Source organism: Argiope bruennichi, chromosome 3 (assembly GCF_947563725.1).
Source record: "Argiope bruennichi chromosome 3, qqArgBrue1.1, whole genome shotgun sequence".
Lineage (NCBI taxonomy): Eukaryota > Metazoa > Arthropoda > Arachnida > Araneae > Araneidae > Argiope > Argiope bruennichi.
The window spans coordinates 28313068-28385156 of NC_079153.1; the positions used below are offsets into that span (position 1 = coordinate 28313068).

The window sequence follows — 72089 nt, forward strand, 5'->3', positions numbered from 1 at the left end:
AAATCAAAGCTGATCTCTTGTCTTCTTCCATAGTATGTATGCCCTGTCATCAGAATGTAAGCAGCTTTATCCTATATCATTACTTCATATTCAGACAAGTCTAAATCCGCTAACTTATCGAGTGAAATTTCTTCCACATATTGTTGGTGCATCACGGGGATTCAGTTAGTATGATATCAAGTACTTTTAACTCAGTAATGTTGGAACCTGAATCAGAATCCTTCTGGCAAATTTTAAATTGAATTTTACCATAGATGGATAAGTCAGGGCTATTTGTGATCGAACATATTAGGTCTATAGATAATTTTTTAAATTTAAATTTGAAAGAAAACAATGCCGAAATAGTTTATGAAAGTTTCAAAAAATTCAACAATTTTTTTAAACCCAAAATCTTGCGTTCATCATTAGATTTACAAATCAATATCAATTTGTCTTTGGATGTTAAGCATTTAAATTACCCCATAATTTTGGAGATTTCTCCACAATTAAAAGACGTTCATACTCGATAATAAGTCTCCAGTAATCATCAATAGATATTGAATCTCTAGAGTGCATGTTTAATATACCAACAACCAATAATTATTTATCGTCGCTGCTGTTAATATAGCAAGTAATTTTTTTATGAAAACATTTTCGTTTTACGATTGTATTTCTGTTGTTGTTTCTTATGGCACTTGCCATGGACATGCTGTTACGAAGATGGTGAATTAAGCCGATAGAGTGCGTTTCTTGTTATAGTGGTGCCAACTAGGGAAAGAGTATGACTTTACCACTACACAAGTCACAGCCCTTTTTACGGGGCGAACTTCATTCATGCATTTCATTCACTCAACCACAGATCGTAGTTTAGATCTGAATCAGAGAACGATCATCCCTGATACAGTACCCCCAGTGGTATTACTCTCGACATGGAGAACTTTGTGACCACGACAGATTTATACGAGCACCAGCCACCACACACGCGGGAAGTCTTCGGCCGGCGTGGTTCAAACTCGGAAACCCAAGGGACGCAAATCCAATTTCTGATTAGAAATGTTACATTAAATTAATCTAAACAGAATATTGTGCATTTTTAAAGCGTCTTGAGTTTCCAGAACATGCTTACAAACCTGTATTCCCATGTTGTATTAAAGTTAAGTAATAATAATATTAACCTATAGTAATAGTGTGATTTCCGTGCTTGATTCTTTACATATGCCTTTCGATTTTGTTGATGCTTAATATTATCCATGCAGTTATGCAACTAAAAACTCTTTCACGGTCATTGTAGAATTCCAGTATTCTCACTTTCTTTCGTTATATAAATATAATTATTAATTTATTTAATTTTTCAAGTAATATCTTAATACTTCAATAATCTAATGGGCTTTGGTATAGCTTTTAATATTCAAGAAAAATATTGTGAAAACTGCATGTAGTCTCCTTGTTGAGTGAAAACTCATGAAGTTTTTCATGTTTTCTGCCGATGCACACATGTAGTAACAATGTAGATTCGTCTAGCTCTGCAATTTATGATGAAATAATGTTCCCAAAACAAAAGAACACATTCTTGCTTTAAGAGAATTTAATTAATAAAAAAATAATTAGGCTTTATTTTCGCATTCTCTACGATAATTTCCGAGAATATTATTGCGCAAAATGCTTTCTTATACCATTTTGAAATTTAAAAAATATCTTTTTAATGATATCAATTTAATTGTGGTGCACAGTTTTTCTGAATTTTTGCAATTTAAAATCATTTTTTAATGTGATTTTCAACAATAGCTTTTATTTTCTTGCTGCAATGAAATTCAAGCCTTTTTTATTGTTTCATCAAATATTCAATAGCATGATTTTCTGATATTAAGAGATTAATATATTATACATTGCTATATTGTATTGAAATACTATTATACATTATACGATATTGATTGCTACATTAAGGAAGAAAGTTTCTTCTTAATATTTGTGTAGCTTACTTCAGAAATAAGACAGTAAAGTTACAAAATCATTAAAATTAGAAAATAGGTAAACAATGCAATTATATTCTTTAATAGGATTATGATATCATGAGACTCGACTCCATTAAGAATTTTAATGTACACAATAAATACAAGTGTAAAGCTATTAAAATAATTTGATTTTTAAAAAATATTTTGGGGAAGAACCATAAACATCAATTTATGCATGTGAAATTTAATTGAAAGCTAACATAAACGACATCCCAGATGAAACAAATGGTAGCCAAAGAGACTACTAATATATAAATAAGTGTAAGGTCACTAGGACTACAAAATTTATATATATATATATATATATATATATATATATATATATATATATATATATATATATATATATATATATATATTTAATTTGTCTTCATATATTTTACACCTTTAAATGGAAGGAAAATTAAGCAATCAAATAATACATATAGCATCAAATTCTTTGATCTTTTTATTTCGTAATTTCAAGGACAATTTTTTTGTGGAGATTCATTCTGAAGGAAATTCATTGTAGGAAAGCTCATAAGAAGTTATTTTGTTGACAGCTTCGCATTATCTGATGAAAGCTACAACTTCAGGTATATTGCAGAAATATTGAAGGCACTTTGGATTTTTAATGTTCGCAACTTCTGGTACCGCATTAGTTGCTACAATTTTCCTTACAACGCTCTCCAGCCGTTTACTATTTAGGTTAATCTAAAAGGAAAAGATTATATATAAGAAAATTACATCTTAAATACCAATAAAACTTTGAAAGCTTATAAATTTCAGTACTGTAAATAAAAACTTTCATATTTGAGCTGTCCAGTAATAACTTACTTTTTAAAATTTATGTTTAAAAAATGGTCTAATGTTTTAGAAAGTTTAAATAAAGATACATTAAATAAGAGATATTCGTTACATTACAAATTGCTCTGAAAGAATGTGATATAAATAGAAGATATTATGGAATTGAAGCATTCTCAATTTCGTGTATAAATATAATAATTAATTGATTTAATTTTTCACAAAATATCTAAGTACCAGACTAATTTAATAAATGATGATAATATAGAAGGTGGTTTTATTTTTGGTTGTGACAGCATTCAGTTAGAAACTTTACATGTATTCTCAAAGTCTCTGAAGCATCGCTGAATGGTGCGAAATTGGATAATTCAAAGCAAATGAGTTTAAGAGGGTTATTTTCGATTATAAATTGTAAGTGAGAATTTAGAGCAAATGAAAACATTAAAATATCATTTATAAGAAGATCCATACGGAATGAACGAAATGGTATTTAACATTAAGTATATATAATTGAGACTCGAAATATATTTAATATATTAAGTTTTTATTGAATGTTTTATTACATACTAATATATTGACTACACATTTAGTGATTGAAGAGAGAGAGAATTTGGCATATCCCCCAAAGTAGGAGCGTCTTTATATTAGCCGAATCATGGTTTTTACAGTAAATTTTCAAACAATAATTTCCATTTTTCTTTCCTTAGTTTGAATGTTTGTTTTTCATAGTCTCTAATTAGAAAACTTACAACTAATTGAAATAATTCGATATTTAAAATGCAAGCTTAGGATTTACTTGTAATTTGATATGCGATATTATAATTTTAGTAGAATATTTCTGAATTTATATTTAATTTGAAAATTACCAAAATGTTATTCCTTTATGTGAAGAATAAAAAAAGTTGAAGATTATGAACTCTGATTCCTTATTTCTTTGAAGTTTATCCATTAATTTATCAATATTATGGAAGAACTAACAATGATCAATGAATTGACAATGCTTTCAAGTAAATCTGGCAAGTACAGAATTATATACCCACAATTATAAGTAAATTTTCCCAGTTGTAATTTGACATTTGGAATCGTCGGAACGATAGTTGTCACGAGAATGAATTTTATCATCAATACGAGAATCGAGGGCAAGTCCTAAGCGTCATTAAGGGTCGACCGAATATTTCTGTAAGTAATTCATTTCGTCATTGAAGTGGATGCAATTTAATGCAGTATAATTCAATACTATAGGAGAAGCGAGAACCGGCTTACTTAGAACGATTTTTAATCAGCGTGCTTGTTAGGCTTTTCCTCAAGGTGAATGTAAAATTATCAAATTATCAAATATTTATCGTCTGAATGTTTATAGCATCTTTTGGACATGCATGCTTACCGGTATATCTGGCACTTCAATAATTGTAGGAGTATGATACTGTGATAACTCCTTTGCAATGGTCAAACGGATTTTTTCCTTTATATCTTCGGTCAAGGAATATCCATTTTTCATTTTCACAAAGAGAATGGCACGCTGATCTCCTTTCAAGTTCGTTTGCCCGACGCAGATGTAGTCATCTAATTCTTCCATTTGATGAACTATATAAAAAGGAGAAAACGTTGGTTGAAAAATTAACATTTTTATTTAAACGGATTTAATCTTCATTACATCTAGAGACATAGATATTTATTGGTAGCTTTTAAGATATTTAATATATAGAAAAATTAAGAGAAATTTTTTTATCCATTAATATCTATTTATTTTTTATTACAGGAAATCAATTAAAATTGATATATTTAAAGGAAAATGTTTTTGAAAGGTTTTATTGTATTTGATTTTATTTAACATAAGAAATTAGGAAGATAAGACATGCAGAAATTGAAATGAGAAAGAAAATAATTATAAGATAGGAAATTTTGAAAATATAAATAAATAAGAAACGATATTTAGAAAAAGTTTATTACACAATTTTAAAAAGAATAAAATGATAGGCAGACAATTTTAATGCACTTACTAGCAAAATATATGTCATCCGAGCTGAAACGTTCTCCTTCTTGCTTTATTGCATCATCACTAAATTAGAATAAAATAAAAAAAAAACACTTAAAACATTATTAAATATTTAAAGAATGTTATAAAGTGGTTTTTTAATAAGATTTCATGGGTTCAAGATAAATATGATGGTATAGCTTATATATTGTTAAATATGACTGTATCTGGGATAAGTTCAATATTAAAATCATGCTATAATAAATCAAGATGATGGACTAAATTTAATGTAATGAATTAAGAATTGAAAGCCGTAGAAACAAGGAGCTGTTCAGTTATGCAATGCAGAATAATTTAATTGCATATTATTTGTATGCTAATTTGGAGGAAAAATTCCTTAATGCTCATTCAATCAGCTCAAAAATTTTTCAAATCATCAAAATTTTGCATCTGCTTATTTTTGTTCTTTAACTACCCCTTCTGAAATTTATATCAAAATTTGCGAACATTATATTTAAACAAAATTCATCTGAATTATATGAATATAGATACTTTACAAAAAGAAATAAATATGAAAAATACATTGATTTTAACTGCAATTTGAGCTTATTATTTACCTTCTTCCAATGATGATGATACCTTTTGTTTTAGGGTTAATCCATCCTTCATCATTCTGACACCAAACTTTACCTGAAAAATCAGAGACAAAACATATATTTTTGCATTTTTTCGAAAATCTGTTCCTACTGTGTTTAATATTAAGATATACTGGGGAAAATCAATCTTCTACGGATATGCAGCATTGAAAAAGAGACAATCGAGTCTCCACGACCTAATGGTCATGGCACTGATCTCATAAATTCGAATCCAGATAGAGACAATGTGATTCATAGTACGTGTAAATATTAATTATCCCTTGATTTTATGTTTTCCTTTATTTCATGTTCCAGAAGATTCTGGACATTTCTTTAGTTCACCAGACAAATGTTCTGGACTTTTCTTACTGTCTCCAGAAAAGTATTCTGGAACTTTCCCTGCTTGTATAAAAGCAAAAGATCTCTCAGTCATCGTGTTCTGAGTTCAGAGTTGAGTTAATAAATTGGTTTAGCTCTACTTCTTGGGTGTGTCATTGAGTTCCACACTAAAGAACCTACGTGACAATATGCTTTGAAGCTATTGTTATAAAATATCATATTTTTAGATTAAATACTTTCCTTTCTATTGCATGTTACGTAAATAGACATATTTTTTGAATATTTAAGAATTAATAAGGATTAATATCGATCAATCTCTAAAACATGTGAATGGTCAACCTGTAGTTACCTTTATGATTGAAGTGTTTTTATTTTTAAATATGATAAAATAGTGAATAACAGAATCTTTCAATTTATTAATTTAATTTTTTTTCAGATTTTTCTATAAGAAAATGCAAAATTTCTTAGGATTCAAGATTTTTAAACGTATAAAATGAATTGCCATTGATAATTTTTTGGAATTAATTACATTTGCTCCAGAAACAATTAAAAGTCTTTTGTTGTAATTTTTACCTGGCTTTTTTAAAAATCAATGTGACTGGATAAAACACTGTTAAATAAAATTTATTTGTTTCTAGTTTATGGACATTTTGTGAATGCTGAGGACGAAGTTCAGTATATCTCCCTTGAGAGCGTGTTTCATAAAAGTAGAAGGTTGAATGAATGCATATATTTTTGTAATTTTAAAGCTGAGCATGCCTAATTTCAAATGTAAAAGATAAGAAATCGATGGCTCAGCAATTTGAAGTAACTCATTTTGTTTACTGGAACCTGATAACATATATTCAAACCATGAAAGTATACTTTGTAAGTTAGGGCTGCTAAAGTACTCTAGTTTTACTTAGCAAGCCAGGATCGCTATAGGATTTTGTACATGACTAATAAGAAAATATGCTATTGGATTTCCCTTTTAAATTTCATTAAGCTCTCGTTTTAAGCGATTTATTTTATCCAAAAATAATTTATGTCCGTGGCTATTAGGTCAATTTTTAGTACTGGACTTCAGTTGAAATATCTTGTATTTTGTGGATCTTTCAAGGATCTATTTTTAAATTTAAATCGTTGAGATTCTTGATCAGAAGCCATATAAACATCTTCACCTCATGAATTTTGTTGCCAATATGACTGCAAAACAGCAATTTTGTCATCAAGCCTCCGTTAAAAAATATTCAGTTACTTACCGTCATATTTATTAAAATAAGAGGCCATTAGTCTTTCATTGTTCTTATCTTTCCACAGATACATAGGCAGAGAAGGAGTCGGTTTACCAATAACGATTTCTCCTCTCTTTCCGATTACAGAATTGCCTATGAAAAGAAATAAAAAAGATCAGACATATCATTTGTAGTACAGTACTTAATTTGAAGATGCAAAAGTAAATTATTTGAATTGTCCTCAGTTCTTCACCAAATATCTCTAAGAATATGAATATGAAATTAAATGCCTTTCAAATATCAATTATTAAAAAAGTTTAAACTTATATTATAAATAAATTAAAAAAAAAGACTTTCAAATAAATGTCAATACAACTAAATGACAAGAAATTTCAAACAGTTTTTAGAATTGCTATAAACATTTAAGGTTTGGATAAAAGTTACGTTATATAAATACAAAGGGCATGACCCGAAATAATGCGAAGCTATGCCTCTCAGACGCCAATCGTATGTAATGTCTTGCCATTTCGTTCTAACGTACAAGAACTTTGCCATTTAATAATGGAGCGCAATTTGAAGCTTTAATAGTAAAATTTTCCATATCCGGCATTTTAAAATCCTTCTGCCGAGTATACTTTTCTAAAATTTGAAACTCTAACGCTGTCATCAGTGGTGTTTCTTTCAATGGTAGTCATTAAGGTCGTAGCAATAAGTTACCAAGTGCGGCGGCTAGAAACTCTTCTTTGGTTTTATGGCATAAATCTCCAAATATCTTCAGTAGCTAAAACCCTTTTCTTTTCTTTTTTTATTGGATCATTCGTCTATTTCAACGGTTTGGTTTTATTGCACCTATATAATTCTTTTGCAAGACTTAAAAAAATTAGCATATAACTCCAAATCTACAGAAATTCTATGGTTGATATGAAGCTGAAGTTCTCAAAATTCATTTAAAGTTAAATGCTAATTTTAGATGTTACTAATATTATGGATATGTGTCCTCCCGAAGGAGGTACATTCCGTCAACGGAGTTGTAGTAAACACAATTACATTACAATTACTTATCCAATAAATTTTCAACCCCATATTTCAGGGGCCCTGGGAGAATTACTGGATACTTAGATTAGAATTATTTAAACTCAGCAACGTAGTATAAGTACAACATGTTGCATAATTTAGCAGAAAATCATCACACTCTTTTAAATAAAGCTAGCAAGGGAAAAGATGGTATTGTTTTATGATTCAGTTTGCTTTGTGCTTATGATACTAAACATACACTTACCCACTTTATCAAAACAATGAAAATCAACTCCTAAAGCAGGTACTTGACATTCGTTCATGTAGGAGGGAGAATTGTAATCAAAAGCTGTAACATCACCAAATGTTTCTGTTGCTCCTAAAAAAATATCAGCCTCAATTATAAATGCTATGCTGTAGATGCTACGAATATAATTTAAGGAATAAATCATATATGTGTTGATTTCCGATGCATTCACATTTTCATTCTACGTTTTTTCCAAATATAATTTAAAGTAATAATTTTTAAAACTCGTCTTTTAATCATTGCCTTTTTAAGTGATATAACGTTGTGTTGTGCTGTGTTATTTATTTGTGTTTATTAAATTAATAAGGGATTCATACTTGTGGGGTGAATTGGAACTTCAAAAGCGATCTCGCAAAACGCGTCAAATAACAACGATAGGTCTTTACAGGTTTCTTGTACAGAAATGACATGCAGTAACATATAAAAAAATAGTGGTTCGTCTTGCTCCTCAAGTGCACCTGTTATTGCAGCAGAAAGCTGTGCCACTATTATTTTTTAATTTGTTTTATCAGTGAAATATTAATTTTTGCTTTCTGCGAATAATTGAGATAAAATGATAAAAAATGCAAAATATGAATTAATAACATGAAATTCCTAAATGTTTTATTTGTCAATATTTTTTTTTTATTTACTTGAAATTTAAAAGATATTTCGTTTGGATTAAGATGGGTATGCATATTTTCTTCTAATATAGAAGAAAATATCTTTGAATGAATGGGTCATTCGATTGATTAAAAAAAATTCTTGATACGATATTGTTTCCAGAATATAACAAAAAGGCATATTAATAAATATTAAAATGCCATAATTATTTTATAAGATAAACTGATATTGATTGAGACATTCGAAAGATTTGAAAATTTTGTTGAAGACTTTGCTGTGTATAAAAAACTGAAAAAAAGGCATACTGTTGTCATTTTTCTTAAACTGTTAAATTGCATTTTGTTTACAAAAAAAATCATACCTGTATTCATATTAAAAATGAATACAGGTATTCATTCATATTAAAAATATTTTACACAACTATTCAATCTCTATTTCTGCTAAGAAAGGTTTATTAAAGGGAAAATATGAAATAAGTGCCTTTTATCATAGATATAATGAGTATAATCTCCAAAAAAAGTAGCAAAATGATTGGAAAGAAAGATTTAAAAAATTTATTTAATACGATCTTACCATATAAAGTTCCAAGAAAGACATCTTTCTTTACTTTGTCGTAAATATATTCGTAGTTCTTGGGTTTCACAGGACTTGCCCCCATTGACAGAACTTTGAAGTGATCAAAATTCATACCAGGATCTGTTAGAAAATAAAGACAATTAGCTACACAGTTATCTTAGATAGATATGTGAATTAAAAGTATCTGTAACAAAAGACATAATTTTAAAAATATTTCTTTTTCTATGATAAACGAGAACTTTTTAACTAATTATATTCGTATTTTGGGCGAATGATTATTAACCTATCCACTACTTTGCCGTTTTAATGGGTCGTGATAATTCTAAACTGGCTAGTCAATGTCTGTTGACGACGTCGTCTTCGTCGTTCCGCGTTACCACAGAAAGTGAGTGCAGTAGCGTCTGATGGTCAAGACCTCCGATTACGCGGGGACAGAAATCTGACTTCTAGCTCATATGAAGATGTCACTCGCTTGCATAATCCATTTTTAAGGGGGGGGGGTTCTTCCACACACCTCACAGACATAGCACAGGGAAAGGAACAACTATGCCCGAACCAGGACTCGAACCCGGGACGCCCAAATCACGGGGAAGACACACTACCCGTAAGCCATAACGCCGTCACCAATCTCGTTTTCATATGAAGAATGCATAATGTAAAGTGAGGACATCCTTGCTGATAAGTCATTTCACACCCTGCTTGTCTTTTGAAACAGAAATTGCTCCGTTTGTAAAAAAAATTTACGGCTATTTTAGTCAGGTCTGTAGTGACAGACTTAAATTAGTAAAGTCGAGTTGCAAACAAATTGAGGTGAAAGTTTTGTTACAAAATTGATAGCAATTTTCAGCACTGGAAATACCATTGACATCTAAATAAGTTGGATTTAATCCTAGTTTTGAGGATTTGTGTGGATTGTTATAAGACAACATTTGAAAGCTTGAATCCTAATCAAATATCTAGTAAGAAATCAGGCATGTGCATCACTCTTTAACTTTCGCACCTCATGAATAAGAGAAATTTTACTATCTGATGGTTTTAAATTTCTCCAGAACGGCTTGTGTGAGAAACTTTCTAAGCAATGAGTTTTTCAATCTGCGACCTTCCTGTGGGGAAACTGAGATTTGGACAAGCGATTGTATTGTGGTTTGCATGAGTAGGCTTAAAGTAAACAAATTAAATTAAAGGAGTGCAACATCCATTTTTTAAATTAATAATTTTGCTTTTTTAAGTTTAAAGTTTTATTTTTCAACTTAATAACATAAAATTTCCTTAAATTATGAACTTATGAACTTAACAACATAAAAAATATTATGAACTTAATAACATAAAAAATAATAACAATACATGGATTTCAAATTTAATTAAATCTGCATAGTTTGCAAACAATTAGGTGAAAAATTTCTTAATAATCAAATTAAGTCTGTTTTTAGGATATTTTACATAATATGAAAGAAAAATTTTCTATTTTCCTTCATTTTTCGATAAAATTATAGTTTGTACCTATTCATATAAAAAATAGTTATTCAAAATCCAGTGTAATCCCAAAATGTAAGGAAAATTAAATTGACTAAAATTTAAAAATATTTGCTTTGAACTAGAAATAATCAAACAAACCTGTTTATGAAATTATTTTTCCATTCAAAAGCACCTATAGCTGATAACAGTAATTTACACTTTTATCAGAAAAGGATTTCTTTGCAAGCGTAAAAAATAGTAAAATTCGAATGGGATGGTTATGGAAAAAAAAATTAGAAACTAAACATTAATTCAATTATTTATTTATATAATTTCTTCTCTTATAATTTTACTTTTCGCAATAAACATACATTTCATTCAGATAAACTTATACTCTGCTTATATGATCGGCGCGAGCTTTGAGTTTACAGTTTAGAAAAACTCGAACATGGATTTGCTGCTATATTTTAAAGTTGTGTAGAAAATAATCAAAGCATTTGTTACAATAATTTATTCATTTTACTGAAAAAACGTTTGAATCCTAAATGCTGATTTTTTTACCTGGTACTATATTTTTCTTATCCAAATGGTCGATATATGGTGTTGCAATAAAGGAATATGTAATTTTGTATTTGGAAAAGATGTTCCATAAATTGAAACCTAGTCTGGTATATGTAGGACAACCAGCATACAAGAATACTGTAATTCCTAAAGAAAGACTCGGCAATGGGTAATCCCATACGCTCCAACCAACCTGAATAAAATGAAAAAGTAAATTTTAAATAACCTCAATAAAAAGAATATTTTCGAATGAATTAATGAAATTTAAAAATGAATATAATTAAATTATTAAAATAATTAATTAAGAACATTCTAAATAATTAATTAGTTTTATTTTTTAATTGAATGTTATTTAAAATAAACTAGTTGTTTGCGGTTATCTGCAAAATTAGAAAAATATTCATATATACAACTACAACTGGAATCTGTTTTTATTAAAAAAAAGATCCTCACTTCTTGTTGATATTTTCTTAGTAATGTTGGAGAAATTTTGATAAGAAGCGTGCAGTTTTATTCATCTTTCAAAGTCATGTTGATAGACGAAAGATTAACATTTGAGTTTTCATTATTTCGTCTTCTTGAAATGTTTTGTCAAAAAAAAAAATTACGAAGGAAGCAACTTATTATTATTTTTTTAATTTTGTTCATATTGATTTCTCTCGATATGTTTTATTCAAACTGAGCAGAAAATTCAAGTGAAAGATCCCTGACATTTTTTGATAAATATATTATAAGTTCAAATAATATATTAAATGAAATTTTCCGAGGGATCCAATTAAAGATGAGCATCAAAGTTCGTTCATATAAAAACTGTAAGAGGAAATAATAAAATGTCATATTATTGAATGATTTATGCGCAAGTATTTATTTATCAGAAGGAATTATTTGAAATTTAAAAATAGTTTGATAAGGGAAAAACTTAATGGCAAGACAAAAGGTTATTGATAGTTTTTCTTTAGAATGAAAGTTCGAGGACAAATGAATGACATAAATATTCAACAAAGTAAAGAGAAAATCTACGATCGCAAATTTCAAGTTATCATGTGAAAGCATTTTTATTTTTTTAAATATTATTTGCCAAATGTAACAAACTTCTATATCATTTTCTAATAACCCTAAAAGCGAAAAATTGATGCCTCAAAAGCGATAAATCGCCAATTTGTTGCCTAAGCATTTTGAGGCTCCAAAAACCTTAAACCAAAACAATATCATGTTCTCGCATGATAAAAATATCAAAAGAATTTTAATTATAAAAACTTTTAATAAAAATGTACGAATGATAAACTTTCCAGATCTGATTTGAGCTATCATCAATGATTTTCAGTGACGCAATAAACCTCATAGCGTTTTGATTTATTGCTGAATATGTTGATAGATTTAATAAATTCGTTTCAAAATATAAAATAGGATTTTTTGATCCCATTCGAAATTTTAATATTTAGCGTTTTTAATATCTGTAGTTTTTGTTCATCAGATTATAACAATAATAAAAATCAATTCAGCCACATTGAAATATGATAAATATACAGGGTGGTCCAAAAAAAACTTCCCCTATATATGAAACCCTAGCGGCCTATCCGCTCAACCAATCGAACCAAAATTTCAGACATGGTTCTTTGAAGGTATGCGCTGGAGATTGTGATGATTCTAAACAACACAGGGTTCACGGTTACGGTTACAGTGAGAGAATTTTGAAATTTTCGAATGGCAACACCTACTTTTTCCTTGCGCAAATTGATCAGCGTATTGAAAAACAACAAATGGCGTTGGAACGATTAGCCTGTAACGAAAATTGCCGCCATAAAGCATATGCAAAGAAGAGATTATAAAGGACTAATGACAACACAGAGAGGAAAGAGAAAAAAAGTTTTTATTGGAATGGAATAATTACAGGTTTTCAACGTGTTCACCTTCGCAGGCGACAACGCATTACATTCGGGAGATTGTGCACAACAATGCCGAACGTAAAATGAAAGGAGGAATCTGCCTAACTTCATGTGTTATGGCATCTTGCAATTCTGACACAGTTGTAGAATTCCGTTATTCCTGAATTGCAGCAACGAAATGTCATTAGGGACATTGTATGGATGTAAGATGGGGCTCCTCCACACGTCACCCAATGTGTTCGGCCAGTGCTGCAACAACAGTTTGGTCATAGAGTCATCTAGTAACTTTGCAGTTTCGTGGCCACCGCGATCCCCCGACTCACTCCTATGGATTTCTGGTTCTGGGGTTATCTTAAATCTAAGGTGTACACGCCTGGTCCACGAGATGTGTCAGAATTGCAAGATGCCATAACACGTGAAGTTATGCAGATTCCTCCTTTCATGTTACGTTCGGCATTGTTGTCCACAATCTCTCGACTGCAATGCGTTGGCGCCTGCGAAGGTGAACACGTTGAAAACCTGTAATTATAACTTTCCATTCGAATAAAAACTTTTTTTCTCTTTCCTCTCTGTGTTGTCAATAGTCCTTTATAATGCTCTTCTTTGCAAATGCTTTACGGTGGCAATTTTCGTCACAGGCTAACCGTGAACCCTGTCTTGTTTAGGATCATCACAATCTCCAGCGCATACCTTCAAACAACCATGTATGAAATTTTGGTTCGATTGGTTGAGCGGATAGGCCGCTAGGGTTTCATATATAGGGGAAGTTTTTCTTTGACCACCCTGTATATACATTATTATATTATGTATTTTCTTAAAGTTTTATTGATAGAGGTAAAATGCCGTAAAGTTTATTTTAAAGAACGATATCAAGTGCCTTATAATTCTTAAAATTCCATTACATTCTAAAGTTCAAAATTAAGTAGTTCTTTTCACCATTTCTTTTTCTCGAAAATGTTTTTTTTTAAATCTAGGATTCTATTAGTTATTTATTTCGAAATCACTGAGAACAGTTGAAATTAAATTTATTGATATTATAGTGCATATCAAATCAAATAATGAAATTTATTAATGATACGTCGGTATGTACAATAACGAAATAATGTTGAATAGGTTTAATTTTTCTTCTTCTAAACCGTGGCAGTCTTGCACAATGCCACGTTGATGCAATCAAACCAGACGAGAATAGAAGCGCACACACATACGCGCACGCACGCAAGCACACACACGCACTAACACACAAACTCAGAGTTCAAAACTGATTTTCCCCTTTTTATAGATAAGTCCTTAATTATTTTTTTTTCTGTGACAATAATTTTTTTTTCTAAATTAAGATACCTTTTTCCAGTTTTTGATATTTTTTCATTGTCTACTATGGAATTATTTTTAAAACAAATAGAGAAGATTAGACAAAGAGTTTTATTTTTAAACTGTAAGATAAGAAGGGCAATGATAGAGTGCTTACTGCTTACCGGATAGTGACTGAAAAGTCTGTCTCCTTTTTTCAGATCCAGAATAAAAATAAAATCACGTAACTCACCTATTAAACTCTAAAAGATAAAGTTAGTTATCATTAATGCAATTTTAAAAACTAAATAAGAAACTGACAAAAAAAGAATCCTAATGTGAATGAATCAGCTAATTTGATATTCAATTTTAAAAATAAAAACATAAAAGAAAAAAAATTACCCCTTAATACTTAAGAATAAAAAATTTGAATAGAATTTAACTTCTGAACTATACATTTAGAAAATATCTTATTTTCCTAGGAAATACCTCTCTTTTGTGCATAATTCGTTTTTAAAATATAATTTCAAAGGAATTAATCAATTTATAGCCAATATTTAGTCAACTGCTGCTAATAATAAATATGAATTACACTTCAATGTGAACCACCATTCAAAAAAATATAAGTATGGTTTTTGTATGATTTTTCTTTGACATTCTTGACAAAGAAGAGGATTATAAAATCATATCGAAAATCTTAAATCGCTATAAAGTATTCTTTCTAATAATTTAAATATGTGAAATAGTTAAATAATAAGTATCTTAATAGGTTTTTACCATTAAAAGAAAAAAACTTCAAACTCCGGAAACGAACATCATGTTATTTTCTAACTATTTTACATCATTGGCAACGAATAATAATAAGTATTCTTTGAAGTGGCATTCATTTGATTTTAAAAACATTGTTTAATAATAGGGTTTTATATGTTTACTAAACTTTTACTAAAATTAAAATTTACTACTTTATTTTCTGCGGATCAATTAATTGAAAGCGACTGCATTCACAATAGCAGACTTCGTTTTTGCAGATCATATACAAGACTTCATCTGTCACCGGGATGGTCTAGTGGAAGGCTTCGGCTCTGGAACTCGGGGTGCTCCAGAATCAAAACCCATTCTATTAAAGATTCAGAATGCATGCGACCTTGATGTAACTTAAAGGTTATGTACTGAATAGTAGATTTCAGCACACTGTAGTAGGAAGTTTGGAAAGGGGAGTGCCACCTCACGCATCATTTCCGTCATCTGGGCTACAGTTCAAAATTGCCAAGTTTCTTTCTAAATAGCAATAACTCTGTTTTAAAGTAAGATGATAACATATATAAACAAAGCAAGACTTATTTTTTTTTTATCCAGTTCACTATTTTTGAAACATTTTTAAACACATTTTTAGAAAACTTGAAGAAATTATCATCCTAACATTCAAATGATGGGAAATATACATTTTATGGAAGGGTTGTATTCAAAAATATAAAAGGAAAATTAACTTAGATCATATGAAAATAAGTTTTAAATAACTTTTGATGTAATTTCTGAATCTTTTCTTCCAATATTTTGCGTCTGTAAATAAATTTTGAAAAGGCAATGCTTTTTTTATTATAAACTTTGAAATCGTTTGAGATATGCATTGAAAAACCTGAATTAAATACCTTAATAGTGAAATTCAATCGATAAAACTTTATAACATGCATTAGATATCACAGTTATTTTTGATATTTTATCAAATAGCATTTTAATTTAATATAAAATTTATTTAATGAAATAAAATTTCTTCTGATATTTGTCTTTTTTTTTATCCAAAGTGTAATCATTTGGAGGAACATATAGTATAAAATAAATGACCGTCATTGAGATAACTACATGGAAACTGAAGGCGGTGTCATAATAGCCATCACCGGTCACATCTCAACTCTTCCTGTGGGAGATATGCTTTGTATTGGATAGCAGACAATTCAGACCCTTATTATATCTCTAAGAGATACAGATACTCTTATTTTATTTGGTGAATTATCATTTACATGACCCCCCCCCGCCTCCCGGAAAGGCAGACTAGTATGCAACTGTATGAAAAAGATATAGTTATCAGTTATATTCACTGATGCAAGAATGCTGTATATAAAACAGTGCTAAAAAGTTGATATGTACTATAATGCAAAATAATAATTATATACTATAAATTCAAAATATTGTATAAAGTACGTACCCCTATTCCATGCACAACTCCTTTTGGAAGACCCGTGGTTCCCGAAGTAAAATTGATTACTCTGGGATGATCAAGCGGAAGCTGCTCAAATACCAAATTCGGTACTATGCCATTACTGTCCACTCCAGCCCGCAGGAAATCGTTCAAAGAAATGCTTCAAAAGAGGTAAATATTAACAAAAAATGCAAGACCAGGAAATTTTAATAATTTTAATAAATTTAAAAAATATATTGATACAATTTTCAACGAAAAAAAAATCAAAATTATTTATTGCATTCATCTTTCATTTGAGATAATATTCTTCTTGTCGACATTATTTACTGCGGAATCTGAATAAAATATAATATTTCGTTTATATAGTAAATGATTAAGCAAGAATCTTTGATATATTTTAAAAACATATTGATTTTGCTTTTAAATGCAATTACTTACAAGAGATAACATAAATCCTACTAGCTAGTAAATTTTTTTAATCTAACAGGGACAAAAACACTAATTTTTTGCAGTCTGTAAATAAGAAAAAAAAGCACATTCCAATTGATTTAGGGTTGTTCTTGTAAATTATGTGGTAAAAGGTTTTTTTAGGACGACAGACATTTCTGCTTCTAATATGCTATAATTAGATATTATTTAATAAACAATGTTTTCAAACACTGTGATTAATAAACAATGTTTAATATTTTAGAATAAAGTAAAAAAATTTAAATGGCTGAAAAAATATTTCCAACTGTTAGTAATTTATTTCATTTTACCTGTAAAAATTTTTTATGAAAATATTTTTTTTTGAATTTATGGCATTTTACTCTAAGCAAAATTATAAATAATCTAAATAATTATAAATGTATTATAAGTGTTGACGTTCAAATCATAGTTCATTATATATATATTACATGAATGCAAAGTGTTAATTATCAGTTGCAAGTAGTTATGACTAAGCGAAATAATTTCGTAAGATATAACAATTAAAGCAACATCTTCAAAATCCTTATATATTTTTTTAATAAGAATACAGATTATTTCTTTGTAAAAAAAATTCTGTATTGTTTTTCTTCATAGCGTTTTCAAAACATTCTGCAAATTATATTAGTTTCATTTTTGAATCATATATATTTGGTTCAGCACGCTTCTGTTCCTCCATATTTATAAAAGTCATTTTAAAATCAAACAAAACTGTCAAAATGTCATTTCAGCTACGCAATGCATCGGCATAAAAAATAGAACTTTTTATTTATGCAAATGTTTGTCGTATTATGACTTGATGGTACAAAGTATGAAATTCTTTTGAAATGAAAAAAAAAGTTTTACCATTTAGGCATATTCATTAAACGCTTTTCCGTTTCTTTTTTAGTTGTAACGACAATCAGCTTTTCCATGCTAGGAATATCTGTAAGAACAACGCATATTTTATGTAAAAAAAATTGACATAATCAATTTATATTTATTTATATTTGCCTTACAGTTTCATTGAAAAAAAATCTATACCCAAATCTTACAACATACCTATTAAACCACTATATAAATGGGATGCAAAGAATCGATAATTCTTAAAAAAAGATTTTTTAACAAAGGAATAATTTTATGTTAAAACTGGTATGAGAGTTATTTCCTCTATTCTCTCCTCGACAGGTCTTAAAAAATTCCCTTGTATTTTTTTAAATAAAAGAATAGATTTGATTGGACTCGTAGTTTGTGGTAGAACTAGCAGAAATTTTACCTCCTTGTTTCTCTTCTCTATAATTCTTTAAAAAAAATTCTAATTATTTTTGCATTTTTTAAACAAAAGAATAAAATTGTGTTAAAACTAACAAGATGTTACCTTCACGATTTTCTCCTCAACAGTTCTTAATTTTTTTTTTTTTTGCATCTTTTAAAATAAAGGAACACAAGATTAGACAGAAGTTTAGATATTTAGAAAAGAAGTTTGCCTGGTAAATTAGCAGGAATTATATCTCTTCGATTCTCAACTCAACAGTTCTTAAAAATGCTTTACCTTTTTTTTAAGCAAAAGAATAAATTTGTTCTAGATATTACTAGCAGATTATCGAGGAGATAATACTAGCATGATTATTATCTCCTCGATTTATTCTTACACAATATGAAGTATTTTGTACTTAAATTTCTTGTACAATGTCAATGATTCAAATTTGACACTTATGTACAGTTCTGACGTAAAGAGCCCAAGTTACATTTCATTTATCAAGGTTTTTCCTTTCCTTTTGAGCATTTGTCTTCACATATCCTTGGAAAAGCATATAGAAAAACTTTAAATGCTATAGTTTTTTTTCGTAAAATCATATACTAAGCCCCATTCAACGAGCTCATCACCTTTTTTGTACTATGGTAACGAATAATAAATAAGTCAACAGTTCAATAAATATATTTTAAAATTCTTCTAACTCGGGTATATGTAAAAAGGAGGATTCATCAAAATGAGAATTCGATTGTTTTTGACGATTGTAACATTTTTTCATTGAACACTTTCGTGTTCGATGATATGAGTTTGGTAAAATAAAAATTCTAATTTAGAATCATGTCAATGGCTTTATAAATATTAAAACATTTAGCATCGCATTGTTCAGCATTCTTCAATATTAATGATATGTCAAATATGTAGAGAATGCTCTTATTGTACTGGAGTACACTAGAACTAAGGCAAGTTTTCTATAAATATTCTTATTTATAGATGCATATTTAAAAACAAAATCATTTTATGTACTGATGATCATCTATCGTATACCTTCAATGAAAGAAGTTAAAAATCATTCTTGAGCAACACCACTTTTCTGAACTCTTGGTATCATTTTCATAAGAAAGCAATTGTAGTCGTAAAACCTAAATAATGTTAATTTTATCACGTTTTATATGTGCCTAAATCCAAGTACTATCTTGACTAAAACTGCCAAAAGAGAATATAAGTAATTTAAATGAATATATAAAAGTAAATTAAAGAATATTTACAATAGTTTCAAATTATACAAAGCGGATTAAAGTTGATTTCGCAGCCTGATTTTCACTCTGGCGTTATGAATTTTATGTTTTAATTTATTTTTGTTAAAAGTTCAGAAAAAGCAGTATACTTTTGAAATTACAGTAGAAAAGAATCTTTTTACTTTCAATGAGAGTTGGAAAATCATCGATCACGTGAAACGGTTGCCCGTCTTCTTGGAAATGATCGACAGTTAGGATGAATTTGGGTTCCATAAAATTGAGAACTTTGCTTGCTGCCTGAAACCAAAATAGAATGAAAAAAGGTTCCAATAAAATTTCATAAAATATATAAAATTATATTAAAAGATATCAGTACCATTTCAACAAATTTGCATTGATAAAAATACATTGGGCAAAAATAAGATTACACAAAAATCACAAAAAAATATTCTACTTGTTTTCGGAATTTTTTTTCAACACTGATGTTTTACTAAAAACACATCTGACATAATATTTATTCTTATTTTAAAGTTTATTTAAGTTTCGAAATTTACTCACTTTGGCTCCAAAGAAAGGAGAAGGTCCTCCAAAAATTCCACCGATACTAAATACTGCTAATGCAACAATTACAGGTTCCTTCCTGTTAGACATGAAACCTAAAAACAAAACGAATCATAAGTATTTGAATTGCCAGTAGCTGAATTGTTATTCTTGTATGTTGCAGATATTATAAAGTAATATCAAAGTATATTTAATTGCATATAAAATTTATGTATAATGATTTAAAAAAATAATGGAATTGGGAAAAAAAATAATAGTACAAATCCGAATTCTGATTTCAGCATAATCGTTCAGCAAGAATCGTTTAATCGTTGCAAGAACTATTTTTCTAAACTCATTGAAAATTATAATAGTGATTCGGCAATAATAAAAGTTGACTTGTTTGTTTAGTTATATTAGCGTCCTGAGTTAGAACAACACTAGGGCTATTTTGGGACGGGTCTCGTAATTTTGAACCGAGGTCAAATGACAAGAATGATACTTGAATTGATTCTCTCTTCTAACTTCAACACCAGAGAGGGGACATTTGTCCCTGACGGATTTAACGTGTTCCAGACCACTTATCCTCTCGAATCTGGAACCCTAGTATCCCGAAGATGAGACTTTACCACCTGGGCATTGTGGTCTACAAAAATAAAGGAAGCATGGCATACTACTATTTTTATTCTTCGTGTTTAGATCTATATTTATTTACCCGACTCATAAAATGAACAGAATTTGGATTCGTATACTGTTTTCCAAAAATCTAAACACTATTTCTATCTGAATTTCAGATCTCTTAACAGTTGACGAATATTATAAGACTGCTCTTTTTTTTCTTTGACAAAAGTATAACCAGTCCATTCTTGTATTTAGTGGATTAAAATGTATTTCAAATTAATTTTAAGCACATGAAAAGTCTTATGTCCCTAGTTTCCTACGTTAAATGAATTTCTTGAATAAATTGTCACTACAATAAATTAATGACTGTTTATACTTTAACCCTTTGTTTACGGTCGAGACTTATAAATCCCGTCAGTATTTTCATGATGCTATATTAATTAAGAACTTTTTTAAAATCATTGGGACTTTGAATCACTTCTATGAAATCCAGTCTTCAATTATTGGAGGGCAACATAAGATTATTTCTCACTGGGTGCTAATTAAAGAGAAATATATAAGAATATACAAGGGCAATTGAATTATTTTGAAAATCATCCTTATCTGAAAATCATATTTGATTTGTATTTTGGTAAGTTAATTTTTTTTTTTTTTGCTTTTCATTTTTTATTTTTCTACATTACTCTTAGAGTTATTTCATAAAATCTTTGTTTATCTTTTTGTATCTCCCAAATTAACGTTAAAATCTCAAAGGTTTCCAAATAATATAATATTAAGATCACAAAAATAATGCTTGCATTAAGTCCTGTTGGGATTTTCAGTACCAAATTATTTTCTATGTAATTAATGACCTTGGTGAAGACTTAAGTATAGTGAAAATTGTGCAATAAAGTGTTTACTTGCACTTAAATTATTGAAAGAAATTACCATGAAATTTAAAAACTACTAAGAAATTCAATGAAAAAGTGCTAAACAAAAATTATCTGACTGGTAGGTAACTTCGAAATTTTTGATATTAAAATATCATATTGCAACAAACTCAACGCATTCCATTTAAAAATATTTGAAGATATGAGTAAACTTTTACTTTAAAAGTCTAACTATTTCTTTCAAATTATTTCACTTTACATAATCAATCATCCAACTTACAAGCAACTCTGTCCCCTATTTTTAGTCCATGTTTTCGAAAGGCTGCAGCGTACAGTTTCACTTCTTCATAGAGCTCGGCGAATGTCAATATTTCTTCGTTCCCCAATTCATCTAAATCATAAATAGAAATGTATGTAAAAATTATTCTGTGTTTTTAAACGGATGAAATAAAAATGAATGTGAACGTCTACTAAGTTTTTAATCATAAATTTGATATCTTAAGTTAATTTTATAGTTCAATGATTCTTATACAACTAAACATAATACTATACTTGCAGCTTCTAAAAATAGTTTTGATTTTAAAGTCATTAATAAATGTTGTACAGTTTTCACAACGGAACAGTAACATAAGAAGGCATTATAACACAAATGTTGTGAATTTCAGCGATATCGAATATGAGCTTCTATAAAAATAAGCCATTCAATGTAAATGAAATTTTTATATGTAACAGTGACTTAAAGGTTTTTGAAAATTTCAAGTCTAAGTTTGATATAATTATACTCTCAGTTTCATATCGAAATATAAGGCTTTACATAACTAACACATGTGTTAGTGTGCGTGACCTAAAAATTCAAGTTAAAGCCATTAGCGAAGTAAAATTAGCAATACAAGCAATGATTAGTAAACAAGCATACTTTTAGTATAAAGGGAAAAGATTAGAAATGGGAGAGCAATGATGCTTTTATTTATTATTGGGAAAGTTTTTTAAACACACATTTACTGTGCAAGGCATTGTTTATAGAATTTTACTTTCTCGTTTACAAAGAAAAATTAATTTATTCACCAAAAACTTCAACCTCGAGATTTTGACGTATCTCCACGTTTCAAACCTCCCAGAAAACACATTTTTAGAATTATATATCCACGTGATAACGATAACTTAAAAAATGCTTTGAGCGGGAAGGATGAGGTTTGGACGAATTCCTACCAAATTTTGAATGGAATCCATTTTCAGGAATTTTGTTATGCTACGTGTCCAAATATGATAGCCAAAACACAAAGTGCTAGATAGATAAAAGCGTCTAAAAACTGATCCATTTCAAATTTTGGTGTCCAGATATGATACCCAAAACACAAAGAGCTAGATAGATAAAAACGTCTAAAAACTGATCCTTATCAAATTTTGAATTATACCCGGGATTGCGTTAGCTGTCTATCGGTCTGAATCTTCACATTCATGTTAACGTGGTAACTTCAGAATGCAATATTTTAGATAAATGAAATTTGGTATGTTATTTGTTTTTTATAAAAATTATAGTTCTCTGTCCAGTTTTGTTTTCAATCGGTTAAAAGAAAAACTTCTAAAATCCATACTCGATTTCATTCATAATATCATTGGATATCTGAAAGTCAGTAATGGGCCTTGGTTATTCCTGAAAACCTAAAAAAATGTCTTGCAAACTAGTGTATCAGTTTATTATCGATTATATCCTATTATCCAATTTTAATAAAAATGCTTAAATATACGGTTTATGTAAAGTTCCGTCACTAAGAACTTTAGCTCAAGTTTCAAAATATTCTAATATAGATAATGGAGATATAAAGAGTCTGATTGAATTCTCTTTCTTTAACATGCATATATCTTTATAATAAATTAGTTCATTTAATGTAAATGTTTAAAAGAACACAGAATTCATGAGAATTTCTATTTATAAAATTTTATTAAAAATCGAGCAATTTTTTGGCTTTAATGTGACTTCATGTGATTGGGGAATCGCTGTAAGAGTTACCTTTGATTGCTTTAGAATCATCTTATGACATCATCCAGACATGTTTATATCTCAGAAAAATTATAAATTGAAAAATTCTTGATATTTTCTATTTATAAATCTTATTGAAAACTAATATTTTATCTTTTAATGTTCTATGAATGGTAAATTGTCAAAAAAATATCTTTGATTATACCTAAGCAAATGAGCGCCGGTGCGTCATGTCTATATCTTAGAAGATTTTCGGCAAAATTGAATCTTGCTCCCGGAAACCATTTGACGTCAAGGAAATTTTTACCTGTTTTCGCAAATACCTAATAAAAGAAAAAAAAAGTAATTCATTTTTAAATATGAAATGGCGCAAATTTTTCAATAGAATAATTATAATTTTTCAATTTTGTTTCACAACAAAAAAGAATATTTTTACTCATTTAACTCATCAGTTTATATATAGGTAATATTGAAAGATATTCATATATAATCAGTATGTAATTCGTATCTAAATATTTTCCCAAATTTTTTTTTAAAAAAAACCACTATTTTATGAAGAAAAAAAATTGCCGAGGACGCTTGTTTTTTCAGATATTGGTTGAAATGAAGATTTATTGGTTATTGATTGTTTATTGGTTATTTATTGGTTACAGATTTATTGGTTGAAATGAAGTGCCTGGCTACGTTAATTCAAGTCTTCACAGTATATCGACAGCTATCCTTGAGTTTTCATGAGAAGGCGACTGACCTTCAACTGTGCGATGGCGGGTGTATTTGCAGAGAGGAAAAAAATTATACTAAACAAATGAGACGTTTCTTTTATTTCAGCATGTGGCATGGACTTTGATTCGTGGACTCCCCCCCCCCCATTTAGTGTATACGTTCATCTGCATGAAATCGAAAGTCACCTTCTTTATTGTGAAGGCCGAAGTCAAATTATGCTAAGGACTATTCATAGGCCACATTTTCTTGCTCTGAATATTTCTTTCAATTCGTGTACCATTTATACATGTGCAATGTATTAATTAACGTAATGTATTCTTCGAAATACATGGACTCAAGTTCCGCATTTTATTATTTATTACAATTTATTCATAGCAAATTAACAATTCCGTTTCATTAAAACAATACTGATTCTATTATATTTCTTTAAAACTGATTCCTTTCCATTTTTTTATTACACTTGGAATGGAAGATCGATTTTCAGATGGAGGATAGAAAAGTACTAATTTTATTTTTTTTAAAAACTTACACTGGTAATTTGTGAATTAATCTTGTATTTTCTGCTAGAAAATGTTACAATTTATTTTTTAAATGAATATCATATCATCGCTTATTTAAGGAATTGTTACTTGTGTAATTTAAAGTATTTCCGAATATTCAAACAACAAATTCAGCCGAATCAAAATATATATTTTCAAATAATAATATTTCTTCCAGAATAAATAATTTTAAATTCGAATTGGAAATTGCTTTTAATAAAAAAAAAGATAATTCAAGAAGGATTTTAAATACCTCGTCATATGGCTTAGAAGCGATGATGTCGAAATAATCCCACATTTCTTTCCAATAGTCCATAAAATTTTCTACGGACCATTTATGTAGATCCCAGTAGGATTCTGAAAACAAGCCAAGTGTGTGAATAACAAAAGGGATTCCTATTACGACAGTTATATTCATTAAATTTATTTCTTTAGTGGTATAATCACTAAAGAAATAAATTTTAGAATTTTAAATTTAATTTCTTTTCTCATAAAAAAGGGTTAAGAACAAACAAGACTTACCAAAATGTTGATTATATTTTTCTGAAATATACTTTTTAAATTTTTCGAGTTGTGTGTCCGGAATTTTTTTGTCCCAAATGAGAATTGTCGGTCTCTGAAATATATCATCACTGACATTTCCATTCGATTCTACTGAAAATAAGTAAATAGTCTTTTTAAAAAATCGTAACATTTAGAAATGCTCATATTAAGAACATTATAAATATTTTGTCATAATTATCAATTATTTTCACATAAGATAATTTCTATTTTGTAATAATTCAAAGGTTTCTTAAATTTGGAATAATTTAATAGATTCTTTATAAATGACTAACAATAATTTCAATGGTATGTAATTGTAATTTACAAAAAAATCTTATTAGCTCACTTTCAGTTCTTATATGAAATAATTTCCATTTTGAAATAATTAAAAAGTTACTTAAATTTAAGCTAATTTGACTGATTCTTTATCACTGATTAACTATCCTCTTATTGGATTATAACTGCAATATATAAAAAAATTCTTATACATGAAATTTTAAGTTCCAGTAACAATACTATATTCTTTTGTCACTAATTTTTATTTAAATAATTTCATTTGAAATATTTTTAACTAAATTTCCATTGTTACCAAGACGGAATTTCAATAAACCTTATAAACTTTCAGAGAAAATATGACATTGAAATGTATATGTGTGAAAGTTAAACAAATTCTAAGTTTTTATTTCTTGGCTTTATTATGGATTTTGCTCATACTCTTTCATTCTTCGTCATTTGCCGATAGTTCAGAGATATGAGATTCTTCTCCGAAAGTAATCGACAAAAACTTTGAAACTTTTATAAAATTTGCGTAACTAAGCTATATTAAATCTGTCATTCGTTGGATTTTGCAAACTCCTTCTTTGCAAGATTTTTACAGTTGTTATTTAATCATCTAATTTTTTCAATCTTCACTATTTGGTTACATGGTGGTTTTTCCAAATATTTTATATTTAAAACATACCATTAGTAATTGATATTCTGCTTTATATCATTTTGTTTTTTTTATATTTTTTTCGATAACTGTATATATCATGAGCATATAGACCATATATGCTATATGTGTCCAAACTTTTATTTTAAACATATAATTTTTTCTTATGACTTTTGAAATAAATTTGCCTTGCTTTCATTTCATCATGTGCAAATAATTAATTATTGAAGAATACATAGTGGTGTTAAAGAAGAATTCTCCTTTATTAAAGATAAAAGATTAAAGTTAGTTAAAGAGAAAATTTCTCAAAGTACTGAAAACGAAATATTACACACGAATGTGTTTTTCTGTCATAAATTCATCAAATGAATGATGAATTAGAAACTTAAACAGATATATTTCTTGATCTTTAATAAACTTATTTAAGCAGCTTCAGTGTTTCTTATGAAATCTACATCCTCAAAAAAAATATTACTTTCACTCTAGATTATATGAAACTTATAGTAATAATAAATTAGCATAACGTTAATACAACTAAACTCAAACTATTACATGTTCTTTCTCCTTTACAGGGATTATAATGTCTGCAATGGAAAAATATTTTGAATACTAAATGAATTCCTTCAAAACGTGACATTAATATTGCCAAACAAAAATAAAACTTGATATTTCCTCTGTCTTCAATCTTCTTTTCTATATCTGTTCCACTATTTTCAATTCTCTATCTATCCCAATTATTAAAGAAATCTAATTAAAAGCAAATTCTGTTTCATTTTGTATACTTGATGGAGAAGTAACAAACTTTAATGAAAGCAGAACTAGAGTTATAGCAGTTTCTTAAAAGAGAGATTTTACTTCATTTCGTTATCACTCCCTCGATTGAAATATTTTATTAGTGAATAATTAATTAAAAAATGTCTCTTACCAATGCCATTTGTTTCCATTTCAATGAATATTTTATTGCAGTAAGAATTTTATAAAAATATAATTAAGTGAAATGTGGAAAGAGATATATCACAATGAAATATATAGGTATGTTGTTTTCGTAATATAAATTTGTTATTTTAGGTGCTTTTCATATGGATAAATGAATACAATGTATTGTTTTAAAGTTTCGAATATGTGACATTTTGGGAACTTTCGTGTTATTTTTCTTGATATTTGTTACATTCACCCTTAAATATGCTTCATGTCAATACATACTTCCAATGTCTTAAACAATCAAAATCAATCAATACTCAGAATCAATCAAATGTCAAACGGATGCTTGAATATAAGGTTTAAAAAAATTTATGTTGTCAAAGAAAAATCTGGCAAGTAAATGCAAATAAAAAAAGGACCCAAGATTTTGAATAATCTTAAAGTGTTATGAATTGGATTCACAGGTGTTCTAGAAAAAAAATTAAAGGAACATTGACTTATTTAAAGAAACGATGAAACAGTTTCGAGAAACAAGTGTAACAAATCATTTGTGTGTTAATATTAAAGAGTACTCAAAAAAAATTTAATCTATCAATTTTCCATAAAATTTCATATGGTCGTTTTTTTTTAAAGTTTGGAAGTCAATGCATATTTGTAGACATTGAATTTGCTTTAGTAAAATAAAAATGTAACAGATTCTTATCGTAATATAAAATAAGAAGAAAAAAAATGGTTAAAAATATTCAGTTACAGATTTTTTTTGACAGCTTAAACTTTCTGGAAATCTGTTTGTGAAAGATGATTCATTTTTTCTTAATTCTCTCTTTTTTTAAAATATTTTTTAAAATTACATCTTGCCTTTAGAATCGTAAGAAAAATTGATTTGCTCAGTAATCAAGATCAAGCATCAATATAATAAAAGTTTTGTCTATAATTTTTTGACTAACTATTTTACTTTCTTTTAAATAAAATATTTAAATAGAAAATATTTTAATTATCAAAAATTTCGTTGTCGGGATCTTAAAAATGTGTTTGGATCAAATATATGTCAGTCTGAGAAAATAATAATTCAAAAACAGGCTAAATAAATGAAGTTTAGTATTTAGTTTTGAAGTTGAAAATAATGAAGTTTAGTAAAATCGTATACTTCATAACTTATATAATTTTTATAATAGATATAGTATATAGTGTTTCAATAAATTGTATTTATGGAATTTGGGATTAAATCCGCCAAAGAAAGACCTGTCTCTTTAATCATGCATTTCTATGTGAACTGAATTGGTATAAAATATAAAGAGTTAGATGGCTAAAATTAGACACATGGTAAATGGGTTTTTATATTTTTTCAAATATCAGAATTTATATCCCATAGAAATAATACTTTATCAGTGTTTTGTTAGCATTTATGTAATTCAAGAACTAAAAATAATTATTTTCATTCAAAAAATATTTTCACTCATATACATAAATAAAAATAAAAACTATATTGTGTATTGCCTTATCCATTCTATTTATGATTATGTTTATTTCACATTCTGGAGTTACTATAGAAAGAAAATTGAACTACAGTTTTCTTTTGTATGATCTTTTACATAAGTTTTTGAGATAAGTGCAGAGTGACTTGAAACAAGGAATCTTCATTAGTTAAATTCTTAAACAGAATTTTTGGAGAATATAAAATGTTTACTTCATGGCTTCGCATTACGTATCTTTCTATACTTGTGCAAATTGCAAGATTTCAAAGAAATAATATTTTGAAAAGAAAAAAATGAAAATAATTTGTTTAAAAATCCAAATTAAAGCAAAAGATTTTAATTCTATTTTTTAAATCTCATATTCTTTAAAAAAGCGAATAAATAATTACTGTTATATAAGGTCGATAATAATAAGGCATTTTTTTCATAATGGTTCAAAGTTAATAGATTTTTTAAAAAAATATAAGCAGCTGAAAAATGTTATTTTTCTTGGGCTAAATATCTAAAACAGTATCATATTTAAACGTTACTAACAAAAGAATTCATTTATTTCTTATACAGTATCTACTAGAAAAAGTATTCTTTTGTATCAGATAGTCAGTCAGTCATAACTACAAACATGTAAACCTTTTTTTCCCTCTGTTCTTTATATTCACGATGTTTCACTTTTCTACAATATATTAAATTGTCTTCGTTTTCATGCACATTCACCACTTACCCTTAAGTTTATAATAAATTTTCGTATTTTATTTTCCTTTAATAAAATTAAAATATGATACAATTTGTAAAGTTAAGCATTCTGTATTTGAAATAATTAAATGATATTTAAATGTAAAGTGTATTTTAAATAACTTTATTTCTTAAATTTTAAAAGAATTAAAAATATAAAAGATCTTATAAAGTACTTTATTACATTAATTGGGTTGATTGTCATACTTATAAGTTTATTAGATATCTATTAAATTAAAATATTTATGAATCCATTTTATTGAATTTCACAAGCTGCGGAATATCACAGTAGTATTTCAAGCATTCTGGATTTTTCACATTCTTCACTTCTGGTATCTTGTTTGTTGTGATAATCTTCTTTACAAGACTCTCCATTCTCTTGCGGTTCAAGTTATACTGAAAATATAATTAAAATTCCATGTTAGAAGATTGGGAATTAAATAAATAGTGAATTGAAATTGTGATATTTATTTCAAATCCTCTCAAAATAATGGAACACAAGGATGTCATAGAATACCAATTTTAAAAGAAAAAGAAGTTTAAAAAAATTCTTTTACAAGTGTGCTAAAAAGTAGATTTTATGTATGTGTATCCTCTTTCTTTTTTATGCTGGAGCTTTAAGTGTCCAAACTTACTAGCAGATGGCGTTAGTATCACAAAATCAAAATTAAATTGATAATTAAGTACATTAAGAATTCATCGAAAACATATCAATGTATTAAATTTAATTCATGTCACATCATTATGTAAAACATAATTAATACGGAACAAGTGAAGTTAAAAGAAAGTTTTTAAAAATAAACATTTGATATCTTACTGGTATATCTGGAATTTCTAAGATAACTTCTGGAGCAATATCAAGTTCTTTCCAAGTGTTTTCCTTTACTTTTTCTTTTAGCTGAGGTGTGAAAGAATATCCTTCTTTCAATTTTACGAAAAGAACAGCTCTTGAAGTACCGTCAGGCCGCTCTTGTCCAACACAAATGTAATCTTCTAGCTCTTCCACTTCAGAAACTGACAAATATATAACTATTATTTAACTTGGGTTACACTTATTTGAATTGCAAAGTGTTAAATGCAGTAGTTTAATTATTTTTGTGTGAAAAGAAAAAGTTAAACGAAAGAAAACTTATCAAAAATTATAAACATGGCAGAATCTTGATAATTTCTATTCAAATCTTGCACTAAACTCGTCATTAATCAGAGATCTTCTTAGATTATATTAATTATTGCAGACTATTGTTCGAGGTTGATGCTGAAATTTGCATAAGTGTTCCATTCAGGTTTTGCAAATGAAAATTTTTTAGTAAGCCTACTTGTTTTTCATTGCATATTGGAAGATATTCTGCGACATGCTTCCAGCTTCTGTTGTGAATAAATAAATCCGTGAGTTTATTTTATTTTTTATCAGTTTTCGTTTTTGACAAAGCCTATGAATTTTGGAATTATTGACTTTTAAGGAAACATTCCAATTATTGTCTTTGAAATTTTTAAAGTATTTTACTGAATTTAAACAAATTGTGGTATTAATTACAGAATCGGCAAAAAATCATCAGGTAACCGACTGATAAGAATCTGTTTCATTCACTTCAAATATAAATAGAGCATGTACATATTCGTGATTATAGTCATTAAAAATATCTTTTGACAGAGGAGATGTAATTTGTCGGTGTTTCATCACGACTGCAAGCTCACAGATCTCCTTTGGTTCAAATTGCCTACCGAATTATCACATTACAATATGTTCCCAATCAATTTATTCCTGTTGTTCCATTCCATATGACTACATTCTAGGATTATTAATTTATCTAAAGACAATGATTCTCAAGTTCTGAAGAAGTGCAGTAAAGAAAGTACTATAGGAGGTGGCAAAAAGAAAATCGTAAGTACATTTACATCTTTATTTGAATAATGACTAAAATGAATGGTTATATTAGAAATTTACTTCAGAGGAAGCGCCAGATAAACACATTCTATCTCAATTCAGTCTTATGTCATAAATTAATCATAAGAATTTTAAGAAAGAAATAATATTATTTATCTTGCATGTCTAATAGCAATTTATAATAATTAAATCTAATTTGTTTACAAATAATACTTGTTTCTTATTTCAAACAACAATAATTATAGTTAATTTTATAGTTTTTTTTATGTGAAACGCCAACACTGAATGTTATCTATAATAGCTGATATGCTCACGTTTATGAGCTCAACGTTTCTAAGTAATTTATACTTCAAATTATGTTTATGTTTCAGAGGGTGTAGAAAGTTTTCTATCTAATTATTGCTAATAAAATTAGTTTTCACTCCCATAATTTTTTTAATTATTTAATTCTACGCTTTAAAAAACTTGATATTGATGAAACATAATTTTTGTTAATATTTTGGAAAATTTGAAGATGACCATGTTTGATAAATTAATTAAATTCAGAGATGGATATGTTTAAATTTTCAGAAATTCTTTTGTGAGTTTCTAATGATTTTCTGAGAATATTACTGATTTATATTTCTTAAATTTTGTTATCCATTTTAAATTATCAAAATTTTTCAATGCTCTCAATGTTCGCGTTCTATTCTATTGCAATTGAATTTAGAAGAGACTTACTTGCAAAATATATGTCATTAGAATTCAGGCGTTCTCCGTGCTGTTTTATCGTATTATCACTAGAAAATATGAATAAAATAATTTTAAAAATAATAACACAACGTTCTAGACGTATATATGTTTATATTTATTTCAAAAATTTACAGAAATTTTTTTAAAAATAAAAACAAAATAAAAAAGTAAATATTTTTTGAAAATTAATTAATTATTTGATAGCACGCGTATCAAAATTTACGAATTCGTGTGATTTGTATGAATAAAAATTTATACATGTTAAACATATATAATATACATATTTATGTTAAATTCTAAACAGGAAAAGACAAGGCATTCAAGTCTTCTACCTGATGACCATTTTTGAGGTGTTTAAAGATGGAAAATTCATGGTTCAAAATCAAGCAATTATTAATTTATCCGGGTGATTATAAATTTATGTGCCACAGATGCAGATGGATTGATTATTTCGCAACAATGTCAATGAATATCGACTGGTGCCTTTTTCTGTCGTTTCAATATATTCACGAAGTATTCCATTAAATTCAAGTTAAAACTATTGAATTTAACATTCTCCAACTTCGTGTTTAATTTGTGTTTGTATTCTGCAATGCGTTTAACTTTTAACTTATAAACAAATTATTAATTATCGTTGCATATCACATACGAAACCGTTTGGTAGATAAATAGATTAAAAACAAACTCCAGCAATTTATTTTAATTGAATTTTTATGTTTTCATATAAACTCAAGAGTTAAATAGACGAAATATATTAAATCTTTAGTTTCAATGCGATCAATCTTAAATCTATTCTGAATTATTCCTAATATTAATTTAATTCAATTGGCAATTTTTAATCCATGATTACTTTAAGGGAACTTTATCAATTGTATCTTTTAATTATAAAAGAAGAATAAATACAATCAAATTTTGAATACTGAGAAATTTTATAACCATTTTATTTCAAGTACCCTTACCTTCTTCCGATTAGACGAAGACCTTTTGTAATGGGGTTTATCCAACCTTCATCGTTCTGACACCACACCCCTGAATATAATATTAAAACTTATTAAAACTGAGTGACTGAATATTTGAAGAATTTAGATGATTGTTGTGCTTTACCTGGATGTTTGCTAAAATATTCTTTATTCATCTTTAAATTTTTCTCATCGTTCCAAAGATAAACTGGAAGAGCTGGATTTGGTGTCGTTATGACTACCTCACCTCTCTTTCCTATAACTGAATTTCCTATCAATAGAAGTATAGATTAATTCTAACGATTTAATAAAGAAATTTAAATTTTTTAACGTCAGTTATAGTAAGCATATAGTATGGAAGTGATAAAAGATAATTCTGAAACAAAACTTTAATTTTAAAAATCTTTACTAAACTTTCCTAGTAATTTTCTTATAAATGACAAGTATCTTGATAAGATCGAGTTCAAAATAATTTGTATGATGTTCTCATCAACCGCATATGTTAAAAAAAGGAAAAGAAAATGACAAGAACTACTTGGTTACTTTTTATTTTATAGAACCTTATAATTAAAAGTTTTTCTACCATTTATAATAGCCTTGAATAAAGATATGTATATCAATTCTAAATTGATGATAAATCAAATGTTAATAATCAAATATTAACATTTGATTTTAACCTTGGAATGGAAACGTAGATAAAGATATATATATCAATTCTAAATTAATGATAAATCAAATGTTAATAATCAAATATTAACATTTGATTATTATTCTTGGAATGGAAACGTAGATAAAGATATGTATATCCATTCTAAATTGATGATAAATCAAATGTTAATAATCAAATATTAACATTTGATTATTATTCTTGGAATGGAAACGTAGATAAAGATATGTATATCAATTCTAAATTGATGATAAATCAAATGTTAATAATCAAATATTAACATTTGATTTTAACCTTGGAATGGAAACGTAGATAAAGATATATATATCAATTCTAAATTAATGATAAATCAAATGTTAATAATCAAATATTATCATTTGATTGTTAACCTTGGAATGGAAACGTAGATAAAGATATGTATATCAATTCTAAATTGATGATAAATCAAATGTTAATAATCAAATATTATCATTTGATTGTTAACCTTGGAATGGAAACGTAGATAAAGATATGTATATCAATTCTAAATTGATGATAAATCAAATGTTAATAATCAAATATCAACATTTGATTATTAACCTTGGAATGGAAACGTAGAATGTTTGAATAATTCATTATAGTTCTCAAGACTATTGAGAATTTTTAAAATCTTACGTATATCAAAATGAAGCATAATATTGAATCTAAAATTTGTATATAATTTAATTTATAATGTTGTAAATTGAATTTGACAGAAATTACAACTTCCTTATCGGTAACTTACCTTTTTCTTCGAAAATGTGCAGATCAACGCCTAATGAAGGTACTTGACATTCGCATTCATAAAAGGAAGAATTAAGATCACAGCTGGAAAATGTTCCCATAGTTTCTGTGGCACCTAGAATTAAACAAATTATTTCAAACTCAAATTGATGATAAATCCTATGTTAATAGTAAAATATTAATATTTGATTATCAACCTCGGAAAAGAAATGTAGAATAATGGTAACTCCAGTTACCATTGAAGCTTAGAAATGGAAAATGTATACTCTACTCTTCCTAGTTAAACTCGTGTAATTCTTAAAGCAGTTAATAATTTATAACCCTCTATATAAAATAAATGGTATTCATTTGTATTATTCAAATTCAATTTTCAGTCAAATGTCTCAATATATCAACTTATTTGTTCAAAGGAAAAGGTAACGCATCTCAAATCTCACCAGTATAAGTTGATTTATAGAATATTAAATAGAATGACAGATTGATTGAAACAAAAAAAATTATATTTAATGCTATATTATTAGTTCACGCAAGCTCCATTCAAATTGAAGTTTGCACTACTTATGAAAATGTTTTTTAAATATAAGGATTTATGAAACATTTTTAATATATACATTTTTTTCTAATTAGCTTCTGTGTTCATAACATTTTCTAACAATTTTTAGGAAAGATTAATCATTGAACGAGTCTTGATTATTACATTTTTCCACTGTAGGGCCAAAGCAGCTTACTTTCCATTCCAGGAAAATCAGGTCCATTTATTTTCAAATATTAGTAATAAATCTAATTATTGTTTTCCATATAACTAATTATTAGCTATTTATTATAAATACTTTAAAACATAAATTTTTATGTGTTTATTATTATCTTTTAACCAAAACTGAGAACTTTGAAAATGGAATAATAGTAGAAGTATTTTTTTTTGTAAATTAGAAATAACATTTTATTAATTTCATTTAAATTAGTTTATTTCTACACATATTCAGACACAGATTAAATAATTTTCACATTTCTTTGAAAATATGAATTGTGTTTTCTAATTTAGTTAAGCTGAGGAAATTTAAATAATCGAGATAAATAACCGTAGAAAGCATTTATTAACCCTCTTTTAATAATAATCTTTTTTAATAATTAGTTTACCCTTAAGTTTAATAATAAGTTAACCCTTTTTTAAAAATAAGTAATTGTTCATTATTAAGAAGGGATTCAAAAATTTCGTAATGAACATTCAATCTTCTTCAAGTGAAAAACTTGGTAAATAAATAATTTTATTGGCCATTTATTTTATTACCCAAAAATAACTGAAAAAATAATGAAAATAGTGGTGTTTCAAAGAAGATTCACTAAACGGTAAAAATGCTCTTATTACAGACTTTTAAAAAATAAAGGACCTTAACTAACCGTATATACTTGCAATTATCAAATCTTTTTTCACATTGTTCAGCAAAAATTTGTAATCTTGAGGTCTGATTGCACTACCGGTCAAACCTATGATCTTTAAGCTGTCAAGGATTGCACCTATTTTCAAAAAAAAAAAAAAATGAAAATGTTTTTAAAAAATTATTACAAAATTATTTTAATTTTTTTTTGCCAGATAGGAATGATATACTGATTATGTCGAAATTAATTGTTTTATTTACTTACGTGGAATGATGCTTTTAGAAGCAAATACATCTATATATGTAGGAGCCATGAGAGCAAAAGTAACTCGGTTTTCTTTAAATGTATCCCAAATATTGAAATTTCCAATGTACTCCGGGCTGCCATTAAACAAAAAAAGTGTCACCCCCAGAGCTAGATTTGGAATCATATAATCCCACACAGCCCATCCGACCTAAAAATGTAATTTTAATGAAATATTATATTTTTGGAAACACACAATTGAAATAAAAATATGTAATATTACTGATTTGAATTAAACGGAAATGGTTCAAATAGTTATGTTCAATTATTTTGAAATTCAGCGTAATTCTTCAATACTTATTTATAATGCATTCATATTGGGTGTTTCAATTTTTTTCTTCAAAGTGTAAATTAATTTGGTTTTTCGAAATAGAGCTCCGAATTCATGATTAAAAATTATTAATGTATAGTAAAGTATTAGTTTATCAAAAGATCTGTTCACCAAAGTATCACAAAAATTATTATACAGCGAAGTATCAGTTTATCAAAAGATCAGTTCCGAAGTATGAGAAAAAATTATTATTATACAGTGTCAATTTATCAAAAGTAAATAAAGTATTTACCAAAATATGAGAAAAAAATCAGTTTATGACAAATCTGTTGTTCAAAACAAAGATTCTAAAGGCGTGGAATATTAGCATAAGTATTATGCTAATTGAAATTCTAATTGTACACGATATTTTTAATTTTGAAATGAATGTTTTGGAATTTTCGTTCTAATGATACTTAGAGTGGCTTATTTTCATTATCGCAGAAGTTACTCTCTTAACTTCCAGATTTTTGATAACGATTATTTCTATTTTTTTTGTGCATATGTAAAAACAAGTATTATTTTCAAATTATTTAATTTTTATTAATAAATATTTTGTACCCTTTAGTATCAAAGTGTACAAAATTTCACAATTTAATTTAGCTATTATAATCATTTTTTTCTAAAATAAAAGACTAAGAAAGTTTTTTTTATATAAAAACAATTAAAGGTAATCACAAGGTAACACATAGTTTGTAACTTACAGGAGAATGAGTGAATACAACGTCACCTTCCTTCAAGTTCAAATGTAAAGCAAAATCTCTTAATTGAGCCAGAATGGCCTGAAAAAATGAATTACTTATAGACAAAAATCTACATTTATTCGTATATAATGCAAATACAATTCGATATTTTGTTTCATTTCTGAAAAAACAATATTTTGAATTCAGCTGAAGCAAACGAATGATTAATTAATTTTTTTCTATGATAAGACTTAATTCTAATATGAACATTATAAATACTCCGTTTCAAGATGTTTAGATCGCAAAATTGCTCTAAAAACTGCATCTCCCCTGTGCGTTTGAATTATGGCAACCAGCAATGTTTAAAGCAACGAAATAAAAAAAAATAATGTTGCTAAATGGATTTTCACATTAGTGCAGAGGTTGAATGTTTTGCCACACAGCATCGCGTTTGTGATTGTAAAAATAAGTATTGTACTTGTGATTGTAAAAATAAGTATTGTACTTGTGATTGTAAAAATAAGTATTGTAGTTGCGATTGTAAAAATAAGATTGTAATAATAATTGTATTAATAAGAAGTTTATGATATAATTTATTCTTAAAATTTTAATATGAAAAGAAAAAAGCTAAAAAAAACCCCTAAAAAACTTAGTACGAATTTATTTGAATTGAAAAAATTATAAAGGGATCAACAAATAATGAATTTATAAACCAAAAGTGACTAATACGAGCAAAATATTTTTAAAAATAAGAAAATTCGTCAAAACCAATTACTACAGAACGTGAAAAATGCTTGGACGAAACTTTCCTCATATTTATCTTTGCTAAATAAAAATATGTGATAAGAAAAAGCATGCCGTTGTTATTTAATTTAAGGGAATCGATAAAAATTTATAAATCATCTCCATCAAGCGAATGCAAATTGGAAATAATTGAGTAAAAGAAAAATTATTTTATAGGAGATTTATAACAAAATAAATTAATTGAAAAAAAATATCAGTTGCATCATTTTTTCTATAATGTTTGTGGAAATAATTATACCTTTGAATGTATACTTTTCGATTAGGTGGGTCTCTTTTGTGTAATTGCCTCTAATTGCCTTTCGAAAAGTTTCAACATATCAAAAATTCCCAAGAATGAGAAAATTTTAATTCTTCTTGTATATTACTTTCTTCTGACTGCATGAAATGATTCTTTCATATACTTAAATGGAAGTTGTGTTTAGGACAAGTAAATATTATTGTCGATTAAGTTTTAAAGGCAAAATATATATTTCCGATGGTGTTCTCTTAGATTGACTCAGTCTCAAATATTATGCTTGCATACATTCGATAAATAAATAAGATCATAAATTTTAAATATTAAATGAAAAGAGTACACCATTAGGAAGGCAAAACAGCCATTTTTCGGAAAAAGAGATTTTTTGAGAATTTAAATAAATTTTGTAAATCTTTTTCAAATATAAATGACATTATTATTATGTATTAGATTTAGTGAAACTTCTGAATGTACAACGCCTGAATGTACTTACCCCTGCTGAATGTACAACACCTTTCGGGTCTCCAGTTGTTCCAGATGTGAAATTAATGATAGTTGGATAATTGAATGGCAGTTGCTCAAATTTTAAATCTGGTACTTCACCGCATGTTGCCATTCCACTTTTGAGAAAATCATCCAAAAATATACTGTAAGAAACAATCATGGGGCTACTTGAATTGCGAAGAAAGTTGTAGAGATAATTAATATTATATTTAATTATGCAATTTTTAATGAAGCATATTGACTTATAATGACCCTGTTCCTTTCAAAATATTTTCCTTTTAATAAATTTGCCTTCCATAAAAATATAAAAATATATCTATTAAAAGTAAAGAAAATAGATGCGTGTCTTTCTTTTTTTTCCATAGAAATTAAATATGCCTCGAGTTTCGAGGTACGAACAGCTTACCTGTTTGGTATATTTGATAGATCACGCTGTAGTGTTTCCTTTCTCGTTGGCACAATGATAACTTTTTCGATATTAGAAAGTTCTATGAAAAAAATACAAATCAGTAGGCTTTCGGTGTAGAATTAAAGTAATTACTAAAATGGAATATTTAATTTATTGTCTCTTATCTTATTTTGCCATTATTCTGAAGGAAAATGTCATAATTATTTATAAATAATTTCTTGAGTGAAATATTCATTTAGGTTTACATTATTTTAAGCTCTGAGAATTATTAATTTTTTTAAAATTATAATTTCAATTGTAAAAGATGAAATTTTCACTAATCAGAATATTAGTACATATTCTGACATGTAATCATTATTTACCCATTTGATGTAATATCCTCTTTTGTAGAATTTCATTATTTATTACATTATTATGTTATTTCTATTTCGTTAGGAGAATATAAAGACATAAAATAAAAGTCAAAACTTTTTCGGAAAAATACTGATATGTTGAATGAAAATAAGAAATGATGCATATTTTAATAATACAGAATAAAAATGACATTTCAAAAATAATTTCACATCCCGATATTATTCAAGAGAAAAATTCATAAAAATTGTTGGAAAAGGAATTTATTAAAACTGCTCAGGAATGTAAGATAACAAACTCTTTGTATTTAAGAACTATCTCGTTTAATTAAGACTTAAGATTTCTAAAATTAAAATAAGCAGCAATATTCAAGAGTTTATACATTCAATTCTTGCAGCACACATTAAAAACACATTAATTATTTCACCAAATTCTGATTAAAATTTGATTTTTTTTATTTGCAAAGCATAATTTTGAGACTATAATCTTAATAATTATTCTACTGCAACTGCCCTGTTTTTACTTCCTCGAGTGTGCGGAGTACCAGAAATATTCTCATCACGACAGCATGAAGGGCAGAAATTAAGGCTGTATCGTAAAATCCACCACCAACAACGATACAACTCTACCCTTTAGAGGTATACTCTATCATTGAAATGGAAGTAGTTCGACTCAGCTTTAATACAACCGTCTAAGAAATGAAAACAACTTTCCATGCTAGAAATATCTCCATATCTAAGGTTTCCCATTTGGGGTACCTCAGATATGATAATACTAGTATTAATAATAAAAATGACTTATTGCCATTTTGGAACAAAAGTAATAGAATATAAGCGTTTTGCCTGAATAGGTATAATTCATGTTTTTGTTTGGCTTAATAGCTTTCACGTTCTTAAAGCTTTATCGTATGCTATACTTTTCGTCTATTATTTTCATGCAACAGGCAACGAAATGTAACGTGTATCTAACTTTAAAATACTAATATATTTAAACAATAGAAAAAAGAAATCTAATTAATATATTCGTAAAAATATATTAATTAGAAAACGTACTTAATTATAATATCAATATTTTGAGCTTACCTTTAACGATGAAAGGTAAGCTGTCGATAGGATTATAAATTTCTCCATATGCCTGGAAGTGATCAACAGAAATGATGAGTTTTGGATCCAATACCTTCATTATGCTTGACGCCATCTGTAAAATTGCCCGCATTATACTTGTATGAAAAGGAAGATCATGGTATTAACAATTAATTAAATAGTTTTATAGCTTTAATAAAGTTTATTGTAAAGCCTGTATTGCGTATTTCTGTTTTTGTATTCTTATTGTCTATTTCAGGTAGACTGGAAAATATTATAAATGACAGAAACTCTTAGGAGCAGATCTTCAATGACTATTTAAGGTGATTCAATGGCAATTTCCCGCAAGCTTTTTTTTAAGTAGACTAAAATTTTCCGCTCGACTCTACAGAGCGAATTTGATTTTTAGTTACTGTTCATACTGTTTCAGTAAATATGATACAATGCAGTATTTCTTCTCTGTTTCTTATAGGAATTTAGAAGAGAGGATATATATTTGAAAGAATCATCTGGATGCTTGAATTATGCTCTCCGTTTTAATTGGTCTGAATGTTTAGGGTTTTCTTCCTAGCTAATACAATTAAGATATAAATAATCGTCTTTTTTATAGAATTTAGAGAGAAAAAAAAAGATTTAGCAAAAATAATTTATAAATATGTATTTTCGCATCTAAAAACATGACCTTATCCTAATATATATGTATATATTTCTGCATATATGTTTTACTATTCCTTTTGGGTGCTTTCTTTTGTTACTGTTATGGCTGCAATACCTTTAATTTATCAATTATGTGGTTGAATTACTCCTTATTTGGTTCGAATGACAACGTAAAAAAATCTGGTTTTATCCAATGCCTTATATTGACATTATCTTTATGGAGACTCTTTCTTCATTGATGGATGTGAAGACAACAAAATGAACAAAATAACAAGACTGAAGAAAGTAAATGTTTGAAAAAACAATAAATTCTAAACAGAATTTTATAAGCCAGTGATTTTAAGGCATAAAAAATGTTTTGGTTGGGATGTTCTCTGTATGAGGCTTACAATGCTCTAAACAAAAGATTGTGTAGATTATTAAAATAATTCTATTAAAATGTGCAAACCCACACTATATATAAAGCACTTTGATTCATTTTTTCGAAATACAATTCTTTATGTGTAAAGTGAATGTATCTTCTTCGGAGAAGAGTCAACTTAGTACCGATTTCGCACACATTCAGAAGCCACAAATCTATAGAAAACTCAATTGAATGAAGTTTGTTTGTGATATGTAGATCCCAGGTTCTTTTTTTGCCATAACTAATTGATAAAATTGGCGACTGATTTCTTTTTACCATAATTTACAAAAGACCTGTCGTGACTGGTCCGTGAGTGCTTTCAATAAATAGGCAAATAGAAAAAAACTTAACAGATTTATTTCAGATTCGTTCGAGTTACTCTGCTCAGTAACTCCTTCTCCTCCAAGAGCCAACACTCGAATGACCTCACTCTTTTAATTACATTCGCGCTAGTGGTCTAGCGCCATCTATGAACGTTTATTTCCTAACGCTTCAAAATCCAATCACTATAAGACCTTTGCAAAAATGAAGAAGCCTTTTTAGTAGTTCATCCTCTAATTAATTTCTGAACATTATTGTGGGACTTTTATTCAGTTTCAGAAAATATAATGCTAAAAAAATGAAAAGTTGATCAATGTTATGTTTGTTATTAAGTGCCTTCTAAAAAGGCAAAATAACTCGGATTAGTAAATTTTTGTTTTTCATTAATATAAAGAAAATGTATGATATTATGCGTACATTGACACATAACTATAAAGTAATGTATAATGATACTTACCCTAGATCCATAGAAAGGCAAAGGACCACCCCAAATCGCCCCAATACTTACTGTGGCTAACATCGCGAATAACGCTTCCTTTATATTTGATATATAATCTGTGAAATATAGATCAGTTAATAGAAAATTTTCAAATAAAATACAATTTCATTTTCAAAAATTAGTAATTACAATGATGAATTTTCCATTATTTTTTTACAACTAACACTTTTTTCTTATTTTTGAAAATTTTATTATAACTTTGTTCAAAAATCGAAGATAATTTTTCATTCAAAAAGGGTTCAAAACTGCAAATTGATTAAAATTATATTTTTTTAAAGATAATTCTTTAAAACAGAATGAGAAAATTTGTGAAAGGTTTCAAAGTGAAATTTTTAAAATACTGAAAAATATATAATTTTATGATATATTGTACAGCATTTTAATTCTCATGATAATTATCAACCTTGAAAGAATTTTCACTTACAATCATTGATTACGAAAGATACAGACATCTTTAACTTAAATTATTTTAATTATATAAATTATACCTTTTAATTAAATAAATTCGAATGATATTCTAACCTATACGAATAAAAAAAAATAAGGGTACCTGAAAAAATCTTGAATTAAAAACATTAAATTTTTCAAGTTTCAGACGGCACGATATACTCACAAGCAACCCTATCTCCAGAGGATAGACCATGTTTCCTAAAGGCAGCTGCATATAATTTCACTTGCTTATATATCTCAACATAAGTAATAGTTTCCCTGTTCCCCATTTCATCTGGAAAAAAATTTTAAAGCAATGAACAACTGCAGACTATGGGATTAAAATAATGTTTGATTTTTAATAATAATAAATATGAATGTATGTGTATGTGTTTGCTGTTGTGTGAATACATTGGGAGTGCAAAGGAAAGACCATTGGATCTAGGATCACCAAATTTGCCACAAAATAATTTTAAAGATGAGAGCATTTTAGAACTATTTTCTTTAAATTTTTATTAAAATTTTAATTAGTTAGAAAATAAGCGAAATTTTGTTACTTTTTCACTACAGATATCCCCATTATTATTTTACAAAACTAACTTTTATGCTATTTTAAAATTTAAAAGATTTTCTTTTTAACTACACCAATTTAATTGCTTATAAAGTTTTCTGATACTTTGTCAATTTTTTTAAAAGCAAATCTTGTAATTTTTAAAAATAAATTTAATTGTTGAAATGAAATTCAAATCCCATTATTTAATCAAATATTAAATATCGTAATTTTTTTCCATTTTTTTTAAACTAAGGAAAAAGAATTTGTGTATTTTATTTAAGAAATAAGAAAATGTACACTGCCTCTGAATCTGATAGTTCTGATTTTTTGATAATACAGTAATGTCATGGAACTTAACTGCATTAGAATGATTGATATGCACAATAGAGAGAACATATATGAGGCAAATTAAAATAACACGACTTTAATGTCTGTTACAGTTTAAAGCTTAAAAGTATTTATCTTAAAATAATTATATCAAGCTAAGTATAAGAGATTTATATAACTTAAAATAAATGCAATCAATATTTCTGATGAACACTCCGATTACCATATATCAGAGTTGATATAAGAAATATTCATTTCGAAAATCAACTACTTTTCTTCATTTCACGAATAAACTTAACTCTATTTCTATTTTTCTACACAATAAAAAGGAAGAAATTTTTCTGTGTAAAAGTCAAAATTTTTCATTTTGTTCAGAATTTTTCAATTTATTAAATAAATAATTCCCATATAACACAAGTTTCGTGGAAAGTGTTTACTTTCACAAAAAAAGATTCAGACAATTCTAGTGATATGTAAAAAAAAAATTCCTCGTATCTATTAAGAAAAAATATTATGTATCTTACTGTCAGCAGTAGATTTAGAAACATGTTACTTTTAAATAAAGACAAAACAACGAAGTACTTTGACACATTTTTTTTTCTGGAAAAAAGTGAATATATTAACCAGAACATATGATTCCAATTCTGTCGTCTTTTATTCTCATAATATTTTCAGCCAGATTAAAACTAGCTCCCTTGAACCATTCATTATCCAAAAAACCATCTCCAGTTTTTCTAAATACCTGCAAAGTTTGAAACTTTGAATAAAATATTCATTGTTTTCATCACTTTTATACATATTTTAAATATGTTTTTATATTACTTTTGTGCTAAATGTTGTTAATTACATATAAAGAAAATTTCAAGCAAGAGCATAAAAAATACCATTTTTTTTTCTCATTATAACAAAAATATCAAGAGCGATATTTTCCTTACGGTAAATATCATAAATAAGTTAAAACGAAATTGATTAAGAACGCCATAAAAATTTTAATGAACGTTGTGAAGTGACAAAAATAGGAATAACAAAAAAAGACTCATGAAATAATAAGTATAATTATACTAAGAATTTTACTTCAATCTTTCTTTTTTATATAATAACACATACATACATGCACTTTTAGAGTTTTGCATTTTGAATTTAAAAATTATTCTGGTGTGCAGAATAAATTAAATTATTAATGAAAAAATTCAATTATTTTTTGGTATTATAATTTTTCAATCATATTCACCTTTAAGAGAAATATTGTAAAAATAAAAAAATAGGAAGTTATATAGAAATTCTTTATGTTTTGAATATAAATTAGAGTTTTTTTCGATTATAAACTTCTATCCCAAATTGAAGGTGTATAATTGGAACTGCAGTTTAAAGTAGAGAAACACTGATGTCGAATAATTTTACCTAAATTTTTTTTTATATTTATAAGTAACGAAAACTTTATTCTTAGATATACGTTTGAAATAGCAAGAAAAAAAAATATATATCATGCATTGATGGGATCATGATCTTCGGAGACCATTCAAGAAACTTTAGAATGAAATTGAAACACAAAATTAATTCTTACCTCGTCATAGGGATTAGAAGCAATGATACTGAAATAATGCCACAACTCTTTCCAAAATTCTGGAAAATTTTTCACTGACCATCTATGCAGATCCCAGTAAGAATCTGAGGCATATTATGAAAAATAATAATAAAACATAATGATATGTTTTCATATATTATATATTATATTATTTATATGGGGCATATTATATATTTTATATACTACATAACTTGCATTTTAATCGAGGTTTCAAGAGTTTAACTTAAGTTATTCAAAGCAATTATGCCGAGCTATAATTTCTTAATAAATAACTGTAGGTAAGAACAGTTTTGATACAATATAGAAAGATGCTCATCATTTTCTTTGTGTAACGAATATTTGTCTTATGTGACTTCCCTTGGTCTAAAAGGCAATATTCAAGAATGGATTTATTTTTTCATTACCATGTGAAGCATTCCTTATAAAGTACCTTTAGTTCGCTCGCTGTACCGCTCTCAAGAGGTGCAAAGACAGAGTTTTACGACAAACCCAATGGGATGAAGGAACATGGATTAATTTTTTTAAAAATTAGATAGTTTCATGCAAAACATGAATGTGACTATTGAATGCTGCTAAAATGCTTCAACGTCTGATGTAAAATGGGCTACTACTTTTAGGCTGCCAGTATGATCCATAGATATTTAAGCGAATGTGATGTGCGCGAGGATAAAACCTGGGACTTTTTGGTTCGCAGTCCAGTAACATAATCAGGATACAAAAGCATAAGCTCGTGTAGAGTAGTTGTTAACTGGCTTATATGCTATTCACCACAGACTCTCCCTACAGTGAGTCGGAGGTGAGATGAACGATATGACTGTTGAGTGGTAATATATTTAGCTGTTGTCTAATGGGCCTGTACCCAGTTGAGTAGCGCCAAGCGTTATGGCGAGCGTGTGTGTGGGTGAGTGGTTACTGATGCTACGTCACGTGAGTGTGACGACTTTGGGTTGCTGCGTCAAGTGAGTCTGACGACTTTGGTTTGCTGTGGATAGATGGTGTCTCAACAGCTGTTACGAAGATTGAAGGTTCATCGTTCGAGGTCCCCAATTTAGGGGAATTGAGATGCTTTTGTATCCTGGTTATGTTACTGGACTGCTAACCACAAGATCCCAGGTTCTATCCTCGTTCATCGCAATTCGCCAAAATATCACATAAGGCATTTATTATTTTGTAAACTTAATTTTGAGTTTGTTTCTCTATTGAGCTCTATTATTTTTTTCTGATAGTTTTTTAAGAAAAAGTTGCAGTTATTTGTTATCAGTGCAAATGTTTTGAATAATCCTGCATTTATAATGAAAGTGGTTGTACAGTAGATTTAATGCGTCTTTTTTCATTAAGAGTTGGAAGAATCTTAAGTAATGCGCAAAATTTTAGAGGTATTTATTATAATGGTGAAATAAAAATGAAATACACATTTTCTTTTCTTTCTTTCGAGTTTGTTATTTCATTGTAAGTAACTTGATATGAAGTGGATAAAATTTTGAGGAGGAAACACACACATGAGTAATTTGTAATAGAAATAAAGTGATAATAAAGTTGTTTCCTGATTACATAGCAACATTACATTTTGTCAGTCTTTTTAAAACGATATTGGAAGCCATTTAACTTTTGAATTCATATTGTATACACACATAAATAACAAATCCATCAATATTCCTTGAATGGTGTGGTCTCAAAGAAATGATTTTTCAAAAATTTAATTATAGTTTTCAATAAAATTGTTAACATTTTTTTGTCATTAAACTCTGATTACGTTATAGAAGTAAAAAAAAATTACATCTACTTAATATTCAAAACATGATCTTTCTAAAGATAGTAATTTTATTTCTGTGCTAAATAGAATTCTAATTTTAATGATTATTTAAAAATTTCCAATATTATAAAGAATTAATATTTTAAAGTACAATAACTATTTTCATTTATTTAGTAATAATAGTAACCCCTACGTATCGACGATATTAAGTTAATTTTTTTATGTACACATTATAGTCTCTATGTACATAAGAGCAAATTTCAAATTAAATAAAGATATAAGAATTAAACCTACAACAATATCATGATATATTGCTTCGATTTAAAATTTTGAGTCTCTTTTAAATTTTTATGTTAACTTTTTTATGTAGTGAAGAATTACTGGATATTTCGTAACATCGGTAAAGAGGAAAAATATATGTATACCAAACTGCTGATTGTATTTCGTCCCAATGAAGTTTTTGAATATTTCCAGCTGATTGTCTGTAACTGGCTTGGTCGTCAGAAGGTTGCATGGCTTCTGTACTGATTTTTCGCATTTATTGAGAATACAAGCAACTGAAATATTGAAACGAAATCAAAATGTTGATGCATTTACCAAAAACATGCTCCGATTAATATTAATACAAAAATGAAAATATTGTTTTTCTTATTAGCTCTCTCCAAACAGTAATTTCTATCCAAATGTTTTCAAATTTCTTTAATTATATCTTTCTTTAAGCTGGGGTTTTTATTTATTGGCAAATTGGTATGCAAACATTTTATTGATTTGTATTCATTTTATTTACCACATACTATCAAAAATTCAAACCTTAACCCATCAAATGACGCTTTGTATTTAGTTTAGATTTTTCAAATACAGAAGAAAGAGTTATTTACATCAATACTAAAGAAGAACATGTGTGTGTATCTGTGCTTTCGTGGTGCTCTTCAAGCCAGACCGCATGATAGAGTGGTTACACATATATAAATGGGATAAAATTGCGCTTCAAGGCGAAATAAAAACCAGTGGGAATGATCTCTTTAAAACTTTCCCGCATACTCTCTAATAAAGGTATTATATCATAGAACATCTTTCATGGCACTGATGTACAATAGTTACCAAATGTTAATCTTTGGCGTGAATTTAGCATTTTTACTGAATTTGTTGTGTCATCCGAGAACACCTTGCATGGCACTGATGTACAATAGTTACCAAATGTTAATCTTTGGCGTGAATTTAGCATTTTTACTGAATTTACTGTGTCATCCTAGAACACCTTGCATGGCACTGATGTACAATAGTTACCAAATGTTAATCTTTGTCGTGAATTTAGCATTTTTACTGAATTTATTGTGTCATCCGAGAACACCTTGCATGGCACTGATGTACAATAGTTACCAAATGTTAATCTTTGTCGTGAATTTAGCATTTTTACTGAATTTGTTGTGTCATCCTAGAACACATTGCATGGCACTGATCTACAATAGTAACCAAATATTAATCTTTGGCATGAATGATGAATTTTACTGAATTTATTGTCATCCTTGGCAAGTTAGTTGGCGATTACACCCTGGCATGCGAATAATACGAAAATCGAATATGTGTTTTAGATGAGCTTTTCCTAATCGCTAGAAACAAAAACAAACAAAAAAATATTAAAAAGCTACACTTGTAGCTGAAAATTTGATAGAAGTGTACAACATTGGTGTAAAGATCGGAGACCAAATTTCATCTGTTTATCTCAAAGCTTTTTTAAGCTAATTTTTTCACAGACAGACAAACAGGTGGACATTTTCAATAAATGAGTTTTTCGAACTCAGAACGGTCGAAAACTTAGAGATTCAACAAAATCTCGAGTTTGAATATTTTGATGATTGCTATGTTTTCTCTGTACTACATATTCGAGAAAGTAAAAGTGTAAGCGGATTTTTAATTAATTCAAACGTAATCGAAATATTGGCTCTTTCTCACGATAATGTCAGAAAATATTGTAGCACAAAAATGATTTTTTACTTCATAAAATTCTAAGCACTAATTTGTTTTCAACTATAAAAATTTTTGCCGTATAATTTTTGTAAAAAATTATTTCAATCATGTTTTCCAAGAACATTTTCTATGGAATTAAAAGTGAAATTTAACCTGCACTCACACGTAATGATTACATGATAAAAAAAAAAGGCTTTTATTGAAGTGCTCGATTAAAGCTCAAATTAAAAGATTAAATTAACTTTCACAAAAGATCAAACCTAGAAAATCATATCTTTAACAAATGCCTGCATGAAATGAAATAAATATAAAATATAATATTTTCTGGAAAATTAAATGCAAGATAATGTTCTCTATATAGTTTAAATGGACAGTAGTTTAAATGAATTTCTAAAACCAGGACATCGAGCTTTGAAAAAAAAATTGAAACCTTACCAGCTTTTTCATCTAACGGATGATACATTTCTCTATATAAGAGATATATCCAAATCTCCTTAATATAATAAAACAAATTTACTTAATTATATGATATTACAAATATTAAAGATTTGAAACTAATAAACCAGATTTATGCTATTTCTAAATAAGCATATGGCAGCCATCTGAGTGTGAAAAGGATATGACAGATTGCATTGAAACATGAAAAATAGAACTGACGTAGAATTTTCGAAAAACATAAATATCTAAGAAATTCTAAAACTGGATGACATCTACGAAATGATTTGAATGCATTTATGAATTCTGAATCAAAGTTTTGTGTTACTTATTTTAGAAAAATTTAACTACGATATTCATTTATTAAAATTATATGAAATTATTAATTAGAAAATACATTGGAATTTCACAGAATGTTTTGCATATTATAAAATAAAGTTTGCCGTTAATTTTAGAAGACTATAATACTTTTATAAGAACTATTATTAAATTATACATATTTAAAAAAATATACATAGCATTCTATCAATGAAAATAATGAATGCATTTAGGAATTTTAATAATAGCTTTTTAAAAGATTTAATGCAATAATAATAAAATTTAATTAAATGCAATGCACTAAATATCGTCTGCCCTTTTGTATATGTTGTTAAATTCTTTTCCTACATTTTCTGAGAAGTCTATCTAAACATATCTGTGCAATTTATTTCGAAAATTTAAAGGAGATTCGAACCTCTTTTCTAAAGGATTTTAAAGGATTTGATAATGCTTTTCTTTTAAATATTAACATTTGTGTTGTTGTTGTTTCTATGGCACTTGCCATTGACAAGCCCGCTGTTCGAAAACATCTGATTTTAAGCCTGAGGGGGAGCGCCTCTGGTTTCTATAGTAGCGCCATCTAGGGCCTTAGCTACACACACGTCACAACCCTTTTTACGGGCGGACTTCATTCACTCAAACACAGGTCGTAATTTAGACCTGAATCAGAGAACGATCATCCCTAATCCAGTAGCCCCAGTGGTATTACTCTCGACATGGAGGACTTTGTGACCACGACAGATTTAACGCGCGGCAGCCACCAAGCACACGGGGAATCTTCGGCCGGCGGGGTTCGAACTCGCAACCTAAGGCACGCGAGTCCGACGCTCTACCAACCAGGCTATCCCGGCCTATTAACATTTGTAGACTGTTTTACTATGCATAAATTGCTATATCAACATGCCGGATGCCAAAATACTTTCAAAATGCTTTACTGGGCAGATTTTTGTACTTAAAACTGCCCAATAATTGTTAATTCTTGGGTAATATGAATTTTCCCAAGAAATGATTTTCAAAATTTCAAATGAATTTTTGAATAAAAATTAATAAAAGATTTAATATTTTTCCTCAATATCTTTGGAGCATATAACTGCTAAAAATCAACTTTTATGTTATTTCAAAGTTCTAAAAATAGTCCCTTCGGTTATTTTATGTTTTCTGGTAACTTTATTTTTGAAGCAATCATTTGTATAGAAATTTTCAATGTTACAGTATGATTGTTAGAAGAAATTCTAATTTTAAAATTTACTTCTAATTTGACAACCTTTTTGGTTTGTTTGGAAAGGAAAGTTCTAAAAACATTGAGAAAATTTTTAAAAGATTGCTCCACTTCAGTGAAAACAAAGTGAAATATATTCTTTTAACTTTAACTCACTTATTAACTTTATTTCTCACTGAAATGCTAATGCTTACTGTTTAATTTTATTTCCAAATTAAATTAATTTATTTGGAAACAGGAATATTTTCGAAAAGTAAATTAAATAAAAAGAGACATTTCACACAGAAATGCTTATGAATTCACAATAATTCATTTTATTTTTCATATAAAACTTTTTCTGTAAAAATATATTGTTGACTTTTCAAACATTCATTATATTTCTGATCAAATGCCAGGTTTATTAAATTTTATCAGTTCTGGTATATTACAAAAAAATTGTAGACAGTCTGGATTTGTAATGCTCTTGATTTCTGGTACGGTATTTGTCTTCACAATTTTCTTCACAAGCGACTCCATTTTCTTTCCATTGTGATTATACTAAAATAAAAATGAAAGCCTTTTTTTCAATATATATTCATTATAAAAGTACATTTTTAGATACTTTTTCATATTAAGCAAACTAATTAACAATAACTTCGATTATTAAAAAAAATCAATCATTCAAATACGACCATTCTTTTTCTATGTTACAATATAAAAATGAATATTAAACAATAACTTTTTTTTGTTAGAAGGGATTGCTATGGTTTAAAGTCAATATCTCGGGTGCAAAGTTAGAGGGCTCCAGAATCGAAATCGAAATTCACCTAAAGTTATTCAAGCGTACGAGTCCGGCGAGGGTTAAACCAATCGTCACGATTAAATCCCCCCCCCTCGCATCAGAGCGGAGTTACTTCCCGAAAAGGGGAATACCAATCAGGCGCTACCCGACCATTCACTCCGGTACAAAAGCAAGAGGCTCATAACCAAAATAACACTTGTCTTGTTTTCAAACTATGCGTTAATAAATTAAAATTAAACTTTTTAAAATACATATAGTTACAAGAATCAGATCTAAAAGTAAGATAGTAAAAGATTTAAAAAATTTGCGTGAAGTAATAAGCAGTGCAAATAATTTTCTGATTCTTTCATGTAAACTATTTTTCTATCATTCGTTAGTTTTTGCGAATCAAAGTTAAATCTCGCACAAAAAGTAATTCTTTTAAATAAATTCACAATTTTTTGTAGTTGCTTCGCTATACATTTGAGTGTGATACTGCCTCTCTTAAATATGCTAGGGAAAATGAACAAGAAGTAGTTCTTACAACAGCAGAGAAATATATATTTTCAGTAATGATCTCATTGCGGACGATCAGCATATAGTTTATACTGCATTTTACTGTAAAGCATTTCATCCTTAAAGGAGACCATATTTATTGAAGTCAAGGAAAAAGTTAGAAGAACATAGAGAGAACAATGTGAAACTCTAAAAAGCAGAAAAATACTATGAAACACTTCGATCAGCCAATCAAGTTCAACAATTACTCAAAATAAGTCAGTTAATAAAATAGGAGAGAAATCGGAGAGTTTGCTTTGGATAAATGGCTCAGATTCTACTAAATCTGACTTTCCAATCAATTTCTATTCTTTCGGCTGTGCACATACTAATAATTCAATTAGGTACATCATATTTCAGAAAATGATAGGATAAGATACTGGATGATTCATAAAAAAATATAGATTATCGGATACTGTAAAATTGTAACAATCAAAGTCACGAACCACTTTATCGAATCGTAAGGTAGGTGTACTCTTAAAGTTTGAGTCTCGCCCTTCACAGAAGTCACATAGCAGTAGCATGTGTGGCATTTGATTAGTCAGTCGAAATGGCAGCGTCTGCAGTGGAAAAGGTTTTTTTGTGTTCTTCAGTTTAGCAAAACGCAACCCGCAACTGCTGTGCAATGGCATTTTCGATCACAATTTGGAAAAGAAGTTCCAATAAGAAAATCTATCTATCATGACATAAAAAAAAATTAAAAACTATGGGCTGTTTATGCGAAGGTATAAGTCTTGGACGACTGTCTGTATCGCAAGAAGTCGTCATTCAATGAAGCTCGAAAAAATAAACGCAGATGGCGAGTCGTGAAGTGCAGATTTCTCAGCCCACCATCTGAAGAATTTTGAGAAAAAAAACTGAAAATGATTCCATATGAAGTGTAGGTGCTGTAAAATCTGATTTACTTTGACAAACAAAAGCTCTATGAATTTTTTGACGATATGCAACTTGGTTTTGAAAATGGTGATTTTGCACAGAACTTAATTTTCATTGATGAAGCCACATTTCATCTCAGTGGAAAGGTACACAAACACAATGTTCCCTTTTGGGGAAGGGAAAATCACAAATTCACGGTGCAACTCATACAAGACTTACCTACTTTTTTATGAATCCCTCTGCATATCAGTTAACCGAAAAATGGGTTCCCCAATAAAAAGTAAGTTCAAGTCACTCACAGCCTGATGATACTGAACTTCAATACTAGCTGAGCAGATATGTTAATACACAGATATGATTAAAAGCAATTCTTACTAAAAGGCTTTGCAATGGCAGGAATGATTTGTAAACTTCATCGGAAAGTACTAAATTCGCTGATAAATATCCCTAACGGCGAATTTTTATATTAACATATTTATTACTTTTTGTTTTATTTTGTGTTCTTATATTTATTCTTTCAAAGTCCTGGAATGTAAGCAGATATAAATATAACAAATTATTTATAATAATAAACTTAGACGGGTTACCTCTTGATAAATTTTAGTAGAATACCTAAAACAGTTTTTTCTATCTAAATTGATATGTGATTGCATTTACAAATTTCATCGCAGCACAATATTAACGTACCGCCGCAATCTGCATGGGCGTAACATTTCCGAATCCTTTTCCCTGCAACTTTCGATTCGAATCAGTAATTGATTTTGCAGTAATAATGTAAAATATATATATATATTATTATTATTATCTCAGCATTTTCACTTCAAATTTTATTTACTATATCTTCTATTAATAGTAATGGAAATCCGGCAACTTTAAATTTAAAAGAAACTAAAATCTCTCTCTGCTACAAAGACCATTAATTTTTAGAAACTGATGTGCCTTTGACAGTACAAAAGATATATATTTCGATCCAATCCCTAGATTATAAAAACTCCCTGTTTTTTCAAAGAAGCAAGTGTATTAAATTAAAAAAAATTAAAACCTTCTTAAAATTAGAATTATTTTATTATAATTTTTTTTCTTGTAGGAACGTTAGTGGGATTTAAAAACACAAATTAACCAGTGGATGTGTATCCTCAAATCTTTCTCGCTTTCTCTCTTTGCATGGCATTAGTGGACAATAGTTGCGAAATATTAACATTTGAGGTGAATTTAGTATCTTTACTGAATCTATCTTCAATTATTTGAGAGTGTTTTAATGATAAAAAATATGCTATAGTCTTAATTGTATCTGAAAGTCGAATTTGTATTTCAGAGGCATTTTTCACAAATAATTGAAATGAAAATTAAACACAGAATTACACTTGTTATAAAAAACACATATCTATAATCTGTAGGGAAAGTTTATAAGCCAGTTAACAGCTACGCTACACGAGAAAGTGCTTTTGTATCGTGGTCATGTTACTGGGCTGCCAACCACAAGGTTCCAGGTTCTATCCCCGCGCATCACGATCCGCTACATTGCTCGGATGATGAACCTTCGTACAGCTGTTGTGGCGCTATCTACTCGCAACCAAAGTCGTCAGACTCACTTGACGCAGCATCAGCAACCACTCACCCTCGCACGCTCGCCATAACACTTGTCGTTGCTCAAATGGGTACAGGCGCAATAGACTCAACAGCTAATACATCATCACTCAGCAGTCATATCGTTCGTCTCACCTCCGACTCACTGGAGGAGGAGTCTGTAGTGAAAGTTTATGTCAGTTAACAGCTACGCTACACGTGCAATTGCTTTTGTATCGTGGTCATGTTACTGGGCTGCGAACCACAAGGTCCTAGGTTCTATCCTCGCTCGTATCAATCCGCTACAAATTATAGACACAAAATCACATACCATATCCGGCATATTTCATTGTATTTTTGATTATAGCGTTTATATATTTCTGAAAATATAGACCGACAGACGGTCACAACTATATGGTCAACACTGACAGACAGGTATCTATACTATAGATATTGAATTTGTGTAGTACCAAATGTTATCCATCTTGCCCTCCTCATTTTGTAATTTTTCTTGTTACCTTATATTCGAACAGGCTGACACACAGACTTCCTCGAAACAGATTTTGCTCAAAATTCGATACAAATTTACATATTTGGTGTGAAGACGGTATAATAAATTTCATCTGCCTAACTCAAAGCTTTACCATAGACAGATTACCATAGATAGATATCTTTACCATAGACAGACGGTCAGGCAGGCAGCCTAAAACATGCGGATTCATTAAAATCTCCGGTTTGAATTTTTTTAAGGTTACAATATTTTCTCTATACTTCCATAGGAGAAAGTAAAAATTAAATAGTGCTATAATGGCAAATTATAACTGATATTTTCCAATCAAGGATTTCCTCTATTTCCAAATAAGGCGGTGACATAATTTTTAATATGTCATAATAATCAAAGGGTTTTTAATGAATCGAGATTACAGACAGACTGACATAATTTCAAAAATGTATCTTTGGAACTGAGTGAAGTCTAAAATTTCAGAGTTCATCAAAAGCTCGAGTTGGAATTTTTGACGATTGCAATACTTTCTCTATACTTCGTATATACAAAAGTAAAAATTAAAATTATAAAGCTGTATTAATGGCATGCTTAAAATGTTATATTATCCATTATACAAATATGAATTATTTTTTAAAATTTTTGTAATATAACGGAATAATAATGCAAGCATTCTTCACCGGCACATCTGGGATTTCTAAAATTTCTTCTGGCACATCTGGTAGTTCCTTGCGAATATTTTTGGAAATTTTTTCTTTCAACTCAGGTGTAAAAGAATATCCTTGTTTGAGTTTTACAAAAAGTACTGCTCTCGATTCGCCATCCCACCGATCTTGACCAACGCAGATGTAATCCTCCAATTCTTTCATTTCAGAAACTGAAATAAAAAGTTTGCATTTTCTTTAAAAATATTAAAATCGAATGGAACATATATTAATTATTTGTTTCTTCACAGGGTTTTCTTAATATACGCGAGCATTAGTACATATAATCGTCCACCACTGTCTGTAACAGTGGTTCCAAACAACAGATCTAATATTTTTTCAGCCTTTTTTACGTTTAAGGTGATTGATTTATTATTATATGAATAATTACTAAGCATGACCGAAAATTATTTATGGGATCATAATTTTCATATTTACATTTTATTTACATATTTTATGTTGGATTATAGAAAAGGTCAATGAGTGGAAGTCTGCATGTTTTTTATCATTTTAAATTTATGATAATTTTTTAATATCCTCTACTCTCGGACAAATTAGAGTTATTATTAATATTTTCTTTTAGCATTTTTTTTAATATTTTGTATCTGGCATTGCATTTTTTTGTTAATAGAGAACTATTTATTTCAATCCTATTCAGTGATTAGTTTTGTTTGAAAGTTCGTGAATTTTTTAGTTTATAGAGTATCAAGAGTTTATTGTTCACTTTTAATGTTATTATGCATTTCTAAAAAAATTTCTCTACAAATAGTATATTTTTATTTTTTAAACACTGCCAATTATATTCTTTATTACACCTTTCGCTAGATCATCTGTGATAATCATATCTGAGATTGTTAACAGGAAAACAATTCGTCTAGATGAACACATCTTCTAGTGAGATATATTTTCTTTATAAAGAATTTTATAAAATTCATTTGATTTTGTCCTTTCTTTAAAATCAAAATAATTGTCGAGAATCACTTCTTCTTAAATTGATTTCAAAATTAACTAAATAAGTATTTGAAACGTATTGTATTATCAATTATAGTTTTATGTTTCAGAAAAAAACAGTGCTTAATTAAATTTTTAGTGTTTAAATAAAACAGTGTTTAATTAAATTAATGTCACTCACAGCTAAAGAAAGGACATAAGTTATTTATTATTATTTTCTTAACGTACGGGTTTGCTTCTTGATAATTTAGTTCATTATTTAATTTCCACGATAATTTTATCATTTGTATCTTAGATAAAGCATATTTTTTTTTTCTGAACGTTATGAGCATTCTCTGGAGACATTTACTTTTAAAACCACAATTGTGAAACTATCTAGAATGCTGATTCTGATATTTTGGCTATCTTTCAGTTGACTGTTATTTTTTGGGCCTTGATTATCTGAGAACAGTTAGATTAAATACTACCCTTTAATTAATATGTTGATCGTAAGATGCTTCTAAATTCAATTGTAATAAATGTTAATAATTTTTTGTTGAAATAACTTCTTTTTGGATGATGTAGTTAATTGTAAGTGATGTTGTTAGTAAGTAGTTAATTAGGACTATTTTTTAAGCAGGCTCGTTATTGACAGCAGGCTTAGAACTTCAAAAACTTTTGTTCTAGAATAATTGTCAATAACTTTATTTAATTTTTTAAAACTGTTCCAGTGCTATTTTTATCGAGGATATCGTTGCTTAATATCAAATGATCACTGGTTTTCCTAATAACAAATAACATTTTAGTCATTTGGATGATCTAATCTATGCATCTACAATTATCGAAGTTTTAACCGAAAAGATTGTAAATTACAAAATAAATTTTTAAGCGCATCAAAATGCTGAGGTAATTTTGTGAATCCGGCATAACCGAACTCAAAAAAATTCTGACTACTAATGTATTTGCAAATAAAATATGTTTTTAAACATGTAAAAGAAAATGTATCAATTTTTAACGTTAGAATCATATCCTTTAAATAACATACACAATTTTGTTTCTGTGAAGTTTTTTTAAGCTAATTATTGTTCTTCACTTTATAAACCATTGTATGTTTTTGTAACAAGATGGCCTCAAAATATATATTTGATTACCTGTTTGATTCTAAATATATTATAATTATCATTTAAACTTTTTAACGTGCAAATAAAGTAAATAATGAGTTTCAATCACTTACTTGCAAAATAGATATCTCCTGGACTTAATCGTTCCCCATATTGTTTTAATGTTTCATCGCTGCAAAAATCGATAATAAAAATAAGATATTAATGAAAAAAATTAATGCGTGTGTACATTTTATTGCTATTTGAAGTTCCCTTTTGTTTTTATTACTGCCAAATTTTGTAACAATCTAGAAACGATCTTCCTAAATATTATTTATTTAAATTTTATATAATTATTGACTTCAATTGCTCAATTACAGATAAAAATATAGGTAAAAAACGAATGATTGAGTATTTTACAGTAAAAAATTTCTCATATTCGCGATTTTGAAATATTTTCTGTAAGAAATTCAAAAAATAGTTTGTTTTTTATTAAACAAAATATATACTGGGTGTGTTGTGGTTTTCTAAAGAATTGCCAGGTTTTAAATATACTGTTTTTAATCTACACAAACACAGCTACACTATAAAACTCACAAACACTTATCTACTACATACAATACACACAGAAAATTAGGTTAAAGAAAACAGTATGGTGGAGGGATTCCACCGTTTCCAACCGAAAGCATTCGGCGTTAGCGAAAGGGTTGCGCATTTGGGAAAAAGTCGACCTCAGGATGCAGGTCTCCCTTTCAACTGCTTGTCTTCTGTAAAACGCCACAAGGGGACGCTCTCTGCACAAAGGGAAAAAGAGGTGCTACAAATAGATTTTTTTCTATCTTTTTTGAAATGTTGTAAATATCTCTAATATTTAGGATATCAATATATGTCTCTATCAATGAGCAGTCATTAATCCATCGTCTTCATAGTATTAATTTTAATTATGTTTACCAGCTTTGATGAACTACATCTTATATCCACAAATATTTTTATTATTTTAAATTATACTTGCAAATTAAAATATGGAATTCTGATTAATTAGCTATGTTTATAAAATGGCGAACTTAATCGACAAATAAAGCCGGGAAAATTAGTCCAGTTGAGAATAGTTGAATCTAGAACTTTATCAAAGTTTCATTTTGCGATATATCTTAATATGAACGATGTAATAAGAATAGAGAACAGTTGGAATTGGAGATGATTAATGACGTATCTTAGGAAGAGCAGATATGTCATCAATGATACGATATACTGACAAGTAAAGTTTTTTTAAGTCAAGAACTTTAATATGAAATAAAAATTAACAGGATCAGTGCAGTTCTGATCACTACGGAACTCTGCCAAGCTTTTCCCACAAATAGAAAATGCAATGAAATAACATTTCGTGATTTCTTCCTGAAAAAGATGATAATATGAGGAATTAATTGCTATTCATGACGTATCTAAGATTCATCAATTTTTCATATGTAACAGAAGTTTGAAGAAATGAAATCAATGGCTGAAATAAAGGAACAAATTATTTTGTTTTGCCAATTTTGAATACATAATTTATTTATATATTTTATTGGCCTATGTAAAATAAATTAAATTTAAAAATATAATTATATAATTTTGTTATATATTTCTAGATACTGACTGAAAATCAAAGCTCTGTTACCTCCTTCCTACAATTTGGAAACCTTTTGTTACTGGGTTGATCCAACCTTCATCATTTTGACACCACACTCCTGAATATTAAATAAATAAATAAAACATGTAAAAAATATTCAAAATTGGAAGCACAGTAAAGTATATAGATAAAAAAAATTAATTTTATCAAATGTCTATATTGTATAAACAAAATGCTTCACCTTGATATTTGCTTAGGTATGTTTCGTTCATTTTTTGATTCTTTTCATCGTCCCAAAGATAAATAGGAAGACCTGGATATGGTTTCGTTATAACAATTTCTCCACGTTTTCCCACGACGGAATCGCCTATGAATTCGAATGAATAAAATGTTATACATCTAGTAATGAATGAAAGTAAAAATGTGTAATAAGTATATTTTTCTATTAACTATATCAAATGTAAAGTAATACAGTGAGTGAAAAAAGTATAAGGACAACATGTAATTGCATGAAAATATGCTTTATTTCCATTTCACCTAAATAACTTTTTATATTTCTTACTTCTGCTGCATAATTTTGTGATAACACTTATACCACATAAAAAGCATAATTTAGCTTCAAAATATTGATTTTACAAAATTTAACGTTAAAGAAAATACGGAAAAAATTATAAGGACATGTTGTAAAATACTTAAAAAATGTTTCAATAATCAAGAAAACTACCTTTTTTTTCAATCACTTGAATAAGCCGAGAGGTCATAGATCCTGAAAGATCTTTTAAAATGTCCACAGATATTTTTTCCCAAGCGTCTTTGATAGCGGCGACAAGATCTTGTGTACATTGATACTGTGTGCCGTTTTTATAAACTACTCGGGCTAGAAGTCCCCATAAGTATTCGATTGGATTAAGATCGGGACTTCTCGTCGGCCACTCAAGTAAAGTTACAGAATTAGCTTCAAACCAGAGTTTTGCACTCGTAGAAACGTGTATCGAAGCATTATCCTGCTGAAAAATATAGTCCGCTGAAGTTATTAGTGGTTCTTCAGGGAACAAACTTTCTCCTAACATATCAACATACCTGTCCGAATTCATTTTATGGTTGATAAATACAATTGGAGTGGTTCCATTTGCCGCAAAAGCGCCCCATACCATAACCGAGCCACCACCATATTGACGACTGGAAAACACTTCCTTTGTCTTTCGCAGATCATACCAAAAATAACGAAAACCATCAGGTCCATCAAGATTGAACTTTCTTTCGTCCGAAAAAATTACATCTTCCCACTTTTAACCAAGCGAAATGTATTTTTTGGCAAAGTAAACTCTTCTTTTCTTATGATGATTTGTAAGAGGGGGGCGTGACACTAATTTCCCATAAGAAACTTGAGGATGTTTACTCAAAACATTTTGAACAGTCCTTGTTGAGCATGGTAAACTCAAATTTTGTCTAACTTCATTCGCGGTTTCTCTTTTCTCGCAATCTCTCCTTACAATCATTCTTTTTTGTCGACGAGTGAGAATTTCTGGTCTCCCAGTTCGCTTTTTCATACCATACATCCCAGGATTTTTTAGAAAATTATAAACCACCGTTTTAGATCTCTTGATTCTTTTTGAAATTTCCCATCCACTTAATCCACATTCTCGAAAAGCAACAATTTTTCCTTTTTCAGAGTAAGAAAGTTGAGTTCCTTTGGGCATCGTTTAAAAATTCACACTGAAAGTCGCCGAGTGGGAAATTCTTTTCACAAATGAATCTTTTAACTCAGAATTGTCATTTTAAGCTTTCAAATATACAAATTGTTCAATAATTACTGGAGAAAAAGCAATGTCCTTATACTTTTTTCCGTTTTCATTGAAGTTTAAAAATCAAAATTTAAATTTTAGCAGATTTAAAATTGAAAATTTTAATTACTTTACGTATAAAATATTTTAGTTTTACTTCTATTTCTGCTGCAAAAATTTGCATACGATTCTATAAACAAGGCTTCTAGATTTGGCGATTTTTCGCGTGTCCTTATAATTTTTTCGGGCACTGTACTAATATAGTTAATTCCCATATAACATGATCAATAAATTACAATAAAATCTCAATAAAGGGACATTCCTTGAAGCTGATTACGAAAGCTATTAAAGTTATTATCATTAAAAATTAGCTTATATTAAATTAATTTAGGTTCTCTTTATAATATTTAGTGGTTACCAATAAATGACGATATTTCCTTCTTCTAAAGATATGTTTTTAATATTTTTAATATTATTTAATATATTAGAAGTTCGAATGAGATTACGGAGTTGACAAAAACACAAGCGAATGAAGTATGAGAAGAGCATTTTGAACCATCAGTGAACACTGGAATGAAATTTTGGTATACTTCCCGATGTTGTGCAAAAAGCTGCTGGTAAACTGCGGGAGCCGTGTTAGACTTGCGAATGTTTTTAAGGGGTTTAAGTATTTTAACCCATGCGAACTCCATGGATCGAGATATTTTGAATTGGGCATAATATATACATTGTCCAAGTTTAAATTTCTTTGAATATTTATAGCTCTAGTGAAAAATGAAGGAATGATGGATGGTCTTACATTTTGCAAGCACCGTATAAACTGACTTTGTTTATATTTTAAAAAAATATGTTCAAAAGAGATAAAATTTTAAAATAATAAGAGACATTTTGCATTTATAATCCAGAGAAGGCTCGGAACATTCAACATATAGACTTTCTTTAGCTGAAGTACGAAATGCTCCACTGCAAACCCGCAAAGAAAAATGATGAATGAGTTCAAGCATCTTCAGCATACTTTGTCTAGCTGATCCATATATCACACATCCATAATCAATTTTTAAGAGTAAAACTGCTCCAGACACAAAAATCTCTTGAAGCTCCCCAAATTATATTTGAAAGCACTTTTATGATGTTCAGGTTCTGTCAAGCTTTTTGCGTAATTACATTATGTGTGGTCGAAAAGTTAGTTTTTTGTCAAATGTAACTCCTAAAAATGTAAGTTTTCTGACCACTTTAATTACTTTGCTATCAAATTTATCTCGGGTCCTGGATGGAGACAGCGTTTTCGACAAAAGTGCATGCATAATGTTTTTTTCCGTAGAAAATGTAAACCCATTAAGAGTTGACCATTCCTGAATTATGTTCGCAGCTAATTTCAGTTATCGTTCTATAAAATTAATATTATATCTTGTACAAGAACATAAATAAAGCCTTTCACAGAGATTAGAAGTTGTTGTAGAATGCCGTTTATTCTTAGGGCGAAAAGTGTTGCGCTAAGAACACTCCTCTGGGGTACGCCCTCTTCTTGGATAATATAATCATACAGTTGATCACAGATTTTAACTCTAAATTTCCTTAGTTTTAAAAATTTTAAATAAATATTGATAAATTACCTCACATATTGCACTCATAAAGGTCGCAAAGGATAGCAAAACGCCAGGTGTGATATGTAAGCCTTCTCAATATCAAAAAAGATTGCTACTGTATGCTGTACGCAAATAAATGCATTTCTGATTTCTGTTTCTAGTGCGAGGAGGTCATCTAATATCGAGTGTCCCTGTCTGAATACGCTTTGAAAGGGACTTAAAATCTTATTTGTTTCCAAAACATACATGAGGTGTATATTTACCATATACTCAAGAATTTTGCATAAGCAGCTGGTAAGGGCGATTGGTCGGTAATTACATGGATTTAACGGTTCTTTTCCAGTTTTGAGAATGGATATAATAATAGCCTCCTGCCAAAGTGATGGGAAAGAGTGTTCACGCCAAATTCTATTGTAGAGAATTAGTAAGTTATGTAAAGAGGTATTAGATAGATGCTACATCATGAGATAACTGATATTGCCTGGACCGGGAGATGATTTATGAATTTCAAAAGACAACGAAGAAAGTGAAATATGCGTTCTAGAGAGTATATAAAGATGATTGTAAATTAAAATTTTGATTTTTTTTTGCTGCAATTTTAATGGTGTGAAATAATTTTTACTGTTTGAAATTTGGGTTTATTCGGAAGCAGTGCAATTAGCGATGTCTTTTAAAGATGTAACAGGTATATCATTATTATATAGAATTTATATACTTTTAAATTTGAAAATACCACAAGTTTTTTTTTTAGCTTTTCCTATAATTTTTTGCTAGATATTGTAGAGTTAACTCTACAATATCTATACTCTATAAATTTATTCTACTGACATACCGTTCCCAAGATTCTCGCTACGTCTTTGTATTCGAAGCGAGTTAGCTTTGGTTCGTTTATGTTCTATTAAGTTTGTGGTGGTTAAGTTTCGGCGAAATCGACGCCAAGCCTTACTTTGTTTCTTCTATGTTTCGTGGCAATCTGAATTCCACCAAACCCTCCTTTGTTTTTTAAAAGTGTTTGAGCATTTACTTATCGAATGGTCAGCTGCGGCAATTAAGACTTTAGTGACAGTATTAACAGCGGTATTAACATTGTTTGTAGAGACCATTTCTTTAGTTATGATAGCGAGAGAATTAAATTTACTCCTGTTGGCTGAGTTAAAGTTATAATTTGATGTTCGATGAATAGAAGAACTCTTTCGTCTTATATCTGATATAATTAGAGGAAAGTGATAACTATTATGCAGATCATCATCATCATTTAGAGTAAAATAAGGTACAAGGTACGGAGTACATATTGCGAGATCAATGGAGTGAAAAATTCTGGTTGGTTCATGAAAGCATGTATATTCATCTTTGTTAAGAATACAAAGATTGTTATCATTTATCATCTTTTCTATCTACAGTGTCTGTAATACTCCAGAGGGGGCTGTGGCCATTCATATCTCCAAGAATTATGAAAGCTACAGGAAGCTGAGATATGAGGTTATTTAGCTTAGTTCGATCAATGAATGTATTTGGTAATAGATACAGACTGCAAACTGTGATTAATGAGTGAGCGTGAATCTGAGTAGCTATTGCTTGCAATGAAGTATTTAGAGTTAATGAAGAGGACGGAAACGAGTTCGGAATCTATTGCCCAAACCAACTTTCTGTCTGAGATTATAATGTTTCAATGAAATTGTTTATCCCGCCTTTAGGTAAGCGTTTTGGAGGGCAATGGTGGAAATTAATGATGTCTTTTAAATCTGATATTTTATTTTTAATAACACGTAAATTCCAAGAAACAAAGCTTGGTATGCAGAAAATGAAAAGGAAGGAAACGAACATCAAGCTCAAGAAACTTTTTGGATAAGATGGAAAAATATGTCTCGCTAGCTATAGATAGAATATCATCCTCTGATGGATGAATATTAAGCGGTGGGTCAATATTTGGTGGGAGTTTTGTTGCCTTTCTTGTTTTCTTTAAAAAATTATCTCTGGAGGCTGTTCGATTTTGTAGATCTTTATTTTTCTTCAATGCAGCGAGACGAGCTCTTTTTGCTGCCTCGGTTTCCTTTATGGTTACTGGTGTTTTAAAATTGGAATTATTCTTGTGGTTTAGTATATTAAGGGCCAATTTTTGTTGAGGAGATTGGGGTTTATCTTTCAGAGATGGTGATATTATAGAAAGCATTTTCGTAGAAGTTGATGGCTCTTTTTCTAGTTGTGAAGGATTATCAGAAGAGGTAGATGCTGATAATACTGTTGGGCGCAATGATTTTTTCCCTACATTATTTGGATTTGCTATAAAGCTGCAATGTGCACATTGTTTTAAAACCGAGGAATATGCAAGTCCTGGTTTAGTGGTGCGATCCGTGACTAGTTTCCTAGCTTCGGCAAATGATATGTTTTTTTCGAATTTTTGTTGTCTGGATTTCTTTTTCTGAAATCTATTGAGGGCAAGATTTTGAAAATGCTAGCTGATCCCCCTGACAATTTTTACATATAAAGTCATCAAAAATACAATCAGAGTAATCATTTCCGGGCATAGAGCATTTAGCATATATTGTTTGGCCTTTACACGCATACCGTGAATGGACAAATTTTTGACGAAACATCATATTGGGTTAGAAATGTTAGCTTTCATCGGACATCTTAAATAGTCTGCTCTGATGCATTTTGGTAACTCAGGAGTGGAAAAAGTGAGAATAACATGCTGTGTGGGAATTAATTTGCCATCACGTTTGATATTAATTCGTCGAGCTGCGGAGACCTTTTGTTCTGATAGCTCATGAACAAGTTCAGATTTAGAATGATTTTTAAGACATGGTTCAGATATTACTCCTCTTGAAAAGTTTAAATTTCTATGAACTGAAATGTTAACTTTTAGGTCACCTAATGTTGTTAGTTTACTAAGAATTATTGCTTGAGACGGATTTGATACTTCTATAAGTAAGTCACCAGATTTCAACTTTTTAGTATTTTTAATCTCTCCAATGTGTGTTAAGATTAGTTTACTCACAAGAAATGGCGAAATTTCATGAAACATTTTGCTAGTAGACATCACAAAAAACTTAGTATTAGCTGAAACAGCGGTGAGATTTTGAAAGTCCATACAAAAAGGAAAATAGATTCAGGTCCCAACGGCACCACCCACCACGGAGCCCAACAAGGGTAAGCAGAAACCGGCCCCAGATCTTTCCAGCCTCGGTGCTTACCTTGGTGCTAGCTAGGACCTATACGCAAAGGGCCACTTCCAGGAACGTCTACCATCCTTAATGCAGAGCCCCAGAAGATGACCCCTTCGCTTGATCCCCCTGAGCAGATTAGTCAAATCGCTGGAATACCAGCCGATTGTTACACCGGAGACCGGAATGTACCATCCATTTAATGGGTCGCCACACACAGCAAACACGTGGGATTTTTGGCTGTCCATGAAAAGCAAGAAGCAAACAGAGTGCCGACAGCCTCTCATGGTGAGCTTCACCGCTTGCCGTCGAGGGATGGAAGAATCAAGCAGACAACAGAAGGCTTACGGGAGAGTAAACATAAAGGGAGTATAGATCCCTGGGAACCTCAGGATTCGGACACCCGTACTCACCTACAGTAGATGAACTCCTGAGAGGTTCGAAATTTCGAACTCGAGATTTTGGTGAATCTTCGAGTTTCAGACTTTACTGAAACCGAAGAACACGTTTTCAGAATTATGTCTATCTGTTTATAAATGAACAAATTAACTCAAAATATTGTTTTCTTCTGGACTACGAAACTTAATATTTTATATCAAATTTGTAGATAGATTTTTGACAAAAATTGAATAAAATCCACTCACAGGAAGTCTGTCTGTCAAACTTCCTGAGTGCAAGGGAGCACGATAACTACAAATAGCATAAATCTAGATATATGGAACTTCAGAGGTAAATTTAAAATCTAAAATGTAAATCTGTATCAAATTTTAAACTAAATTTATCTAGAGATTGACTATCTATCTGATTGTACTTTTCACATGCGTATGAGCATTATAACACAAAACTGGATCAAGTAGATAAATGAAGTTAAGGATAAAATTTTAGCAATTAAAATGTAGATATTTTTTTTTAAATTTTGAATCAAATATGTCAATTCTATTATTTATCAGACTCGCATGCATATAAACGCTAAGACTCAGAAACATAAGAACATAGATAAATAAAACTGAGTGCACAGTTTTAAAATCTAAAATAAGATTCAATTCAGATTTTCAACTACATTCCTTTAGGGTTTTACCGTCTATCAGTCATTTAATTCTCATGAATGTAAACACGATAAATGAAAAACGCAACAACAGAAGTAATAAAATTTGGTACATGATCTTATTTAAATCAGTAGTTCTGTGACATTTTTTTTTCCAATCAGGCGTAAAAAAGGCATTCAAAATAAGTTTTCGATTTTTGTACTGCGCTATAAAGCACAAAAAAACCCTTAAGTCCGGGACATTGAAAACAAAAGTCTGAGCAGTCGGAGAATTCATGGTCTAGCTTAAAGTCAAACAGATTTATGCGGGTGATAACACTTTTATTCAGTAGTATGCGAGAAAGCATTGTGTCAGCATTTCCTCCAAAAATTATTTATAAAAAGCATGTTACTATTGTACATTTTGAGCTCATTCCTTAGCAGTGATAAAACCTTCTACGGATGAAAACAAACATAGGGCGATTTGACAGAAACATTCAGAATAATCCAATGAGAAAAAACTTTGCATTTCTTCTAATTGAATTTCGATCTCTGCATTTTGGATAAAATCGTGGTAAACTGAAAATATTTATCAACCTCTGTATTTTCAATATTCCCGCGCAATATGCTTACCCTGATATATGAGAGTTGCCTGTAAGTTAAAAGAAAATTTTTCTTTCAAATATCTACTGAATTCAAACTTGCCTTTTTCGTCAAAGACCTGTAAATCGACCCCCAGTGCAGGCACTTGACACTCACAAGTGTATAAAGTAGAAGAAAGATCACATCCAGAGAAAGCTCCAAACGTTTCTGAGGCTCCTGTTAATGAATAAAATAAATATATCGTAAACTAATTGTAATTTGTAATTCAATGTTTCAGATTCTCAGAAAAGGTGAGAGAGAGAGGAGCATAGAGAGAGTGAAAAAGAGAGAGGTTTCCTTAAATCAATCAAGAAAATGTCAGTTATACATTAACAAATAATAATACTGGTTTCCTGTTAGAAATTTTGCGTTAATGAAAACCATAATTCAGTATTCATAGCTCAACTTACCATAATGACTTACTATGTACAAATCCTTTTTGATATGATTGATTAAAAATTGGTAATCTTGTGGTTTGACTGGACTTCCTCCTAATGCAATGACTTTTAAACAATCCAAATTAGTTTCTGGACCTAAATGAAAATGAAATTTAAATCGGTTATTAATTGAATGTAATTCTAAAATTAAACTGAAAATTTTTCAAAGCATTGTTTTTTATTTACATTATTTTTTTCAATAAAATTTAATACCACTTAAAATATTTAAAATTTCTGCGATGCAAATTTCATAGTATTGATATGTTGTTCAAAACACTTTTGAAATCACCGATATTAAAGTCTTAGAGTTTTGCTTCATCTTTTTTATTATCGGTTAATGATAGTAAGAATGTCAATTTGTCAAACTGTATAAGAGTTTGTGTTTTTCTATTGTATTTTCATCGAGCATGAAACTGTTTTTTTATAATTACTAATAATTTTGGCTATCATTTAGGAAAAAATACGAGAAAATGCAAACAGGAAATAAAATGGCGATTAATCGGAATTGTTTTGCCGCCATAGAACTTCATTGTGTCATATTAGATATTTTATTTGGAAATTAATAGACATGTCATTTTATAAAGCATTGCAACATATTTTGTCTATTTTGTGTAAAAATTTGAAACTAGAAATATTTTTCAAAAGGTGCTTGATCTGAAATAAGGAGGCTTCCCTATTGGAAATCATGTTTATTTCAAGTCTTATTCCCATCCTTCCTATAGGAGAAAAATTGAAGTTCCATTTCAAAACGCTCTTTTGTGAAATCCATTTGTTTTGTAAAATATGTAATTCAACTGATTGTTTTGTAATAAAAGACAAAAAATGCAATAGGGTGTTCTATAAACCCTTTAAATAATTTAAGATCATAAAACTTAGAAAATTCCTAGAAAGCACGTTTTTGCTTTTGAATTAAAATGTAGGGAAAAGACATTTTTTCCGATCTGGAGGCTAAAACTAAAATCGTATAGCATGAGGAGATTATATAAATATACTAATTAATTAATTAATAAATAATTAATTATAATTTAAATTTTTCATGAATATTTATAAATATTTTATATTTATTGAAGCTTAATTTACCTATCATACAGTTTCGACATATATCGCAGAGATGTTGGCTTTAAATTTTAGGATCTTGATGAAAACGTTTTAGTGCTTTAATATATTACTAAAAAGACGTTTAAAAATTATTATTTCATATTTTTCTGAAAATTTATTTATTTCATAATTAATTGCTATTTTTATTTTGGAATCTAGCAACCGTAAAAGAATATACCCACCCTACCTAAACGGTATTGCGACAACTGCACGAACATTGAAAGTGGATTCATAAATGTCATTACTAGCCAATGTAATAGCTGCAATCTCCCGAAAGGAATACGTTCTGTGATAAGAGTGGATATAACTCAACAGTACACCATTTCTGCACTCACAAAAATATTTTTTTCTGAAATGAAAACTGCTTACTTTTCTAGGCGTTTTCCATCCTTGTACTCTGGATATTCCCTTTTAAAATATTAAATGCAGTTTTCAACTTTTCTGAATTCTTCACCAGTAACACATTTCTTATTGAATCATAGCAAAATTAAGCTATAAATATAAAATTCCCTTCATAACATATTAAATATTGTTAAGAATTTGTAATGACCTTCCATGCATAGTTGATTTATCGGTAAGGGTGAGAGTTTTTGGCGACAAAAATCAAAAGATCCCGAATATTCAACAATATTGGCAAAAACACCATTTAGATTTCGGTTCCGTCGTTTTGCTCTGAAAAATTCGATACTTTGTTGCAGATAATAACCCGAAAGACGGAATTGAGATAAACGAATCTTTGAACAAAGCCTTTCTATGAAATGTCGATCTCCTGTGAGTTCACTCTGAGCGCTTTGAGCTGACATTCGTTATTTACCCGTGAACAAATTTCGATTTGATAAAAGAAAATCTATATACTAAATTTCTTATATCTAGCTCTCTTTGACAAATTTGGTATCAAAACCACATAAAAATTTTCTTTCGTCATATTTCAAAGTGTTTCTTAGTTATCTTTATCGCAGACACACACAGACAGATGGACGGACATATATTATGCCAAAAAAATGTGTTTTTATAACTCAAGAAAATCTGAAATTTAGAGATGCGTCAAAATCTTGAATTAGAATCTTTTGGCGATCACAATATTTTCCCAATATTTCCCCAATATTTCGTGTATGAGAAAATAAAAAACGATGCATTTGTTCAGAAAGCTTTGATTAAGAATATTAACTTACCAGGAAGAATATTTTCTTGTTCAAAATCATCTATATACGATTGTGAAATAAATACGAAGTTCACTTTATTCTCGGAAATCATATTCCAAAAATTGAAATTCTTTTTATATATAGGAATTCCGTCATACAATAAAAGAGTCACTCCTAAAGCTAAATTTGGGACCACATAATCCCAAACAGCCCATCCAACCTGAAACACACATTAATGGATTGCTTTGATTACACAGTATATCCATACTAATTGTGAACAAAATGTTTATTTGTTTAACCTTAAGAAATAGGCTTATATTTCCGGATGAAAAAGTGCTTTAAATGACATAAAGAATTATATTTTATGTTCATGTAATATTAGCAAAAATAAATGTATTGCTGAAAATATTCTAAGATATAGATATTTAGATAAATTCTTCGAACTTACTTGCCTTATTTATTAAAATGTTTATGCCATGCCAATATTCTAAACTAAAACGTTCCACTCTTTTTCAACAAAAGTTGGTTAAGTTATGAAGTTTTATATTAAATTATTTAACAAAGAATTATTCGAGAGGCATTATATAAAAGAAAAAATATTAAAACTGCTCCTATTTGGGAAAAAAGTATTATTATTCAGTGCATTTAACAACAATACTTTGTGTTATTCACTTTAGTTTAATTTTTTTTAATGTAAATAGAAACTATTATTTTTTGTTGTGTAATGTTTTTCTTGTGTTTATGTCGGATGTAATTTCATGTATAAAAGAAATCAAATTCAAAATCGAATCGAAACTGTCATTTCAAGAATTTATATCTTTAAATAATTATGTTGGATACATTCAGTGATCGTCAATTTTGAAGAAAAGCAGAAATTTCTTGTAATAAAAAGAATAATTTATTATTATTATTATTATGTTCATTGAATCAGAATTATTTTAATTTTTATAATAATAATTTGTATTGATAAAAAGATAAAAAGAAATAGTTCATAACCAGATTCAAAATAAGACAAAACAGAATGCCAAGCCTGAATTAGGATACTAATGTTCCCAGCACCCTATAAAGCCAAATAATAAAAACCAAATACAACACTTAAAGATTCCGCAAAGAGCAAGCGTGTCACAGGGAAAAGTGCGGCTGTATGGTTACCGTACATGAGTATCTTATCTGGCGAGAAAGATGCTTTCTTAAATAAATTATTTTTGAGCAGAAGACAAATATTTACTAGTAATTGAAATATTTTCCAAAAAGAATATAAATCCCAACTTATAAAAAAGTCTAAATGAAATTTCATTTTAAAATTAAAAATAATTAATATAAAGAATCCCGGTAAAGATTGTTTCTAAAAAAGCTGACTTCAATCATATAACTCTAAAATAGTAACAAAATCAAATTCTTTTAAAAACATAATTATAAAAAGTGAAATGCGTTAAAATTTAGGTTACTAA

At 28.7% G+C, this 72089-nt stretch overlaps 3 protein-coding genes across 5 annotated transcripts in view; all 3 read right to left on the reverse strand.

The window, feature by feature from the left end:
* Positions 1-2421: 2421 nt before the first annotated feature.
* LOC129963560 (acetoacetyl-CoA synthetase-like) lies at positions 2422-27547 on the reverse strand. 2 transcript variants are annotated; one of them, XM_056078019.1, is made up of 18 exons: positions 27430-27547; positions 25553-25684; positions 25284-25387; positions 23974-24091; positions 22068-22178; positions 20316-20413; positions 19940-20054; positions 18135-18213; positions 16830-16983; positions 14812-14889; positions 11454-11646; positions 9435-9557; positions 8217-8330; positions 6965-7090; positions 5367-5439; positions 4775-4833; positions 4159-4358; positions 2422-2684 (listed from the first exon to the last, which is right to left on the reverse strand). In XM_056078019.1, exons 1-18 carry the CDS (start codon positions 27446-27448, stop codon positions 2541-2543), a joined length of 2040 nt encoding a protein of 679 aa, XP_055933994.1. In that variant the 5' UTR covers positions 27449-27547; the 3' UTR covers positions 2422-2540. The 2 variants fall into 2 exon arrangements, with proteins under 2 accessions (XP_055933994.1, XP_055933995.1); XM_056078020.1 differs by having other exon boundaries at positions 25553-25681; positions 27430-27493.
* A 2322-nt stretch (positions 27548-29869) lies between these two features.
* Positions 29870-49786, reverse strand: LOC129963708 (acetoacetyl-CoA synthetase-like). The gene is made up of 18 exons (XM_056078226.1): positions 49623-49786; positions 47645-47776; positions 45446-45549; positions 44506-44623; positions 43186-43296; positions 42531-42628; positions 40693-40807; positions 39257-39338; positions 38840-38993; positions 37329-37406; positions 36276-36465; positions 36033-36149; positions 34636-34749; positions 33351-33476; positions 33206-33275; positions 32235-32293; positions 30447-30643; positions 29870-30025 (listed from the first exon to the last, which is right to left on the reverse strand). The coding sequence occupies exons 1-18, from the start codon at positions 49648-49650 to the stop codon at positions 29873-29875; spliced, it is 2046 nt and encodes a 681-aa protein (XP_055934201.1). The 5' UTR covers positions 49651-49786; the 3' UTR covers positions 29870-29872.
* Positions 49787-51447: 1661 nt separating this feature from the next.
* LOC129963861 (acetoacetyl-CoA synthetase-like) overlaps positions 51448-72089 on the reverse strand; it is a 35369-nt gene continuing 14727 nt past the window's right edge. For both annotated transcript variants that reach the window (XM_056078438.1, XM_056078439.1), the window contains exons 11-18: positions 70669-70858; positions 68372-68494; positions 68025-68138; positions 60003-60128; positions 59810-59879; positions 58287-58345; positions 56099-56295; positions 51448-51696 (exon numbers count right to left, since the gene is read on the reverse strand). In XM_056078438.1, coding sequence (XP_055934413.1) covers positions 51544-51696; positions 56099-56295; positions 58287-58345; positions 59810-59879; positions 60003-60128; positions 68025-68138; positions 68372-68494; positions 70669-70858 — 1032 coding nt within the window. In that variant the 3' untranslated portion in view covers positions 51448-51543. The remainder of the gene's footprint in view (positions 51697-56098; positions 56296-58286; positions 58346-59809; positions 59880-60002; positions 60129-68024; positions 68139-68371; positions 68495-70668; positions 70859-72089) is intronic.

Excerpts from the sequence above, each read along its gene's own strand:
- LOC129963708 (XM_056078226.1), bottom strand. The coding sequence starts at position 49,650 with ATGTATCATCCGTTAGATGAAAAAGCTG. Across the intron at positions 45,550-47,644 it reads GAAATACAATCAGCAGTTTG|ATTCTTACTGGGATCTGCAT; the intron begins GTATACATATAT and ends AATATGCCTCAG. Across the intron at positions 42,629-43,185 it reads CTCTGGAGATAGGGTTGCTT|ATTATATATCAAATATAAAG; the intron begins GTGAGTATATCG and ends TATATTTCACAG.
- LOC129963560 (XM_056078019.1), bottom strand. Across the intron at positions 24,092-25,283 it reads CTTCTAAGCCATATGACGAG|GTATTTGCGAAAACAGGTAA; the intron begins GTATTTAAAATC and ends TTCTTTTATTAG. Across the intron at positions 5,440-6,964 it reads TTATTTTAATAAATATGACG|GTAAAGTTTGGTGTCAGAAT; the intron begins GTAAGTAACTGA and ends CTGATTTTTCAG.